The 72,089-nt window shown below is 38.6% G+C and overlaps 1 pseudogene; it reads right to left on the bottom strand.

The window, feature by feature from the left end:
• Positions 1-46,772: 46,772 nt before the first annotated feature.
• LOC146397203 (centrosomal protein of 164 kDa pseudogene) lies at positions 46,773-47,996 on the bottom strand (annotated as a pseudogene).
• Positions 47,997-72,089: the final 24,093 nt, after the last annotated feature.

Genomic DNA, 72,089 nt, shown 5'->3' with positions numbered 1-72,089 from the left:
CTTTTTTGAGCCTCACCTGCAGCATATAGAAGTTCCCAGGCTAGGGGGTCAAGTCCGAGCTTAGCTACTGGCCTACACCACAGCCACAGCAATGCTGGATGCAAGCCGCCTCTGTGACTTACATCATAGCTCATGGCAGCGCCGGATCCTTAACCCACTGAGTGAAGCCAGGGATGAAACCCGCATCCTCATGGATCCTACTTGGGTTCATTAACCTCTGAGCCACGACAGGAACTCCAGATACATTTTTTAAATGTTAAGTTACCTTTAAGGGTGCATTAAATTCCTACATTTCATCTATTCTTCCTCTTTGTTTCCGATCTCTTCTTCTGGCAGAGATGTTAAAATAGATCAAATGGAAAAATAAAATCAGAAAGGAGAAAAGCCTGGATAAATAATAAAATGAAGAAGTTAGTTGTGTACACTAACACATACTCACACACACACACATACACATATACACACACACACAAATGGATTTGCAGTATAATTTTTTCTTCTTCAAAAAAATCCTATTCTCCAAAATATCTCCCTATGCAATCTTAATCTTTTTCTTTCCTCAGTTTGTAAGGAATTTATTAGATCTTGGTGCCTATAAATCTTTAACAGTCACTCATAAACAGATAAGAGTTATTTAAGAAAGAGGATTTTAAAAAAGAAAGAAAAGAAAAGAAAGAGGTTAAAAATGGAGATTTCAGAATTCCAATTGCCAAGAAGTTCTGGTTTAGTAGGGCTGGGATTGGGCACAGACTTTTTTTTTTTTAATAAGCACATCTGGAGGCCTATGAGGCAGATGAACCAAGAGCCCTACCTTGGAGAAACACCCTGACCTAAAATCCAAAGAAAGCTATATACATTCTTCAGCAGGCCAACAACTGATGGAGACCAACTTTAGTGGACAACAGAGAACGAACTAGTTAAAAACTCAAGTATGTCACATGCGGATCTTTTAGATAAAATGCTTCATTAAAATCATGATGTGACCACAGACACTCTTAGGAGAAGGTATACAGAGTCTACAGGCCTAGGGCTTGAACATTAGAGAGAAATGAACATGTAAGTAAGATGAGTGGGTTTGAGAATATCCCTTTTTTAAAAATTAATCTTTCAAACTCTGGGATTTAAAAAAAATTCTCAACTGAAGTTCCCATCAATGGCTCAGCGGTAAAGAAACTGACTAGTATCCATGAGGACTCAGGTTCGATCCCTGGACACACTCAGTGGGTTAAGGATCTGGTGTAGCCATGAGCTGTGGTATAGGTCGCTGATGTGGCTTGATCTGGTCTTTCTGGGGCTGGGACTGGAGCAGGGAGCTACATCTCTGATATGAACTCTAGCCTGGGAACTTCGTATGCCATGGGTTTGGCACTAAAAAGACAAAAATAAATAAATAAATAAATAATTCTCAACTGTTTTTCACTAATTATTTTCCATCAAGTTTTCTGAGATAGAATAATTCCATCAAGTGCCCAATAAGGATATCTGGGAAGAACTATTTAATGACAAAGAGCAGTGTTCCTCAGACCATTTAAGGCCTTCCACTTAGAAACAGGAAACAGCTTTCTCTTGCAGCGTTGAGTGCGGTTCAAAGGGTTCATGCTTGGCCTTAATTCAAAACTCATACTAAATTTGGCAAAATGTGGTACCCGTGGAGGGAAAGGAAATTAATATTACACTAGATAGTGCTGAACATCTTTCTGAAATTGTTTGACTGATGCACACTCATATTCTTCTTTAAAGACGCTTTAATGAGGCATTTCCCCAGAAATTTTGATGATAATCTGTGGTGGACAGATTGGTAGTATTTACGTACTTCTGAGGGACCACAAAGTTACATTTGTGTGAATGGGTTACTTCCTATTAAATAAATGACTCTTCTTTCACATGTGTCATAAAACTTAGACTTTGCTTTTTTTCCCTCTGCTCTCCCGAAGAAGTTTCTGTCTCTCCCGTCATTTGTTGTTGTTGTGGTGAAGTTATTTTTCTTGACAAGTTCCACCTACTCACTGTGAACCTGAAGGTCTTTTCCACTGTCGCTCTGCTGTGAATGCGCAAAAAGGAAGCTTCTTATCACCAGATCAGCAACTCAAATTACAGCGTGATCAGAAGTGACATCACCATGTGGTTTCATTAATGATATTAGAGAACAGATCATTTTCAGTCCTTCTTTTGAGTGTCCCCAAACTATGCATCTTCTTCTCTTCCTTCCCCAGCTCTCATCTCTCTCTGAATGGCATCACGGTTTCCTTTTCAGGACACCTATTTTCTTCTCTACTCTCCGTCCGTTATGAGTGTATGTATCTTCTCATTCTGCCTGTGGAGAACAGAGCAAAAACAAAACAAAACAGAGTACATTACCACTATTGACCTGATAACTTTCTTTTCCCAGAATAAGATCTGAAGAGAATTCAAGAAAACCACAGATACTAGAACTGATGAAGTCTACTTCCTGTGAATTTGTGTGGCTTGTTCATCAAGTCCTACCCCCATTGCTGTATGTATTCTTTTTTTCTCATAGTCACAGTATTTCTGCACTTGCCTTTGGACCCAGCTCACCACAAAGCCCGTGATTATTACAGGTGAGAACCTTGGCCCAGTTCTAGGGCTAGAATTAAAAAAGCCCTGTGTCCGGGATTGCCTTTTCACTCCGCTTCTATTTGGGCTCACGGTGGTCATAAAATGGATTCATTTGATGAGGATAAAAATTCATTTTTGCTTGAACTAGGCAAACTCTTCTTAACTTTTCCAGTGATGGAACTGAATGCACATGCATGTTTTTGTGGAAGGAGGACAATGGAATGAAAACATGTTCAAAAAAAAAAAAAGAGTTCTTTCATATTACAGGAGAGGGATTTGGAATGCTGAGAAAGAAATCAGAATGCTGGGTTGTCTTCTGCCTTCTGTATTTGTTTAGTTATCCCATAGTAGATCAAATGGAACCAGAAATAATGTCATCAAATTCTTTAACCATGGGCGAGTCATCTAGCCTCTCTTAGCTTCAATTTCCTTAAACCTAAAACAGTTTCTCAACTTTGTAGTTACTGACTTTGGGGGACAGATCAACCCTGTGTAAGAGGACTTCCCTTTACTCAGTAGGATGTTTAGCAGCATCCCTGGACTCTATTGATAAATGCTAGTAGCAACCTTCCCCAACAGTAATGACAGTCTTGCCAGATGTTCCCTGGAGAAGGGGAATAAGGCAACATCACCTCCAATTGAGAACCACTGGTCTAAAATAAAGAAGTTAAAACTTATGGTAGCTTTTTGTTCTAAGGTTATACAAGTATAACATTTCATGATTCTAGACCCAGAGCCACTTCGTTGATGCTGAAGACTTTTTTTTCAACTCTTAATTTATGCCTATAAGGAAAGGGAGAAAAGATGGAATTAATTAAAGAGTTAATAGTGAAAGAGTTTTATATCATTAACTCAATTAAGATCTATTCTCAAAAATTTGTTGAGAGCCTATCTTATGGAATAAAAATGGGAGGCAGCATTGGTTGAATACTTACTAGCTAAATGCTTTCAGTGAGATACCTCACTTAACGTGTGGAAGTTGAAAAAAGCATAGTTATCAGTTCCAACTTACAGAGAAGGGAAACTAAGGTTTCCTTGACCAGGATCTCACCACTAGTCAATGCGGGAACAGAAACTCAAAGAGAAATCTATCTGCCCTAAAATCTCTGCTTTTGGCCATTACTTTATAGTGCTTCCTGGGATAGCATTCCAGGCATTGTTTACACATTTGAAATTAACAGATTTCTTCATTGTCCCACTATATCTGTGAAGTAGGTGCAATCATTACCATCGATTTTTTAATATGTAGGGCATTAGAGCAGAGTTTATGTCACTTGTCCTAGGTCACACATCTAGTGGGTGGCAAAGCTGAGATTCTCACTTGATCCATGATCTCAGCCTCTACTCTCTGCTGCTTGTTAACAGAAAACCTGCAGTTCCAGACCTTGGCACTCTATGAATCCAATCTTTGGGCACTGTTCAATATTTGCTGAGATTTTTAGATGGTGGGAGATGTTCTCAGTCTATTTTCTGTAAAGGAGTTGGTTCTGTCTAATAAGACTAATACTGAAATTATTATTGTTGTTATAACAAAAGAGATTCTTTATGCATCGCTGCATAGAAAAAGGTTGGACTTTTGTTTCTCCTGATCAAAGGATGAGCATTTGAAAACCCTCAATGAGACTTCCACCAAAGTCCGACCAAGAGCCACCCAGTTACTCTCTCATCATACTTTACTGAGGACTCATTTTGATCTAGACATTGCGCCAAATGCTGGGGATAAAACCCCAATAAGATATGATTCCTGCAAAACTTAAACACTAGTAGTCCATGATAAGAAGACCTGTTTAGAGGAACAGAGGAATTAACAAAGAAGAGGGAAAGTTTTTCTAACTTGGAAAAGTCTAGCCAGGTCACACTTCTCAAAGAAAGTCACCCTTTCATGATTTTAAAGAGTCATCAGACGGCCCAGTTGAAGAAACAAGAACACAGTACAGAAAGAGGCAGAATGTCAGAGAAAGAAACATCAGTTATGACTGGAGGCAGGTGACTGCAAGGGATGCATGGAGGATAGAAAAAAACTGTAATTGTAATGTATACATGTAAGGATAACCTGACCCCCTTGCTGTACAGTGGGGAAAAAAAAAATTAGGGTAAAAGAGGTCTTGAATTTCATTCTAAGACCTCTGGGCTTTTTTTGTAGGCAACATGGATTGATCAAAGTGTTTCAACCAAAGGACAGGCAGAATCAGACTTAATGTGTTGGAAAGACTATTCTTCATTTACGTAACCAATGAATGGAGTGGGCAGGTGTCCAAGCATTACCCTGCCATTGGGCAGCTGGTGTTTTCTTCCTCATATGTATAGTTGGTCCAACAAACTTGATGACATAACACAGAGTGAAGTATTAATTTGGTCCCAATTTTTCTGCCATTGCTTTACCATGGGGCGAATGAAACTGCCCCACAGAGTCTGCCTGGGTATAATTTCCTTGAGCAATAGGTCTAGGGAATGCAGTTACAGGTTCACCTTCTTTTCCAGCCAAAAAAACAAAACAAAACAAAAAAAGAAGTCTCCTGGGTTTAAATGGTCTAAAAATTCCTACTGTTGGTGAAAGTAGAAGCAGGCAGTGCCAACAGCATTCCAATTTTACACATAAAAGGCAGTTTTGTAACCAGGGTTCTCAAAGCATTAACAAACATGAATTTAGAAAATCTTTCTTTCAATATGGTAAAAACACAGAACTGTGGAGATAATGATCGAATTTGCTGTGATCTCAAGGATATGGACGAAACATGGACTTGAACTCCTCTCTTCTTGTTCTGCCCACAGAACCAGAGAAGAGTCCTCCCTGGGCAGAGGTGGACATCACATTTGAAAAGTTGAATGTTTTGAAAGAGAGGTCTTAAATGTTTAAGTCTTTGTGGTGTTATAGTCTGTTGTGAGGCTGTGCCAGAACAGTTTTCCTACCTGGATGGCTACACAGAAAAGGAAATCCACATGGCCCATACAAATAAAATGAAGCCAGTCTCAAAAATCCATAGCATGATGGCAATGCTGCAGGTTCTTCATCTGGATTACCTCCTCACTTGATCACTAGGCAAGAAGGAAAGGTAGAGGGATGCACACTTCGTTCTTACACTTACCATGATAATGTCTGCAGTCAATGAAAAGTTATATAGTAGCCAAGAATTTCCAGTGTATGCAGACTTAATACAACTTTTTTAATTTTAACTCAAGCAGATCTTTTCTCTATCAACTGCAAGATCTCTTCCAAATTCTTCCTCAAATACTAATTCATCATAGAACTAGTATACTGTTCCACCCATGACTATGGCTTATTTAGTTTATGAGGCGTTTTTTTCTGTATAACATCATCTGTATGAAAAGGAGCACTGTAACTATGTAGCTGGAAGTAGATCATGGCAGTTCACTCACAACTGGACTCTTGTCCAATTGATTGGACCCTAACTTGTCTTACCTTACTCTGGCGGTCAGAGAAATGTAACCAACCTGCACTACCTTCCCACATCTGCATCTCATCTCTTTCTTCTGAGTTCCCCCAGAATTCTCTGACTTAACATGCTCAGTGTCTACTGAATATACTAATATTGTAGATCATTTTCTAATCAATGAAATCTCATGCACCACATCAGGAAAGAGAAACTTAGAAAGAAGGCAGCAAAACTTTCTCCCAGCTGCCATTTCGTAGAGGTTAGTGGGTAGAATTTCTTGTTCTACCTGGGCCATCAATTCACTTAAGCTTCTCCCCACATTTGTCAGGGCCCTTAGCCAAGCAAATACTTTTCTTTCCCACCCCTCTTTTCTTTGTCTGGGAAACCAGGGGAAAAGTTTTTTTTCCTGCTAAGATAATACCTCTTCATGGCTGGAAATGAAATTCCATTCTGTGTTTTGAGAGGTTTATATCAATAAGACATTTGGATAAACTACTGTTATCATTTCTTGTGGAACCACCCAAGAGGTAGTGAGACCTTCTGATACTTAAACTGAGCTCTATCAGCAACTATATGAGTGACCTTTGAAGAAAGCATTTATGTCAGCCTTCCAGATCTGGCTTTTCTCACCTGACAAATAAAGGGGTAGGTTAAGCTAGAAAACGAGGTTTAGGACAAAGTGTCATGATTTCAGGCATCCATAATGATTTACTGGCTTTACTATTTTGAGGTCATTGGGTTTATTTGAGAATCTAACGAAATAATGGGAAAAATAACGCTTCAGAAATTTTGGGAACAATTTGGGGGAGTCACAGAAATTTTCTGCTCCCCTCACTCCAAGCCCTTTCCCTACTCCAGAAACTCCTTCCCTGTCACTCTGTAAGAAGGTAAGATTCTTCAAAAGGCCTAGGATGTGAAGTTCCTGTTGTGGCTTGGTGGGTTAAAAACCTGACATAGTGTCCATGAGGATATAGATTTGATCCCTGGCCTTGCTTAGTGGGTTAAAGGATCCAGCATTGTGGCAAGCTGCAGCATATTTGCAAATGCAGCTCAGATCTGGCATTGCTGTGGCTGTGGCAGAGGCTGGCAGCTGCAGCTCCCATTCAACTCCCAACCTGGGAGCTTCCGTATGCCACAAGCACAGCCTTAAAAAGAAAAAAAAAAAAAAAAAAAAAAAGGGCGGCCTAGGATAGACACATAGCAGGTACTCAAAAATGCTCCTTGAGTCAGTGAAAAAATTGTCTGTCCCATGACCTTCACAGTTTCTTCTCTGTCTTCTCAAATGCAGTATTATGGCACCATCATCTTCCCTCAAAATTAATCATTTATTAAATATCCATTTATGGAAGTTCCTTAGTGGCTCAGTGATTAAGGATCCAGGTTTGTCACTGCTGTGGCTCTGAAGCAGGAACTGCTGCATGTCACCGGCCCAGCAAAAAAAAAAAAAAAAAAAAAAAAATTCACTTGCATTTATTGTTAGATAATGTGCAAACTAATAGTATTATAAATTCTAACAATTGTTTCATATCATAGAAGCTAGGTCAAGACCGTACAGAAGTGAGAATGATCCAGAAACCCATCAGTCACTCCATTGATCACCGGGGTTTCCTCAACTGCTCAGCCTGGCATGTATTCACTCCAGAAGTTCTGTATTTATTCAGAGAGGATGGTTTTCCAGAGAGAGAAGAGCGTTTCTTACTTAAGGATATCTAAACATAACCCCTCAAGAACCCCAAAGGAAATCTCTACCCAAGTTTTTATATTTTTTATTATTTATTTTGGGGGGGATGTTCTTTTTAGGGCCACACCCATGGCATATGAAGATTCCCAGACTAGAGTTGAATCAGAGCTGTAGCTGCCAGCCTACACCACTGCCACAACAACACAGGATCCAAGCCACATTTGTGACCTACACCACAGCTTATGGCAACACCGGATCCTTAACCCACTGAGCAAGGCCAGGGATTGAACTTGTGTCCTCACAGATACTAGTTGGATTCGTTAACCATTGAGCCATGACGGGAACTCCCTGTACTCAGGTTTGATACAGCTTTCCAGAGGCTTTTTTATAATGATATCTAACTCATTCAAATAAAGAAGTCCTTTCCAGGAGATAATGCCACCTTCTTATTTATTTCCCATTTTATTCTTTTTTATTATTATTCTTACCTTGAACAGTATATACCCTAAATGCACTCCAGTATCATTTGAGGAAAAAAAAATTTAAATCTAAAACATTCAGCACAAGTGATAAAGAATCAGGGATTTTGCCCAGGGAGTAAAAATCAGCTACCACTGTAGAATTAATTTGCATTTTTGATCCTGTTTATTACCAGATAGTTCAGATGGTAGGTATTTTTGGTTTTTGTTTTAGCTGTGTCAGTAATACCAGTCAAATGCCATCTTGATATCTCATTACCAGATCCTGGTTTTTGACTCATCTCAGAAAAGTCTGGCATAATTTGTATGTTCTAGACTGCCCTTCAAACTCTGGCTGCCTGGTATGGTGTGGTGAGCTAATCCAAAACATCTGTCCTCACTTTGTGCTCAAAAATCCCTAAAAGACTGTGATCATACAGGATCATGGAAAATAGAAAATCTTCCTTTTCAAACTTAGGTCTTTAAATAAGCATTCAGAAACAAATTTGTCTTCTTTAAAGGATTCCAAACACATGCTGAAATAAATGTGTCATAACCCTTCTCTAGTACCTACAAAACTGGAAGCAGTCTACTCAATAAATGTATCTTCCAGACCTGCTAAATTCCTATTATTCAGAAATTGTTGGTAGTGATTGACTAGCGCATTGGTATTCCCCAGTGAGCAAGCCTCCTAATATTCACTCCCTGGTTATTCATGCTCTTTATATCATAAGCCTGTGGTTGAACATGAGAATTGCCTGAACCAATGGAACCTTAGCAAGTTTGATGCAAGCAGAGGTTTGATAAGTGTTTAAACATTGAGTCTTGCCTTCTTGGACTATCCCATCTTGGAAGTTCATGGCCTTAGAAGCAGTTCAGTCTCACTGGTAATTGACAAGAGGCCATGTAGAGAAATGCCCTGGAAGAGAACAGCCTGTCTTGGAAGTCCCGGATCCTAGCAAATTTATCAGCTGAATGCGACCTCAACTACACTATACGGAATAGAAAACTGTCCACTTGAGCCCAGCCAACCCACAGAATCATGACTAATAATAATAATCATTGTTTTTTCAACCTCAAGATAGGGCTATAAAGAACTGAAACATTAGGTGTATAATATTAATCCCTCCCTATTTTAGTTAATACAAAATACATATAGCTCATATATCTATACTTTAAAATATATATCTATACATGAGTGGTAGTTCTTGTTGCTTTTTATTAACAAAACTCAAGCTTTAATGTCCATAATAGAGAAGAAAAATTGTCAAGAGTAAATTGTGCTTGGATTAAAATCCTTTTTCCAAAAGTATTTTTCTTTGTATTTATGCTAAAAATAAATAAAAGCATTGAAAAGACTTGTAAAATTCTAAGATATTAAGAAATAAATGCTTATTAATTGGCTAAAGGCATTAAGTATACAAATATACTTTAAAACTGAAGTGTAAATTTAAGCATACTTTATTACTTTGAAAACTTGTATTTCCTGTTGAAGAATTGCAGACCCAATTTTTTTCTTTGTTTTCAACCAAACCATGAGTTTAGTTTGGCATTTTTTTCTACTTCTGTTCAGATTCAAGTATAAACTAACCAACTAGTAAACTTTATCTAGTATTGCCCAAGAAATAATAACTACCACTCAGTGATTATTTAGTGTCAGGAATTCTGTTCACACTTTTTCAAAGATTAGCTAATAGTCACAATTTACAAGGTGATTAGAATATTCTTACCCCATTCTGTAGCAAAAACTAAAGACAGAAGGAAATTTTCCAAAGTCACAAAATGTGTATGTGGCAGAGCCCCTTCCAAGTGGTTGATTTGGAAGCCTCTGTTCATATAATTCTCTAAGCCAGAGGCCAGAAAACTTGCCTTAGAAAAGGCTAGAGATTAGTAAATATTTTTAGCTTTGCAGACCCTGTAGTCTCTGTGGCCAAACTCAAGGCTGTCATTATAGCAGGAAAGCAAAGGCAAAAATAAATAAATAAATAAATAAATGGGGTGTGGCTGTGTTCCAATGAGATTTTACAAAAACAGGGGATGGCTACATTTAGCTTGCAGCTATGGTTTGACAACTGCACCCTTTGCCCTTTGCAATGATGATCAGACCTGAATTTAAATCAGAACCTGCATGTGTTGTTAAAAGAGAGTGTTGGAACCCTTTCACAGTTTTGGCTTCAGGAGGTTTAGGATGGGCTTAAGGATTTGCACTTCTTTTTAAATTTATCTTTATTTATTTATTTATTTATTTATTTATTTATGTCTACTTAGAGATGCACCGGCAGCATTAGAAGTTTCCAGGCTAGGGGTCAAACTGGAGCTATAGCTGCAGTCTATGCCACAGCCACAGCTACCACGGGATCCAAGCTGTGTCTGTGACCTACACCACAGCTCACGGCAACAGCCAGATCCCACTGAGCAAAGCCAGGGATTGAACCTGAGTCCTTATGGATACTAGCTAGATTCATTTCTGCCGAGCCATGATGGGAACTCCTTTTTCTAAAATTTAATTTTATTGGTGCATAGTTGACTTACAATGTTGTATTAATTTCAGGTGTACAGCAAAGTGAATCAGTCATTCTTTTTTCCCATATAGGTTATTATAAACTATTGAGTAGATTTTCCTGTGCTAAAAATAAGAAATATATATATATTCCAACACCCATTTCTGATAAAAACCCTTCAGAAAGTGGGCATAACGGGAACCTACTTCAACATGATAAAGGCCATATACGACAAACCCACAGTGAACATCATTCTCAATGGTGAAAAGCTGAATGAATTCCTGCTGAGATCAGGAACAAGACAAGGATGTCCACTCTCACCACTACTCTTTCAACATAGTTCTGGAAGTCCTAGCCACAGCAATCAGAGAAGTAAAAGAAATAAAAGGAATCCAAATTGGAAAGGAAGAAGCAAAACTATTGCTATTTGCAGATGACATGATACTATACCTAGAGAATCCTAAAGACTTTCTCTACCAGAAAACTCTTAGAGCTCATCCACGAATTTGGCAAAGTCTCAGGATACAAAATCAATACACAGAAATCGACAGTGTTTCTATATACTAACAATGAAAAAGCAGAAAAGAAAATTAGGGAAGCAATCCCATTTACCATCACATCCAAAAGAATAAAATACCTAGGAGTAAACCTACCTAAAGAAACAAAAGACCTATACTCTGAAAACTACAAGCCACTGATGAAAGAAATCAAAGATGACACAAAGAGATGGAAAGATATACCATGCTCATGGATTGGAAGAGTTAATATTATCAAAATGACTATACTACCTAAGGCAATCTACAGATTCAATGCAATCCCTATCAAATTACCAAGGACATTTCTCGCAAAACTTGAACAAAATATTTTAAAGTTTGTTTGGAAGCACAAAAGACCCAGAATAGACAAAGATCCTGAAAAAGAAAAATGGAGCTGGAGGAATCAGGCTCCCGGACTTCAGATTATACTACAAAGAAACAGTCGTCAAAACTGCATGGTACTGGCACAAAGACAGAAATATAGATCAGTGGAATAGGATAGGAAGCCCAGAATTAAAACCACACACCTACAGCCAATTAATTTATGACAAAGGAGGCAAGAATATACAATGGAGAAAGGACAGCTTGTTCAATAAATGGTGCTGGGAAAACTGGACAGCCACATGGAAAAGAATGAAATTAGAACACTCCCTAACACCATACACAAAAAGAAACTCCAAATGGATTAAAGACCTAGATATAAGACCAGACACTATCAAACTCCTAGAGGAAAACATAGGCCAAACACTCTCTGACATAAACCACAGCAATATCTTCTCAGATCCACCTATCAGAGAATTGACAACAAAAAGAAAAATAAACAAATGGGACCTACTCAAACTTAAAAGTTTCTGCACAGCAAAGGAAACCCTAAACAACACAAAAAGACAACCCACAGAATGGGAGAAAATCTTTGCAAATGAATCGACTGACAAGGGATTAATCTCCAAAATTTATAAACACCTTCTGCAGCTCCATACCAAAAAAACAAACAACCCCATCCAAAAATGGGCAGAAGATCTAAACAGACAGTTCTCCAAAGAAGACATACAGATGACCAAGAAACACATGAAAAGATGTTCAACGTCACTCATTATTAGAGAGATGCAAATCAAAACCACTATGAGGTATCACCTTACACCAGCCAGAATGGCCATCACCCAAAAGTCTACAAACAAGAAGTGCTGGAGAGGGGGTGGAGAAAAAGGAACCCTAGTACACTGTTGGTGGGATTGTAAATTGGTGCAACCAGTGTGGAAAGCAGTATGGAGATTCCTCAGAAAACTAAACATAGAACTCCCATTTGATCCAGCAATCCCACTCCTGGACATCTATCCAGAGAAAACCATGACTCACAAAGACACATGTACTCCAATGTTCATTGCAGCACTATTTACAACAGCCAAGACATGGAAGCAACCTAAATGTCCATCGACAGAGGAGTGGATCAAGAAGATTTGGTACATATACACAATGGAATATTACTCAGTCATTAAAAAGAACGAAATACCAGCATTTTTTGCAATATGGATGGACCTAGAAACTATCATGCTAAGTGAAGTCAGCCATACAATGAGACATCAACATCCAATGCTTTCACTGACATGTGGAAACTGAAAAAATGACAGACAGAACTTCTTTGCAGAACAGATGCTGACTCACAGACATTGAAAAACTTACTGTCTCTGGAGGAGACAGTTTGGGGGGTGGGGGCATGTGCCTGGGCTGTGGGATGGAAATCCTGTGAAATCAGATTGTTATGATCATTATACAACTACAGATGTGATAAATTCATTTGAGTAATAAAAAAATAGAAAAAAAAAGAAATACACACACACACACATATATACTGTGTATGTATATATATACACACACTATACATATTCAGTAGCTGATGGGAGTTAGATCATCATTCTCAAGACCTAAACCTTTCTTGATCCATTTTTAGTGAATGGAAGCATCCTGGGATGGTAATTTTAATCAAATTTTGTCTTTATTTCCTCTTCCTCTGTTTTAGTCTGTGTCCAAGAGGAGTTTTTGCAGATCGAGCACTGGAGGGGGAATGATCAGGAGAGTCACAGTGCGTGCTGAACACAGATGGAGAGGCCTGTCTCCACTGTCTGTGCCATTCCTTCCTGTTATTCCTTCTCCATCTTTTTGTTTTGTTGTATTTTTTGTTTTGCTTTGTTTTTTTATGGCCACACCCACAGCATATGGAAGGTCCTAGGCCAGAGATTGAATCTAAGCTGCAGCTACAGCAATGCCTGATCATTTAACTCACTGCACTGGGCTGGGAATTGAACCCAATCTAAGCCACTGCAGTCAGATTCTTAACCCACTGTGCCACAGTGGGAACTCCTCCCTTCTTTATCTTTCGGAGATAAAACACTTGTCACAAGTTTTAATTTTGTCTTAGGCAAGACACATATATGCATACATAAGAATATATTTGTGTATGATATTTAATGTGAACTTTGAGGGTTATGGAGTTAGGATAGCATAACTTTACAAAATAACCTCCTAAGCTTTCTTCAGTGGCAATAAAATGGGGTAAGTCTCAGTGTTGGAATGGACCAAGAGACAGAAGAGATGCTGATTATAAACTTGAGTGTACACATGGGGGAAAATGATCACTTATTACACACTCCCTCAGAGCCAGGTACTGGCCTGCTGGGGAATCAGTATTCATTATTTCTTTACTCTTCACAATAACACACAGTAATACACAAAATGGTGTATAATATTGAATTATATTGAGGAGACTGTATGAGAGAGAGAAAACAATCCATTTTAAGCTGTTTTATAGATGGAGTAATCACCGAAGCAAGATTTGAATCCGGCCATGGCTGATTCCAAGGATTTAGTGCCTAAGGGAGTGGAGACAGAAGCCAGAGGAAAGAAGCATGTGGTCCCTTTGAATAGGACAACAGGCTTAGGAACACACACCAAAATATAATCCCAGTATCCAGAAGCACAGAGAATTGTGCAGGAATGCAGGCACAGAGAAGAAAGGGCTTTTGTGAGTGTGGGCAAGAAGGAAGAACTGAGGTAGAGCCACATCAGTAAGAGGTGAGAGAGGGTAATAGCAGGACAAAGCTAGAGCAAGACTGCCTTGGATATAAGCCCTGTTCTTGGAAGCAAGAGAATATCCCTGTGATAAAATTCAGGCCACAACCTTGGGACAATCCCCCCTCCCAAAACACACACACATATATATCACAAAATTAAAAAGAAAGAAAATCCCTACATTTGAAAAATGTCAAGTGTTTTACTCAAAATTGAATAGAAAAGATGATTAGAATAATTTGCTATTTATCAATAATAATAGATGGAAAAAGTACCATGATTCCTTCATCACTGTTCCTACCTGACTCCAATTATTTAGCTAAGTAGGGCAGAGGGGAAGGAGTGCCCGAGGTAGCTGGGAAGATATTAAAGAAAAAAATTTTGTGAAAATAATTTTACCAGCCCTTCTGTTTTCCAACAAGGGGCATATCTGTCCCTGGAGCCTGGCAACTGTGCCTCGCACAGAGCAAGCTATTAGGTTTACAGCTCCCAGAAAATAGCTTCACACAGTGCTGATTGCGCGGGGCCCTCTGAGGTCTTGCTGCAGGTTTGGTTTGGTTTCATGGTGATTTTATATTTCCTGTTCAAGTTTTTATTAGTTTTATATAGATCCATAAGCATGAGGGGTCAAGGGGGAGGGAGAAATACAAGACGGCAGAATGGAATTTTTTAAGCTAGTAATAAGAATTTAAGCAAATAAGATGTTGCTTAAATCGTGGGAGGTTGGTACTGGAGGTTGGACATCCAGGCTCAGATCAAGTCAGAGATCTGGTGGCAAAATTCCACATAGTGAACCCACTGCATCTCCCAATTTGTCCTTCCCTTTCCTTCTCCTGCCCATGAGGACTGTCTTGCCAAAAATCTTTTACCATTGTAGATGTCAGGAAGAGAGAGAAAAGCTACCTATGGACCAAGGTCATTCTAAATAGATTTCAGATAGTTTTTAAGAACAGGGACTCAGGGAGTTCCCATGCGGCTCAGTGGGTTAAGGAACTGGTGTCATCACTGCAGTGACTTGGGTTACTGCGGTGACACAGCTTCAGTTTCTAGCCCAGGACCTTCTGCATGCCACAGGGGAAAAAATAATGGGCTCAGGTGCCAGACTGTGTGGGTGTGAGTTCAGGTCTCAGATCTCTCCACATTCTAATTATGGGATCTGGGACACTACAGTCCTCAATCCTCATCTGTGACAAGGAAGCAACAGTAGAACTTGCCCCATGTGGCTCTGTGTGTGTAAAAAGTCTCACTTAATGCTAAACAAGAAACAAAGGAAAAATTATAATAAATGAGATTTTTAGCATGCACATATATAATATATATGCATAGAGAGAGAGAGGGAGAGAAGTACCAGACATACAAGAAATGAGATAAATATAATAAAATACTTAGGACAGTACCTGCCATATAGAGTCTCAATAAATATTATCACTCCATATTTTGCTTACTATTATTATTATTGTTAGTGTTGTTTTAATGAAATACTGATTTCCACAAATGATTTGTAGCATGTCAGTTTCCTTAGGCGCTGTCATATATACTCCTACCTATTTCTTTGGGACATGGTTAAACCTGTAGGGAAGCCACAGAGAATGGAGGCCAGAAGGTATACATTTATTGAAGGTAAACAACTCAATATATTTGAAAGTGAGGAAGTGTTGTCTAAAGCCATGCTTCTCAGGCATTAACAATTATGTTGGGATCTTCTGACAATGCAGCTCTGACTTCATAAGTCTTAGGGGCCAGTCTTTGCTGCTTTGCTGGTCTATAGACCATACTTTGAGTCACAAAGGGATCTAGGGATGAATATTCAACTGGGAGCCAGACAACTCAGGCACATGCTGACTCTACTGATGACGTCAAGTGGTGTTTTGTGAAGTTCACTCATTTCCTTCACTCAGTCAGCTCGCCAAATGAGCACTGACCAAATGAGCGAAAGCCACAGGAAACAAATTGGGGGACATAAAGGGGGACAACTCTCCTGCTCTCAAAGTATTTACTACCTATTGGTGCAGAATGACAGGTGTGCACATAAAGGAACACGGTCCAAGAACACAAGGAGGAACAACAGGCGTCCCGAGGAAGGCAGGTCATCCCCTCCATCTGAAAGAATCAGAACAAAGGACACACTTCATATCCATGTGCCTCAATTTGTCCCTCTGCAGAATGGAACTCATTTTCTTGCCATCTGGCTCTTAGGAATGTATTAAGGGCATAATGAGTGCATTAAGAAAGTGCTTTTGTGGGAGTTCCCATTGTGGCTCAGTGGGTGAAGAACCGAATGCAGTCTCTGTGAGGATGCAGGTTCTATTTCTGGCCTCACTCAGTAGGTTAAGGATCTGGCGTTGCTGCAAGCTGTGGTGTAGTTTGCAGATAGGGCTCAGATCCGACGTTGCTGTGGCTGTGGCGTAGGCCTCAGCTGCAACTCCAATTTGACCCCTAGCTCAGGAACTTCCATATGCCACAGATGTGGCACTCCCCAAAAAAGTACTTTTGCAAGCAATTTCTTGTGTAACTGTTATTAAATCAGCAATAAAATCAATATTCTTGTTATGAATACAAATAAGTGATTCTACTTCCTATTCTGCATAATTCTGAGCACTGGATTGTCACTTGGTCGCAGAAACCAAATGGATCTGTTGGCTGACTTGACCAGAGCAGGGCAAATGCTGTTATTTTGACATGGGGGTGAGGACTATGTGCAGCCCCTAGTAAGCAACACATTTGTCAGTCTCCATCTTGGAGTCTGCTTTAAAGGAAAGGCAAGCTGGGATCTCACTTACCCGGCCACCCTTTAACTGTGGCCCTGGTCAACAAAATTGGCTGCTGTAAGTTCCCTGAACAGGCCACATACTCCTACCTCTGTGTTCTTTTGTGTACATTCTTTGTCCATCACATGAGTTAATTCCTAACACATAGCAAATATGCAACACATTGTCATGCTTGTTGAATGAATACATGTCCTTGTGTCCAAAAAAATGCCCCTCGACCCTTGGAAACCTTCCTTTCCTAATTCATCCTCATCTTTTCAGTTAACTCAGACTAAACATCATCTCCTCTGCAAAGCATTTTATTCTTCTTCTTGCCCCTTTCCCTCTCTTGGAATAGTTATTGACCACTTTACTCTATCAGACATGTTTGTTGTATTGTATTATAGTTGCTTACTTGTCTAGCTACCATGACTCCACATGAACCTAGATTTTTGAACACCTTGAAGTGATGGCAGCATTTTTTTAACCTCTGTTCAGTGAGCAAATGGAAAATGCTGAGTAAATAATTAAAAATAAAATTTAGATCAGTGATTTCCTAACATGTATCTGCTTTAGAATCACCTGGAGAAATGCTAAAAATAGATTCTCATGCTTGACCTCAGACTCAATAAATAGCTTTGAAGTTAGGGCCCAGTTCTGCAGTCCAGCATTTGGGAGCTGCAGACTGGGATATCAGCTTAACCACTGCCTATATCTACTGACAAGAGAGTCATTTAGTTATATCCTCACGTTTTTAACACTAGTTTTATTATTTATTTTTACTCAAGGCTAAGTTCTTGGTCAGGAATACATCAACCAAAAATGTCTTTCCTCCTATGGGAAAAACTTGCCATGCTTTACAAAGATCCAATTTAGTGATTGTGCACAAGAGTTCCAGGAACAGGTTTCCTGGGTTGACTGCAGGTCCTGCCATTCCATGCGTACAACCTCAGAAGAATCACACTGTCTTTGTGCCTCAGTGTCCTCACCTGAAAAATGGGGACAGTAATAATCTCTACCTTATGAAGTGGTCATGGGAATCAAAAGAGTGCATATGTGAGGAATGTTTAGAGCTGAACTCGATGTATGGGAAAATCTTAATATATGTCGGTTATTTCTTTTATCATTTCCTTTACTATTTTTAATTAGAGCTTTAGGAAATTACCTCTGAGAAATATATGTAGTTATAAGAAAAGTATTACCTAACTGTCAACCTTTAAACTTTAGGCAGGGAAATGAATAACAAAATTCACAATACGAGATTTTAATCCCAGGAACTACATTATCTTCCCATTCTTAGTTGCTTTCCCATGATCTCCTGGTTGATGCCTGAAGATTTTTCTCCCATGTTGTTGTCCTGGCAGGGCTTTCCAAGTGTAAACAAGGGTGCTCTACAGCACGACATTCTACAAGAGACTTGAGTGAAGGATGTTTTTTATTTCTCAGAGTTTTGAAATTGCTCAATCCTTCAGGTATAGTATTTCAACCGAGAGTGGCCTGTTTTCTGAAAGCCAGCCTTCCTTACAGACAGTAGTATATCAATTTGTCACCAGCTTGGAGATCCTGGCAGAAAATTGTAAAAATTACGTACCTGTAATTTGGTTTTCTCATTACGGGGACCTTGACTGTCTGGGTGCTATTGAGTAAGGTCATTGACACTTAACAGAGAGCAGCTGGACCGGAGAATTTGGTGCCAAAGCTCAGCAGCCCCTCCCCTCCCCTCCGCCTCCACATCCCCCTCTGGCAGGAAATTACACCCAAACCACAGAAAACATTGCAAATGCTTGCATCCAAAGAGTTATAATTAAGTTGATCAGCTTAAATAAAAAGGCTGTGACCTGTTTTTCACTTTGTGTAAATAAGTCAGGTGAAATAATCCATTTTACTTGTCCCCGAAGTGTCCATCCACCTGAAGGCAAGAGAAAGCTTAGACTTCACAGGATTAATTTAGGGTAACCTTGAAGAAAGGTTTGCACATAAAAACTCTCAGTAGTATTACTACGAAAATCTGTGAACTTTTTCTCATTGAAAAAAAAGAATTACTTCTCAGAGTCCCCAATCCTGGAGAAAGACAATGTAGAGGTTTGACCTATAAAAGATCAGGGCTTTGTGAAAGGTTTGAAAATCTGTCTTGTAGAAGATACACTGATTTTGGATCATTCCATAAAGCAGAACTAAGGAAAATGGGTGGAAATACATAAAGAGAGAAACTTAGGGTCAACATGAGTTTATGATGTAAAAAGTCATTGCATTAAGAGCTAGCACCCTACTCTCAGAAAGAGAACGATATTTGCTTATGGATATACCCTGAGAAGAGTTTGAGCGAGAAATGTGCATTACAGAGAATTAGGTGTGGGCAGAATATTTGTGTATGTGTAGTAAACTCTCCTTTGTTGCCTCAATTTTTCAATAAAATAAGTAAGCCAGTGCAAAGCTAATTTCTAGAGAATCTTTCATGGAAACTAGTGCAGGAGCTGAGTGCTGACTCCAGGACAATGTAGGATGGAAGGGAAGAATCACATGTGACAGCTGGAATGTCCATTAACAGGTGCCTAGGAATAAGTTGTCAAGAATGTGCAAAATCAGGGAGTGGGTTCTGGACTTTCAGAAAAGTTCATGATAAGTTGACTTCAATTTCTGAGGGACAGAGAAGCTCTGGTTGTCACCTTAGCTGTATGAAAAAGTGTATTCCTATCTATTCTGCCAGTCCACAGAGTGATCTGTCAGAGGAACTAAGCCCTACTCTGTTTTCCTCACTGGGCTGTACTCCTGTCCTCTTGGTCAAGGAGTTGATATCTGGTTGAGGGAGATGAATGATGAGATCATGATAAGTCCAGGGGCAGTAACATGAAGACGCTGTCCTGCTATCTGAGCTAAGTGAACTGGAGAAGGAACCCCAAACTCAGCCTTAGAGGAAGACTGTATCAGAGAAGGTTTCTCAGAAGAGGTGATGATGGGGTGGGGCAGGGAGTGAATCTGAACAAACAGAGTGTTCAAAATACAAGATTGATCTTTTGAGGGAACAGCATACAATTGAGTGTGGCTAGCCCACTGCGGCCAAATTAGGAGATTTGTGCCGTGTGAAACAAGCTAGGAAGTTTCCCGGGGCCACATCATAAAGGGTTTCCTATGTTGATCAGTATAAAGAGTTTGGATTTTCTTAATTTTTTTATTAAAGTATAGTAGATTTACCATGTTGTGCCAATTTCTGCTGTACTGCAAAGTGACTCAATCATACATATATAGACATTCCTTTTCTAATATTATCTTCCATCATGATCTATCCTGAGAGACTGGATATAGTCTCCTGTGTTGTACAGTAGGACCTCATTGCTTATCCATTCTAAGTGTAATAGTTTGTATCTACTAACCCCAAACTTCCCCTCCATCCAACTCCCTCGCCCCTCCCCTTGGCAACTACAAGTCTGCTCTCTATGGCCCTGGGTCTATTTCTGTTTTGTATATAGGTTCATTTATGCCCTATTTTAGATTCCACATATAGGTGATATCATATGGTATTTGTCTTTCTTAAAGAGTTTGGATTTTATATTGAAGACAAAGGGAAGCCATTGAAAGCATTTAAGCAGAGAAGAGACAAAATGAAATATGTCATGGCTCTCTAGACAACTATTTATTCTGCATAGTTTAGACATTTACCTGTCCATGTATTATCTTCCTAGTCCAGGAACTCCTGTTTTCTTTAAAATTCACCTTCCCTATGAAATCTTAGCAGATAACACCAATACCGGCAACATTTTATTTTTTTCTCCTGTGTCACTTACATCCTTGTACATTTTCTTCCAATGTAAGCATTCTTCAAGTGTCATTTTGTATCCAAGTCTTTATAAATTATTCAGGATAGATGACTATAAGAGACAGACAGATACGTTAAATGAGTAAAGCAAGCCAGGTATAAGAGACTTCTGTTTGCATGGTAAACATGTAGTAATACTCTCCATTTCCACAAAGAAGAAGTAGAAAGAAAGAAAAATACAAAGGCAGTGCTGATACAGATGTGTAATTAATCATAGCATCGGGGACCAACAGGGAGTGGACAGGTCTCTGACCAATAAGAGAACCTACTCACTTTCCTAAGAATGGCAGCCACTACTTCTCCTAAGTGCTGGTTAATAGACACAGGAGTCCAGTATGTAAGATCTCTTTGTTAAAAGAAAAAAAAAAATCCCTGAAAATTCAGATTTTATTTTTAAACAAAACTTTCTGAGTTTTATTTTCTTTCTTGGGTTGAAGATTCATCTTCCCATGCATACATTTTGAAACACTAACAAGGTCTCAAACTGTTCTGAACAGACATTAGATAAGCACTGAGGGTTGAACATTTCTATTTAAAAAAATGGAAATTGCAGCAAGAAGTGGAGAAGTCATATGGCAGGGTGGTAGTTTATCCCCTAAAGTTAAATTTGTACTTCATTCAATTTTTTCTTTTTTTTAGGGCAGCACCAACAGCATATGGAAGTTCCTAGGCTAGGGGTCGAATTGGAGCTACAGCTGCCAGTCTAAGCCACAGCCACAGCAACCTGGGACCCAAGCTGTGTCTGCAACCTAAACCATAGCTCACAGCAACACCAGATCCCTGACCCACTGGAGAGAATGAACCCTCATCTTCATGGATACTAGTTGGATTCTTTTCTGCTGTGCCACAACAGGAACTCCCCATTGAAATTTTTTGATGGCAAAGATCTGATCTGATGCTTGCATGTCCTGAGCAGTCCTGAGCCTCCCCGCAAAGGTTGAAGGTCTCACCTCCCCATAAAAGGGCTCTGAGCAAAGGGAAGGTGTTCCTCTGTGAGTCTCCTCTCCAGCCTCTGAAGGGACAGCTGAGTGTCGTGTTCCCTTTGGAGGCACCCTTCATAAGTGGCACAGCTCAGAAGGAGACTAGGGCCATGCCACTGCCCTCTGCAGATGGCTGGTAGATTTGGGGCTAGTCGTTTGACTGTGTTTTCCCTTTGATTCTTGTGTTCACGTGAATCTCCTTTCTCCACATTGCTGCCAGAAAGAGGTGAAGTCTCTAGACCTGGAGGGAGCCACAGATCTATAGAAATCCTGATTTGTATATGAAATACCCTGATATTTAAAAGTTGACTCAAATCTTTCTAAACATTGCAGGCCAGTACCAATAATCAGTGGCCCAGATATATCCAACAGATCTCCAGATTACAGCTTCTGTCATATCTATTTATATTGCCCTGAAGTCTAGAAGCTTGCTTATATATCTTATCTTATATTGCTTATATATCTTATATATATCTTTTATATATATATATATATATATATATATATCTTATATATCTTGGAAACAGGGTGCTCTTACTCCTGTGATTTCTAGTGTCTTTGTCTTTGTAATTCATTTGTTTCTTCCTTTTTGTTTTTAGTTTTACTGCTATTTATCTATCATGTTTATTTCCAATCTTCTCAAATAGATGAGACCTCATGAATAGCAGGGACCATCACTTAAGCATCTTTCTGTCCCCAGCCTTTAGTCTGGTCATTTCCCCCTTAATAACTATAAAAATTAAAAACTATTAATTGCCTGCTACAGACACTATGGGTAATGATTCATTCATTATCTCATTTGTTTCTTAATATTGAAAAATAACTACTGATATTTTGATTCCTATTTACAGGTGAAATCCCAAACCAGGAAAACAACTTGTCCTGGCTCAGGTATTTAGTAGAGTATGGAGTTGGTACTCAGATCTGGAAAGCTAGCTGCAGGCACACTGTTAAACTTCAAAAAATGCCTCATGATTGTAAAGCTGATATTGATGAAGTCCAAGAACTTGAAACTATTTCTTTTGCCTCCCTCAAGTTCTATGATTCTACAAGGCTATTCATTGGATAGATAAGCCATTCCAAATAAATTTCTATGAAATAAAGTCCAGTACAAAAAAGAAAACTCAGTTTCTTTCAGCCTTATGAAGATAATTGCCATGTAGTGATTTAAACCGTCTTTAAAAAATGGTTTCTGGGCAATGGATTCACAAAGATGTGTCCTGATTTCCTTCATATTTGAATTGAAACGAATGCCTTACATTATACCTTTACATATTTTTGAAACACTAACTAAGAAAAAAATGGAAGTCTCTGTTGTGGTGAAGTGGAAATGAATCTGACTTGTATCAATGATGATGCAGGTTTGATCCCTGGCCTTGCTCAGTGGGTTAAGGATCTGGCATTGTCATGAGCTGTGGTGGTCTCAGACACAGCTTGGATACCACATTGCTGTGGCTGTGGTGTAGGCTGCCTGCTGCAGCTCCAATTTGATCCCTAGCCTGGGATCTTCCATATGCCATGGGTGTGGCCTTAAAAAGCAGGAAAAAAAAAAAAGAAAGAAATAGAAAAGAAAGCAAACATTCAAATAGAAATTCAATCTACTGGAGGCTTCCAAATGTGCTAACTAGTGGTCTCACTGATTGACCATATAATAAATACATGTTATAGATTTGAATATAAAGTACATTTATATTAATACCACTATTCTCTGCTTTATGTGTTAGAAGTCTATGTCAGATTTTGTTTGGCATAATGCATTCTGTTCTGTGAGAAAGTTGGAAGGTGTCTTTCCTAATACATAACTGTTACTAAGTCAGTCCTTGCTTTCCAGCCTAATTACATGCCTGAACAGTCAGTAGAGGCCTATTGTATTATATTTATGGAATCTAAGATGCAAACATAGTAAGATGTACTGTTATTATTTTACATATCACAAAGAACAATATTTCCAGTGAAAACACAGCATGTAGTAATTTTAGAGGCGTTAACCTGTTAAAAAATAAGCTCTTAAATCAATAGTATATAGTAATTAAGAACTTGGAATCTGAAATCAGATTACCTGGGTTTGAGTTTACATGCATCCTTCATACTGTGAACTCCAGCAAATCACCAAGCTTTTATCTTCATCTGCAAAATGGAACAATTATTACACTCCCACTCAGAGGGCTAATGTAAGAAATAAGAGAATAATTGTAAGGCCAGAGGCTTGGTAATTTCTTGATAAATGTTTGTTATTGTCATTATTATGACCCCTTAAAAAACTCTTGATCCTATGACTTGATTGTATAGGGTTGCTCCTATTAGGGTCAGAGAGGTCAGCCTTGTGTGATACCCAAATAAATGCTGCTTTTTTTTTAAATCTCCTTTCAGAAGCTCTTTACTCTTAGTCAGAAGAGTCAACACATATCTGATTGAATGGGCTTTTATCCCTAAAGGAGGAGGTTTGCCTGATGATATAAAGCTCTGTTCAGATGCCAATTTAATCTCTTCTGATGGAGAGGTTTTAGAAGCTTTTAGTCCTCCTTGGTGACCTCCACATCACGCAAATAGATTTCTTCTGCTCTTTTGTCCTACAGCCCCAGAGTACTTTAGAAGGATAGAGTAGGTTTTCCTTCTAAAGTTTTGGTCTTGAGTGCAGTGGTAGGAAAGTTTATTTAGATAAATGATGAAAGAATTTAAATCTGGGAGCTAACTTTAGCTGCAGATAAAGTTCAGTGTGAAAATATAAGGCTCTTGGATCCTGTAAATTGTGTATACAAATAATTTCATATGAAACTTTTATGCGGATAAGTAGGAAAGTGGTGACTCTATTCTTAATATCTTCTTGATTTCAAACATGCCTGTCCAACTGCCTAATAGTTATCATCAACTCATCACATCTCAAGACAAGAAATTCATGCACTTCTCTAAAAACAAGTGTGTTAAGTTAGTGTTGGCCAGGCTACACTACTGTAACAAATAAAACAAAAACCCCATGTCACCATCCGGAGGCCATCAGGTGGCTCTCCTCAGCATCCTGTGACAAAAGTATCTGGGCTCCTTCTTTTGTAGGGCCACACCATCATGTACACTTTCAGGGTTGGTTCACATGGGAAGAGAAGACTTGGAGGTCACCTGAAAGGCCTTTTAGTGGTTTATCTCACTTCTACCCATATTCCACTGGCCAGAGCTCAATCACAAGCTGTGTGCCACCAACCTATTGACTCTACTGCAATAGCATCAGATGCTTTTCCTTCTTCCATCCCCACTGACATTGTCCTTTTTCAGATACTCTTCATCTTTCATCTGTACTACCAAGGTAGCTCCTTTAAGGGGTCTTTCCATCTCCTGTCTCTCTTTCCTCCCATCCCTGAACAAAATGTCCCTATGTTGCTACTTGGATTCACTTTCCCAGCCTTGATCATATTCCCCTATTGAAAACCATTTCTTTGGATAACCTGGAGAATAAGGGCTATGCTCCTTGCATGATGTTCAGGTACTGTCAGCTGCCAGAGTACCTGTCCAGGTTTACCTCTCAATAGATTTCCTCATGGATAACTCTATCCAACTTAACCAGATTTCTTGTTTTCCTGGAAATGTCCTCATTCAATGCATGGTGTCACACTCGTCAGTATTTTTCTCTTTTGAAAGTCTGCTCATTACTTAAGACACAACTTGTGTGTCCCTACCTCTGTCAAACGCTTCTTGATTCACTTAGTCGAAATGAAATGATCAAAGGGCTCCTAAAGCACATTTTAAGAACCCTTATTTCACACTTATTCCATTCTTCTGGGTGTTTAAAGTTAATGAGTTATGTATTTATCTCCCTGGCTTGACTACTTGTTCCTTACAGACCTGCATTATGCACTAATCTTCATATATTCACAACACTAATCTCAATGCACTAAATATAGTGGATACTCAATACATGTTAATATATTAACAAAACTCATTGGAACTGCTAGAACTAAGATACCACAAAACTCCAAATGTAAGATTGCTCAATACATTTTTTTTTTTTGCTATAACATGACACAAAAGGCTTGAAAGCAAATTTGTTGTGTTGATGTTGAAATCATCTTTATATCAGATAACTTATAAGAGTTGGCTCAGGATGGGAAATGAGAAAGGGTCTTGACATTTCCATACAATCTAGTTTGTTTCTTTAAAGTCCGAAATCCCTGCTGGCTAAGGAAACCTAGAGTTTTAGATAAAGAAACATTCCAAAAGGGCAACACACATTCACAGACTTAATCCTGAACCACCCTCTCTTCATCTACCTCTACTCTGCTTAATTCATTTTTTATGTTCTATTGTTTACCAAACACCTTCAGTTTTCAGACCTATTTGTTACGTCTGGCTCCATTTTTCATATTCCATTCTCTCAAACTTGTGGCCTTTTCCTAAGTCCTTAGAAAGATACTTTCTTGAAAGAGTCTTCTCACTACATGGCTTACATCCTCACTAACTTATTTTTATCTGCATGAAAACCCCTTTTTTGGAGGAAAGTGATGCAAAATGAAGGAATAATAGTGTTTCAGATAGGATTCTTTGGGTTGCAACCAACAACAAGCACTAATTCAAACTGATATAAACCATATGAGGTTTACTGACTCTCATAATGAAAGTCCAAAAATAAAATAAGCTCCATATCTGCTTTTTAGCAATTTTCTGGGCTCAGTCCTTCTTTGTATCTGCTTCATCCTTAGTCCAGTAGGAAAATGAATGCAGTAATTTCAGGCATAACACCAGATATAGAAAAATTGAAAAAAAATAAGGGAGCTGTTCTTGTGTTTTCTTTCTGGAGGGAACAAACCCTTTGCAGACTTATGGGGCAGGGTGGTGGAGTAAGAAGATGCTGAACTCACCTTCTGTCACAGATACACCAAAATTAAAACTACATATAGAGAAACTACCTCTGAGAATGACCTGAAAACTAGCAGAAAATATTTTTAACAACTAAGGAGAAGTAGAAAAAGCCACAATGAGGTGGGAAGGAGGGGTGAAGATGCAGTCTGGTGGGACCCACACCCTTGTGTCAGCAACCCACAGGCAGGAAAAATATCATAGCTGTGGAGGTCCTCCCTGAATGGCAAGGGAAGCACCACTTTGGGCTCCCCAGCACAGGGGACCTGCACTAAGAAAATAAACCCTATCACATCTGGCTTTGAAAAGCAGTAGGACTTGGCATTCCCTTGTGTCACAGTGGGTTAAGTATTCAGCATTGTCACTGTAGTGGCTCAGGTTGCTGCTGTGGCACAGGTTTTATCCTTAGCACCAGAATTTCCATATGCTGTGGGTACAGCCAAAATAAATTAATAATAATAATAATAATGAAAAGCAGTTGGACTTATGTCCAGGAAAGCTGGAAATATTTAGGAAACTGAGATTCCACTCTTAAAGTGCATAACCAAAATCTCACTCAATCTGAGTCTCAGCATAAAGACAATGGTTTGGAAAGTGCCTGGATCATACTTCAAGGAGATTTATTCATGAATTTTAAGGCATGTTCCAGAGAGGTAAGAATCTATTGGAAATTTCTTCAGGTACAAAGGTGCAGGTAGGTGCCAGGTTTTTCCTCCCTTCTACCTAGCTGACTGGACTGTTGAGAGCCATTTTGCCTCTGCCCATCTACCTTACCAGCACTTCTCATCCTAGATCTAGTCCACCTGCAGATATTCCCCAGCCATTGCTCCTCCAAAGAAGTCCCCCACTCTGCCAGATTTGACAGGTGCCCTGAGCCAGCACCAGAGCCCGTTCAAGCACCTCCCACCCTATCAAACATGGCAGGTGCCCTTGTCCAGGATGGGCATCCCATAAAAGGGGGTCCCACCTGGGGAAAGAGCCTCATGCACAACAGCCCCTGCAGCAGTGGCAGCCGAGCCTTGCAGTCAGTCACACTGGGAGCCAGACCCACATACTAGCATTCCTGAGGCAATCATATCCAAGACACAACAGAAAGAAACATATAAACCACATAGGGACACTCCTAGAGCACCTGGTTCTAGTGAACAAAGAGGACAAGCTACTGGGCCCTATATAAAGCCACTCCTTCAATACCAGGATATATAACTAACCTACCTAACATATAAAAACAAAAACAGAGAGTTAGACAAAATTTGGAGACAAAGGAATATGTGCCAAATGAAAGATCAAGACAACTCAAAAAAAGAGATAAGCAATCTTCTAGAAAAAGAGTTCAGAGTAATGGTCATAAAGAGGAACATCAAATTCAGGAGAAGAATGAGGAACACAGAGAGAATGTCAACAAAAAGGTATAAAATATAAAAATAATGTATTAGAGCTGAAGAATACAATAACATAAATGAAAAATACACTAGCAAGAATCAACAGCAGATTTGATGAAGCACAAGAACAGATCAGCAATCTGGAAGACAAGCTAATGGAAGTCACCCACTCAGAACAACAAAAAGAAAAAAGAAAAAAAATGAGGCTAATTTAAAGGAATTTTGAGACAATATAAAGCATAGTAACATTTGCATTTTAGGGGTACCAGAAGGGGAAGAAACAGAGGAATGGAATACTTCTTTAAAGAAATAATGGCTGAAAAATTTCCTAGCCTTGTGAAGAAAACAGACTTCCAAGTCCAGGAAGCAGAGACGCTAAAACAAACTGAACCCAAATAGACCCTCACAAGGCACATCAAAGTTAAAATATCAAAACTTGAAGATAAAGAGAGAATCCTAAAATCAGCAAAAATAAACAAACAAGTTGCCTATTGGGGAGTCCCCATAAGACTAGGCTGACTAGAAGGAAGTGGCACAACATAGTCAAAAAACTGAAAGGAGGGAGTTCCCATCATGGCTCAGTGGTTAACAAATATGACTAGGAACCATGAGGTTCGATCCCTGGCCTTGCTCAGTGGGTTAAGGATCCAGCATTGCTGTGAGCTGTGGTAAGTTGCATGGCTTGGATCTGGCATTGCAGTGGCTCTGGTGTAGGCTGGCAGCTACAGCTCCGATTAGACCCCTAGCATGAGAACCTTCATATGCCATGGGTGTGGCCCTAGAAAAAGACAAAAAGACAAAAAAAAAAAAAAAAACAAACAAAAAAAACCCGCCAAAATCTGAAAGGAAAAAAAAACTGGCAATTAGGTATACTCTATCCAGCAAGTTTATCACAAAGAATTGAAGGAGGGATAAAAATTTTCCCAAATAAGCCAAAGCTTAAGGAATTTACCACCACTAAAGAGACATTACAAGAAATGTTAAAGGATCTTTCTAAAATAGAAAAGAAAGACTTATCTTGTAGCTCAGTAGGTTAAGGATCCAGCATTGTCACTGTTGTGGTGCAGTTTCAGTCCCTGGCCTGGGACCTTCCACATTCTGCAGGCATGGCCAAAAAAAATTTTTTTAATTAAAAAGTAGAAAAAAATATAATAACTAAAAATACAAACATTTTAAAACAAAAAAGTTAACCAATAAATGCAAATATATAGTAAAGGTAGTGGATCAACCATCTATACAGCTAGTATGAAAGTTAAAAGACAAAAGTTGTAAAAATTATCTATATCTACAATAATTGGTTAAGGGATATACAAAAAGATGTAAAAAATAAATCAAAAACATTGAACATGGGTGGAAGAGAGTAAAAATACAGTGGTTTTAGAACACACTCCGACTTAACCAACTATCAACTTAAAATAGATTGCTATATACATATATACCATGAGGTTTTATAAGAACCTCATGGTAACCACAAACCAAAAACTGATAATAGATACAAAAAAAAAAAAATGAAGAGAAAGGAATATAAACCTAATACTAAAGAAAGTTATAAAACCACAAGGGAAGAAAGCAAGAGAAGAAAAAAAGAATGGAGAAAAACAAGAAAAAAATCAATAGATGTAATACACACATTAATAAAATGAAGGGTAAAAATCATATGATCATCTTAATAGATGCAGAAAAAGCTTTTGACAAAATTTGACATTCATTTATGATAAAAACTCTCAACAAAGTGGGTAGCATACCCTCATATTCAACAAATAAAGGTCATATATGACAAACCCATAGCCAAAAATGATAGTCAATGGTTAAAAGCTGAAAACATTTCCTCTAAGAAAGAGAAGGATTTCCATTTTATAACTTTTATTCAACGTAGAATTAAAAGTCCTGGCCACAGCAATCAGGCAAGAAAAAGAAACAAAAGGTGTCCAAATTGGAGAGGAAGAAGTAAAAAGGTCACTGTTTGCAAATGTCATAATATTATATGTAGAAAACCTTATATACAGAAAATCCATAAGATGCCATACACACACACAAAAAAAAAACTATTAGAATTAAAAAATCAATTTAGTAAAGTTGCAGGATATAAAATTAAAATACAGAAATCTACTCCATTTCTATACACTAATAATAGTCTACCAGAATGAGACATTAAGAAAACAATTCCATTTAAAATTGCATCAAAAAAGAATAAAATACCTAGGAATAAATTTAACCAAGGAGGAAAAAGACCTGTACTCTGAAAACTATAAGACACTGATGGAAAAAAAAAAAACTGAAGAAGACAAAAACAAGTGGAAATATACACTGTACTCATGAAACATAAGAGAATTAATATAGTTAAAATGTCCCTATGACCTGAAGCAATCTACAAACTTAATGTAATCCCTATCAAAATATCAATGGTATTTTCCATAGAACTAGAACAAATAATCCTAAAATTTGTTTGGAACAACAAAAGTTTTCAGATAGTCAAAGCAATCTTTATATATTAAAAAAAGGAATAAAGCTGGAAGTATTATGTTCTTTGATTTCAAACTGTACTACAAAGCTATACTAATCAAATCATATGGTAGTGGCACAAAAACAGACACAGAACAGAATAGAGTGCCCCCAAATAAACCCATGCTTATATGTTCAATTAATCTACTACAAAGAAGGCAAGAATATACAGAGCAGAAAAGACAGCCTCATCAATGTATGGCGTTGGGAAAACTGGATAGCTACATGCAAAGAATGAAACTGGACTACTTTTCTCAAACAATATACAAAAAATAAACTCAAAATAGATATTTAAATTTAAGACCTGAAACAATAAAATTTCTAGAAGAAAATATATACAGTAAACTCTTTAATACTGATCTTAGTAATATTTTTTTGGACTTGTCTTCTCAGGAAAGGAAAACAAAAGCAAAAATGAATGAATGAGATTACATCAATGCTTTTGCACAACAAAGGAAATCATCAACAGAACAGAAAGGCCATCTACTGAATGGCAGAAAATACTTGCTAATTATATTCCTGATAAGTAGTTGACATCCAAAATCTATAAAGAGCTCATACAACTCAATATCAAAAAACTCAGTATGATTTAAAAATGGCCAGAAGAAGTGAATAGACATTTTTCGAAAAAGACATGCAAATGGCCAACAGACACATGAAAAGATGTTTAAATTCACCAATCATCAGAGAAATGCAAATCAAAACTATGAGTTATCACCTCACACCCATCAGAATGGCTATCATCAAAAAAAAAATATTTATGAGGATATGGAGGAAAAGGAACCCTAGTCCACTGTTGATAGGAATATAAATTTGTGCAGCCATTATCCCTGGAATAAAAGGCAGGGATGAGGGATGGAAGGAAAAAGGAAGGAAAACATTATCCTTCTTGTTTTGCATACTCACCCTTTACAAATGATTTTCACATTTTGAAGATTGCCATTGGGTCTCTAGATTCCAGAAAATCTCAGTTGGGAAAATCAACTTCCAGGACCTTCAGCAGAGGGAATGAGATCACTGGAGTTTTATCCTGAATCTGAAGGCTCCTGTTTATAAAAGACCTATGTCACCTCAGCTCACAAATCAATGAACAGAAGTGATCATATGGCCCGATTTAACCATGGCAAGTAGATGGCAGGAATCAAACCTACCATGTGCCTGAAAGTCAGAAAGCTAGATATATTTGATGACCACCATAGCCCACCAAATATGCAGCCCATCCAAACAACCCCAAAATCTCACAGGCTTATCACAACAGAGGTTTATTTCTCACTCCTACTGCATGGTCATCATGGGTTGGAGGGTTTTCCTCCTTGGAGTCACTCAGTGACCCAGACTAACTGAGGCATTATTTCAATGTTTGTGTCCATGACCATCATAGAGATAGAAAGAGAATGTGATGAACTATACACTAGCTTTCAAAGCTTCTGGAAATGACACATGTCTCTTCTATTCACATTTCATTTACAAAGAAAGTCAAATGGCCATGTTAGTGCCAAAAGGTGGAGGGAATAAGCAGAAAATTGAACTATCTGGTATACTGCACTTATGAATAATCTCCTATCTACTCTACTTCTATTTCAGCAATGTGACATCTTGGAATTTTTCCATAACTTCTCTGGTCATCATAAGGTCATAGTCTCTGCCTTGTGGTAGCACATAGCTTAGTCTGGTCTAATGCCAGAAATCCAAGCTCCATTACCACATCTTCAATTGATTTCCTCTCTAGGTTTAGAAGACTTCAGGGGTATGTGTGTGTGAAGGATGGGGGCATGATCAGCTTTTTCTCTTTCAGGACATACTTCCACTCCCATCCATTACTGACTCATTCTTTGAACAAATAATTACCAAGCACATATTCTATCAAACAATGTTCTAGAGTTAGGATAATGAACAAAAAGGAAAGCTTTCTATCTTCATGGCACTTATATTCAAGTAGATAAAATAACTTAAATGGGAGTTTCCGTCGTGATGCAGTGGTTAACGAATCCGACTAGGAACCATGAGGTTCTGGGTTCGATCCCTGCCCTTGCTCAGTGGGTTAACGATCTGGCATTGCCATGAGCTGTGGTGTAGGTTGCAGACGCGGCTCGGATCCTGCGTTGCTGTGGCTCTGGCTAGGCCGGTGGCTACAGCTCTGATTCGACCCCTAGCCTGGGAACCTCCATATGCCGTGACAGCGGCCCGAGAAATGGCAAAAAGACAAACAAAATAAAATAAAATAAAATAACTTAAATGTATGACACAATAGTAATAAGTTCTAGACTAAGAAATATAGTAGAAAATGTCATAGGAAGTACTATTTAGTTGGGGGTTGTCTAGAGAAAGTGACGTGTTAAAATAAGCAGGACCCTTCTCTTTTGATGGTAGAGACCTGAATCTAGGCTGAAAATGTTGTGTAAAAAAGAAGTTATAATAAAAGGGATACTCTGCAAATTTCTTGTTTTAATCTAGATAAGGCATATCCAAAATAAATATGTAAAGAAGAAAAATAAAACTTCATGGAAAAAATTAGAAATAAAGCTAAAGTAATTGAGAACTTGAGGAACAATTTCTGGGTCAAAGGTGAATAAATGTAAACCCTCTAGAGCATGACATGACCTGGCTTATTGGAAAAACAGTGAGGACAGTTTGGTGAGAGTAGAAAAACACAAGGCCAGAGCATGGAGAATGGTCAAGACCACAGGAATCTTGTGGTCATGGTGAGCCATTGGAGGGTTCTGAGCAGAGAAATGACATGATGTGGAATGGACTTCATTAAGATCATTTAGCTGCGGTAATTAGACTGGATGGGAAAAGAGCAAAGGCAAGAGCAGGCAAATCCATTAGGAAATTAGTGCAGAATCCAGAGGAGAGTCAATAGTTTGTTGGGCATCTGTGGTAGCATGGAAGTGTGAATCCTCATGTTTCAAGGTTCTCATGTCCAGATGATGGAGGAGATATGATAAAGGGGTTGAGGACAGAAAACTTTTTACCCAACTGCAATAGCTAGAATCTTGTAGATACCTGGATGGTACTTTGGTGAGTTTTTAGTGACACCACTTCCCCCAGTGCCGGCGATCTCCATTTCCCTTGAGAACATCAAGATCCCATCAGCTGGTCATATATGAGCCTTTCCACCAGCCTCTGGTTGCCAGCAGTTCATATCTCAGGTTGGACCACTTAACTCCTCTACATTGTGTCCTTGGACAGAGTACTCAGGCCAGTTCTCCCTTGTAAGGCCTAACTTTCCAGACAGGAGACTCACTAATCAATCATCTTGCCAAATTCAGGAAGTTCTGGCCATTTCCAGTGCTTCTTATTCTACTCTGCCATATAAGGTCAACAAGCCACTCACAGCCTGTCACCTTTAGACAGGACTAAAAATCCTGGTCCCTGTGTCCCTCAGCCAAGACAAGAGACGTACAGAGCTGCAAGATATTTTCTGGAAGATCTACTCACTTTGAGTTGAAGAGGAATCTCGTCCCTCTCCTCCTCCTTTGGTGGGGGGGGGGGGAGGAGAAACATAGATCATTCATAATTCCATAAAAAGAGATTCTCCCTCCTAGCCTTTCCAATTCCTGGTTTATTCTTTGCCTTTCACACAGATTGTGAGTGATGGGTTAGTTCTGGAAGAACAAGTTTCTCAATGTTAAGTAGTCCTGCAGAAATATCCCATCTCCTAACTTCATTAGATTACTTATTTTCAGAAACTCCAGGCCTCAAGAAAAGTTGAATGTAACATCTTCTGACCATTGCAAGCACAGGACTGGGACAGAGCAAAGCATGCATGCACCTAGAGCACATAAGTTTGAGGTGGTTTCCCTCTCAGGGACATGCACATACAGGGTTGGCACTTCATGACCCAGTCATGACCCTTCTAAAATGCTGTGCCCTGAGCACCTCATTTGCCTCGCTCTAGTCCCAATCTTGCCAAGCAAAAAGAAACTAACTAGAGTTAACTACATAGAAAAGGTATTTGCTAAGAAGACATTTGTTTGGGTATCTCACAGAATCACAAAGAATGCTTGAAAAATAGGTTTGGAGGCTATCCAGTGAGGGGAAAGTCCTCAAATCATGCCATAGTTTCAGCATCAGCATCCCAGATTGCATAGTTGGACAGAAAGAACCAGGTTTGGACTGTCAATCACTCTGTCTAGAATTGGAGTGCAGACAACCATGGTCCCTGCCATTTCTGGGAATGAATTTAACCACTCTCACCAATAACAATTCTAAACAGCCCCTGAGTTATCACTTCACTAGCTTCTAAGATTGGAGTTTGGGGCAAGTGATCTGAATGGCTCAGTCTAGGTCATGTGTCCAAGATACAAATAACTCTGCCATTTTCAACTTCTGTACTGGAGACAGGCTTAGATTCACTAGGTAGGAGAATCTAAATGAAGGGAATTTAGAGTTTGGGCAGCAAAAGACACATAACAAGTGGCCATAAATCAGTACATCAATCTTGTAAAATAACTGGAAATTGCAGAAAGTTCTATGAAAGAAACAAAAATGAAGGTTAATAAATAACCCAAGAGAGGGGCTCTACTTGAAATACAGTGGTCAGTGAAGGACTTAAACTGAGACATAAAGGAAAAAGGATCTAGCCATGCAAAAACTGGTTATAGGCAGAATGAAGAACAAATGTAAAGATGCCTAGGGTAGGAAGGAGCTTGATGTGGTTCTGTAGCTAGTTATAGCTGGAGCATAAATGAGGGGTGGGGAGGGGGTGGAGATGAGGCTAAAAGAGTCAGATCACACAGAGCTTTGTAGGCTGGGCTTTGTATTTGGAAAAGTCATTGTAAGCTTTTAAGCAGGGAAATAAAATGATCTAATTTCCATCATTTAAGAATATCATGCAGTTCCTATTGTGGCTCAGCAGTAATGAACCTGATGAGTCTCCATGAGGATACGGGTTCGATCCCTGGCCTCGCTCAGTGGGTTAAGGATCTGGCATTGTTCTGAGATGCAATGTAGGTCGTGGATGAGGCTCGGATCCAATGTTGCTGTGGCTGTGGCATAGGCCAGCAAATACAGCTCCAATTCAACCCCTATCCTGGGAATTTCCATATGCCATGGGTGCATCCCTAAAAAGTCAAAAAAAAAAAAAAAAAAGAAAAGAAAAAGAAAAAGAACATGACTTTTGTTGCTATCTGGAGAAGTTGGTATAGGAGAAGTCAGATCAGATAAACCAGCAGGGAGGCTGTCGAGGTATTCCAGGGTAAAGAAAATGGCCCCAAGTAAGGTAGTGATGGCAGAGCTAGAGATCAAAGCCTGGACCTCATGCATAATTTGAAGATAGAACCTTGACTTTAATATGGGAAGTTAGGAAAAAAGAAGAAACCTGGATCCTTGCTTGGTTTCTGGATGGAGTAATCAAATGTATCATTGCAACTTTTCTGACTACGGAGATGTGGAAACCAGATACAGCAGTAAGAGTTCTACGTGGGACACGTTCAATTTGCAATGTTAGGATGTCATCAAATAGGCAGGCCTTAGGCTTAAGCAGTTAATTTACCTTGGCAACAAGCTAATTTGCAAACATTTCAAGTAAAGCCGATATTAAACATTCCAGGACACTTGGAGTCCAGAAACTCATGCTGGCTTTTGTCTGTTTTTTTGTGTGTGTTTTTCCCCTTTGTTACTTAAAAATAACCAAATGTTTCAAACATACAGAAAAGTGCAGGAATAAAAACTTAGGAGACACCTGTATATCCACCATCCAGATTTAACAAATGTTAACATTTTACTATATTTGCTTCAGATCTTTTTTTAAATAAACAACACCGTACACACAGCTCTTATCCCTCATCCCATTCCTCTTAACTGTATGATACCATTTTTAAATAATTCTAAAGCATTCAAAACAATTCTATGTATTTTTTGGGCAGCTGCATGTGTAGTAAAACTATAAAAACAAGCATGTGAGGACACACCAACAGAAGAATATATTTTTTGTTTTTCTAATTTGCATTAAATGGAGTTCAATCTCCACACATCAGGGATTCCAAGAAATCACATCTTCATTATTTTGGAGAATAGATTTTCCTTTCAATTGAAATCTTACAAGAAAATTGCTATGGCAACTTAGGGACACTGGAGGAAACATCTAGCTTTCAGGTTATTGGTGTCACATGTAAGATGCTCTCTGTCTGAATTTACATAGACCTCTGGAAAGCAGGAAGGCTGAATCTTTGTAGAATCCACTCCTTTATGCCAAATGTGCCCCTAGAACCTGCAAGCCAACTCCCAGTGCCACCAACACTTTGTGTTCCAGCCCAGTATCCACATAGCTCTCATCCGAGGTTCCAGAATATTGGCACAGTTGCCTAGGTTCAAAGCAAAAGACGCTCCCTACCTCTCAACCTCCCAGTTTCAGGAAACTCAGTTCTTCCTTTAGTTTGACTTCCCCTGGTCTTCCTCATGTTCTAAACTTCTAGCTTTGGAGCAACAGAGGTATCAGCCCCTAGCTTAACATACAAAAGCCCTCTTAAGGTTCCTCCATATTAAAGGCAGCTAGTATTCAGGACAATAAGTTCTATAAAACCTCAAAGAATCTCTCCCTCTTCCTCAGCGAACTTATAGCCAAGTAAGTCTAACATGGTTCATTGCTCAGGCAGGTTATCTTGTTCCCCTTGATAAAGTGTCCACCTTGTGCCTGCTGACCACACTCTCCTTAGACACTGGCCTGGGTTGTGCCTGATGGTCACTCACTTCCAATGGGTTTTCTTTGCCGATGCCACATTTTTACTTTCAAAGGCATGCGCACAATGCTGCACTCCTAGCATCTCACGCCTCATTTCTCACCACTGACTCCTCTTACCAGCCTCCCTTGAATGCTTGCACCCTTAAACCTCCAATCACTTTCTAGAATCCTTGGAAGATCTCCCTTTTTGTTCTTCATTCTCCTGCCATTCTTTTCACTGTTGAACCCCCCGCCCCCACAAATTACCTGAAGAATAAAAGGGGGTTTCAGCCAATACACCAGGATTAGGAAAATGAAATAAAAATACATGTTGAAGTACTAAACCTCTTGCCCCCTCATCCCTCCCCAAAAGAAACATGAAACAAATACTCTAACTTATCCATGCCAGTGACAGAATCAAAAAATCCATCTTCAAGTTTCTGCCAAAACTTCCTACACCTATTTACAACTTCAAGCCCTTCCTAATTAAACCTGTTTTTCTCAGTAGTAGCTAAGCAAAGGAACATGGCTTCTTACTTAATTTCACTATGAAAATAATATTCATTTTACCAAAGAAATGCTTCCACTTAATTCATTGAAAAGCTATACTGTAGGACTTCGTGGAATAGATCACAGACCTAACCACCACTTATAGCATTATTTCTCTGACACAGTGAGTTCTCAGCTTCCACTTAGAAAAAAACTTGAGCAATGTAACCCACAGGTGACTCTGAACATGCCAAGTCAGGTGATAAAAGCAAAATTTCATAAACCCAGTATAAAAAACATTTAAGGTTTCTGGAACTACTTCATTTATTTCAGCATAACTGTTTTATTTCAAATATTGGAGAATTACACAGTGACTTTCTTCCCCATAACTCTTTTACTTACAGGGCAAATATTTATTGAGCACATATTTAAGTTTCCCAGAACTAAATAAACAAGCTGGACAAAACCCTAGTGTTTTATAAACCATTTTCCCTTCTTCTTTCTTGTTTTTATGTCCAAGGTTGCTAAACAATAAAAGTAGAATATTTAGCTATTCTTAGATTGAGTTCATAAAAAGAAGTTCACCATACAAATATTCCCACATTTTTAAAGCTTTTAAAAAATAATATAAATTCATTTTCACATCTCTCATGCCTAGAACATGCATGCCACACAGTAGGAATGCAATAAATATTTGAGAATGTAAAATTATCCCTCTAGAATCCTTTTAGATATAGCCCTGCCTAAGGGGGAAAAAGATAATTCAAAATCTCTTCCAATCCTTAGATTATATTCTCTCAGCAGTGTCGTGGTATTCCACTTTCCGTTTTTCCCACACTCTCCCAAGCCCAAATCCCTAAAAGGCTGAATTCAAGAAGGCAGGACTGGACAAATCAAATGCCTCATTAAGAATGCCTGAAGAAATATGCCTAAAGATGAAATTATAGCTCTTAGACCAGTACTCAAAACCCTGGAATAAAAGAAAAGAGAGAAGGAGGGAGTGGGGGCCAAATTATGCAATTTGACCATGGTTACTTATCCAGCAAATGTTTCTGAAAGCTACTAACTACTAATTGTGGTAAAGGTTTTTAAGCCGAGAATCAGTGAGTGGCTCTCTCTTTCCCTGACTCTCTGTAATTCATGTGCAGTTTGGGGATGGCACTCTGTCTTAAATACAATAATATTTTAGAAGAATTTGAACACTCTAAGTTAACAGGTATGCCAATTTGGAGCCATAAAAGAGATGCAACTCCAGAGATTTCAAGTAATTTAATAAGGCGTAACCATTTCTCTAAAGTTCTATTTTTTTCATCAGCCTAAAAAGCTCTGCCATGTGGCCTAATTCAGGGCTGCAGGTAGGAGAAATTACTGACTTCATTATGCCTTCCTGGTTCTCTTCAGTAAAAGTGTTTGGCACCAGGCATTCTCCTTCTAGGAGGCTCTGTGGAAAGATTTTGCCCTGACAGAACTCCTTTGGCTTCTTGTGAAAAGCAGCTGAGGGGAGGAGGTTATGTTCTTTTGTGGGCCAGGCTCAGAGGTTTGTGCCCCCCTCTTTGCCTTAGAAAAGGCCCACAGTGGGGCCCAGTCACACCTGAGTCATAATGGCCCTTGGGCCACTGAACATCATTCAGGGTTTGCTGAAGAGAGATTAATGTTTGTTATTATTGCCCTAATGGCATTACCATTATTGTTGTTATTATCCATTGATCATTAGAAATAAGCACCCTTGGTTTTTTGAAACATTCCACTGTTTTCCCTCCAGTGTGCAGAATAGCCAGTCGCTTTTCTACAAGGGAACAAAGAGTAAAAGTGAAATCATCCCTTTTCCATGAATTTTTTTGGTGCCACTGGACTTGTGTTTTTATTTGCTAAGGTAGATAAAAAAGGAGGAAAGAATGGCATATTGGCTAGAGTGAAACTGGTTTCTCTGTGAGCTTACGCCCCCTAATCTTAGTGGCTCAATGCAATGCAAATTTGTTTCTCAGGCATCTAAAGCCTAAACTAGGCATTACCTATAGGCAGATAGCATCCTTCTAAGCACTAACCAAGGGACTCAAGTATCCCTCATTTGAAGGCCCCCAAGTTCATGGTGCTGGTTGACTGTATTCCAGCTAGGTGAATGGGAGAAAGACCACCCACAGGAGGCCTCAAAGCAGCATACATTACTTGTACTCAAAAGCCATTGGTCATCCTTAATGGCAAGGGAGTCTGGGAAATTCAGCCTAGTGAGTCGTGAAGATAGGATTAGAACCAGAGCAACCCTACTTCAGAGATATGGTCATCAAGTATCAGGATGGTGGGTCAACACATATAGTGGCTCACATGTGGAGTCTAAGAACAATGAACTCACAGAAACTTCAGTAGAAAATTTCAGTAGATAATTCTACTCATAGAGAATAGAGTGGTGGTTTCCAGGGGCGGGGGGGTGGGGGAAATGGGGAGATATTGCCAAAGGGAGCAAATTTTCAGGTAGAAGATGAATAAGTTCTGGGAACCTAATGTACAGCTTGGGGACTATAGTTACAATCGTATTGGGTATTTGAAAGTTGCTGTGACATTTGAGCTTTAACATTCTCACCATAATAACAGCAATAAAAATTACATAGTGATTATGTAAAGAATGTGTTAATGTTATTGTGATACATACATGGATCAAATCATCACACTGTACATTTTAAATTTACGTAGTGTTATATGTCAGTCATATCTCAATAAACTTGAGGGGGAAAAGCACATTGAAAGTTCTAGGTGACCTACTCTGAGAAGGTGACATTTGTGTGGATAGATAACAGTGGGAGCAAACATAAAAACTCTTTGCAATTGGACATTCCTATAGTTTTTTAGCTCCTTCCTGTTTCAGTGAAGTCAGTAAGAGCTCTTGAAGCAACTTTCACATTTCTATAAGTAAATGGTACAGTGCTAGACACAGGGCAGTCAATGCCAATGTCTTTTTTAGCTGGGCTATTGGATTTATTTTTTCTTAATTTATATACATATATATATATTCAAAAATATGTTATAAAGACATGTATGCTCTTTTTTGGATTATTTTCCCTTGTAGCTTATTAAAAAACATTGAATATATTTCCCTGTCTATACAACAGGTCCTTGTTGGTTGTCTATTTTCTGATAGTATTGTGTATATGTTAATTTCAGTCTCCTAATTTATCCCTCCTTCCCTTTCCCTGTTGGTAATCATAAATTTGTTTTCTATGCCTGTGAGTCTATTTCTATTTTGTAAACAAGTTCATTTGTACCTTTTTAAAATCTTCAGTATCCAATCTGAGGTAGGCATCTGGCTATCTGGGTTCTGCTTGCTCTAGGGGAACATAGGGAGATAAGCTCTTCCAAATACATATTTTTATCCAATTACCTTCTGTTTTCAGCCCCACAATATCTGTCGCTATAGGGACACACCTCTGAGCTTGTAGTGCACATCATCTCTCCCCTTTTCCGTATTTCTCTTTGGAAAAGCTCCAACCTGTGTTTTATCCTCACCCTACTTCATCAATTCCCACACTTCCATATGCTTTCTATCTCCAGAATTTTTATTAAACTCTCTTAAATGAAAATTTCTCCACCCCCCTCTTTCTTGCGAATTTAGAAAATATTTTTAATTTCTTGAAAGGCTTTTTTAAAAATAGATTAATTGGCTTAATATTTGAAAAGTCAAATAAAGTAGATCTGAGTTAGAACTCAGGTCTATCTAATATTATGAAAAAATTAAATGTGCAAAAAATAGAAACACTCCCATGTAGCCATTACCCAGATTTAATAATTATCAAGATTTGAGATATTTTCTCCTTAATGAAGTATTTTAAGGCAATTCCAGACATTGTGTCATTTTGTCCCTAATAGTGCAATTTTTATCACTAAAAATTAAAACATATTCCTATGTCATAAATATCATAAAACTAAACATATTTCTCTGGAATCATCTAATGTTTAAGTTCAATTTTCATGATTATTTCAAAATGTATCCATAATTTTTCAAAACATGAAGAAAATTTTCTATTTTTTAACAAAGCAAGTATAGCAATGATACCAAAGGCAATGAGGATGCCCAATAAAAGAAAATTTATAGGTCAGTATCGCTTACGAATATCAACTGGCAAAGAATGTAATGCAAACATGAACCATAAGAAAATTGAAGTGGGGAGTTCCCTTCATGGCTCAGTGGTTAACAAACCCAACTAGGATCCACGAGAACGTGGGTTCAATCCCTGGCATTGCTTAATGGGTTAAGGATCTGGTGTTGCCATGAGCTGTGGTGTAGGTCTCAGACATAGCTCAAATTCAGCATTGCTGTGGCTGTGGCATAGGCTGGCGGCTGCAGCTCCAATTCAACCCCTAGCCTGGGAACCTCCATATGCTACAGTGTGGCCCTAAAAAGAAAAGAAAAGAAAAGAAACTGAACTGGCTATGTTAACAATCAGACAAAGCAAACTTTAATACAAAGAAGTCATTATAAAGAAAGATATTTTATAATAATAAAAAATCAATTCACTGAAAAGATACAACAATTTAAAAAGTAGATACTCGAATATAAAGCCCCCAAATATATGAAGCAAAAAAAAGAATTGAAAGAAAAAATAGACAATTTAGCAAAAATAGCTTGAGATGCCAATACCTTCTTTCAATAATGGATAGATCAACTAGACAGAAAAACAAGAAAGCAGAAGCCTTGAACTACTATAAATCAGATATCTAAAAAACATCCATAAATCACTTCACCCACTAACAGCAAAAATTACTTTCTTCTCAGGTGCACCTGAAACATTTTCCAAGACAGACCGTATTCTAGGCCATAAAACAAGCCTCAATAAATTTAAAATTATTTAAAATACGTAAGTATGTTCCTCAAGCACAATGAAAAGAATAACAGAAATTAATCAATGACAGATAAATTGGGAAATTCACAAATATGTGGAAATGGAAACACAAACTCATAAAAAATGGATCAGGAAAGACATCACAAAGAAAATTTTAAAATATTTTGAATGGATGAAAGTTAAAATATAATATAACAAAACATATGGAATGCATGAGGGAAACTGATAGTGGAAAATATAATATTAAAAAAGAAGAGAGATTCAAATAAATAACATAATCTTCCACTTCAAGACACTAGAAAAAAGAAAAAATTAAACCTAAAGCAAGTAGAAGAAAGGAAATGAAGATTAGAAAGGAAATTAATGAAATAAAAACCAAAAAACAGTTGAAAAAATCAGTGATATCCAAAATTACTTCTTTGAAAAAATCAACAAAATTAACAGAACTTTAGCTAAAGTGACCAAGAGAAAAAGAAATATGATTAAAATGAAAAAAAAATAAAACAGGAAAGAGGGGATCACTACCTATCTTACACAAATAAAAGTGGTTATTAATGTATGCTGTAAACAATTAGATACTAACTAATTGGATAATCTAGAAGAAATGGATAAATTCTTCAAAAAATAGAAACTACTGAAATTTATTCAAGAAGAAATTTTAAAATATGAAGCAATCGACAACAAGTAAAGAGATGGAATTAGTCCTCTAGAATTTTCCTTCAGGGTAAAGTACAGACCCAGATTCTTACACTGGCAAAATGCATGAAACGTTTGAAGAAAAATTTGACCATAATATTTCACGAATGTTATTCTTCCTGAATTTGATGACAGTACTAATATTATGTAATAGAAGAGTCTTGTTCTTGATACATACACAATGAAGTATTTAAGGGTAAAGAAGTATAATGTAATACCATGAAATAGTTCAGAAAAAAACTTATATGTATGTGTATGTGTGGTTGTATATGTGTGGATATGTATAACTCTGTGTGTGTGCACATATGTAGAGAGAGAGAATGATACAATAAATATGCCAAATCTTAACCAGAGACTGAATTAAGGGTATAAAAAGGTTTGAGGTATCTTACATTTTTCCTACAGTATAATAAGGTAAGTTTGAAATTATTTGCTAATAAATGATATTTTAAATAATAATACATTATTACTAAGTCAGAATCATCCCAGGAGTAAAGGATTATTGAATATTCAGAAATCTATAAGATAATGAATCACATTAGTAAAATTAAGGGTAAAACTATTTGATCATCATCATAGATGTGAAAAGGCAATGGAAAAAATTCAACAATCTCAATAAAACCCTCACTGAAATAAGAATCATCAGTAAAGGAGTGACACAGTAATGGAGAAATATAGGGCTACTAGCTCTGCCAGATATTGAAACCTAAAAAGAACTATTTTTAAAACTTTCAACCATTAAAATAGTATAGTAAATGTTGTTGCATAAATAGATTCAGAGACCAATAAACTAAAAGGCAAAAATGATTATGGAAATGAAGTGTTTTATAAAAATGGCAACATACATTGGTGCAGGAAAGATGGAATTTTTAATAAATAGTATTGGGTTAACTGAAGAGACATTTTGAAAATAAGCAAATGTGAAATTAGATGTGTACGAACATCATGGATACATTTAGACCAGAGTGCTAAATATAAACATTGAAGCTGTATCAATACTGAAACAGAAATTTATAATTTGGGCGTGGGGAAATTCTTCCTAACTATGATTCAAAATCTAAGAGCAAATATAGTTAAATGTTATCACATAAAAAATGAAAGGCAAACTGGCAAACGCCAAAAACAAAAACCTCTAGAAAATTTATGCCATAATGGAATGGCATCTCTAATACACAAAGGACTCCTAATATCCGAGGGGCAGAAGGAACAATCTAGAAAATAAAAGAGGAAAAGACATGAACTCACAGACAAGACGTTAGAATACTTCAACATATGAAACAATACTCAACTTTTCACCTCATCAGGGAAGTGAAAACAATGCTACATGAAGTTCTTCTTACCTACCCCCAGACTGACAAAAATTACAGTTCAATAAATATTCTGCTGACAAAATTGTGTGGAAATAGGCAGCTTCTTATTTTACTGATGGGAATATAAAATAGAAAAAGGCCAATGGAGATAAACTTGCTACTAACTAGAAAAATTACATATGCATTGTCTTTCTAACCCTGTACTCCACTTCCAAAATTCTATCCCTAAATAAAACTGGCCAAAAAAAAAAAAAAAAAAAAAAAAAACAACATTTCTGCACAAAGTCATACCTTGAAGAAATTTTTAAAATATTAAACGGTTATAAACAACCCAAATGTCCATTTTTAGGAGACATCTACACAGTGGAGTACTAGACACTCATAAAAAGAAAGAAAAATCATTACATCCTGAAATGAAGTGATCTTTAGGACATATTTTTAGGTTTTAAAAAAAGGTTCAGAATATTAAATATGCCACCTTTTGTGTAAGAAAAAAGATATATGATTACATGAAAATATAATAAATTGAAGGAGAATTGATATCTTTATCATGCTAAAGGAAGGTAAAGGATGACTTCTAGTTAAACCTGGAGGAATGTGAACATAAACATTTGTATTGAGGTTCTTTAGAGAAACAGAACCGAAAGACTATAGATATAAATATATAGATACAGATTTTTTGGTGGTAAATGGACCTGCAGAGATTTAATTGATGTAGGAAACACAGGATTGTCATCATAGTTGGTTGTAACACATGGGCTATTCCCCAAACACACAGAATGAACCAAATAACACAAAGAACATATTTTATGTGGTAGATTGAGGTTTAAAAAATATCTGGGAAGTAAACAAGCCAACTGAATTGGATCTTAGTTTCTTATTCCAAGGGATGCTGGAGTTGGATTGTATGCATTAAAGAAGCAAGGGCAACCTCATAGCTTCCAAGACAAGAAAAGTGGAGGCATTTTATATAAACAATGGGACAGATGTTGAGCATCCCCAGAGGCCCATTGATGGGAGGTGGGGCTGCAGGGTCCTGTGCTAGAATGGCTCCAAATGCCAGGAGATCCCTCCCCACCAAGCTAGGCACAGGCCCAGGCTCTCCCCTGTTTTAGAACAAGCCTCCAAGCTCTGAGAAGAGGCATCAGGGAATGGGCAGGGGTGGCACAGATAGAAAAGATGGATGGAAACAACCCATGAATACACCTAAGGTGGTCCAGGAAGAGAAAACCAAGATGGAGACCGGAAGCTGTCCCAGTCTTTTCCTATGACTTGTTGGCCTCATGACAGCTGGGTGCTTGAGCCCTGAGAAGGCTCTGGGGAGGAGCCCCAGGAAAGGGGAAGGTGGTACCCCCGAGGACAGCCCTTGAGGGCCAGCAGAGGGAAGGCAGGTTGCAAGACTCCTGGGGCCAGTCTCCTCCAGGGCTCTGGGCCCAATCCTGAGATAGTCAAAAGGAGAGACAGAGCACTCAAGAAAGGGGACATTAGAAAAAAGAAAAAAGTTTTGATGCTACAGGACTGAGGTATTGGAGAGATAGGGCCTGGCCCCAGGGTTCAGACGCAGTGGGGGGCTTTGTTCTGGCAAATTATGGACCACATAGATGACTATGGGAGCCCTAAGCAGGCCCTGCAGGTCCAAGAGGCCAACAGCTCTCCACAGGGAGTCCCCTGGCTTCTGAAGGCAGCTCCTTCAGGCCCTCTCCTCTGCCTGAAGGTCCTTTTGTCCTGGCTGCCCCAAGTTAGTGTTGTCAGGAGCTCACAGAAATCCACACAAGGCAGCCTGAGCTTTGTTAGGCAGTCTCAGGTGGTGGCTGTTTCCAGTTACACCATCCTCCCCCCTCCCTCTGTGGTTCCTCTAAGTTCTGCGTGAGGCAAACAGCAAAGAGAGGACAGGAGGATGCTTTTCCAGAGGGAGAAACGCAGGAAGTTCCTCAGGCACTTGGTCTGAGCGCAGGAGAGGCCCAGGGCATCAGTAGTGCTACACCTTCAGACTGTTCTCATCCAGCCCCAGCTGTAGGAGGCTGGAACTTGCTGTTGGCTTGGGCACAGAGAAGAGATGTGACTTGGGGTTTTTCTTATAATGTTCTAACCACTTTTGGTAAGCCTCCATCAGGTCCTGGAAAGTTGGTACTGCCCACCTCGCGGACTTGGGGATGCGAATGCTGCAGAAGGTAGGGATTTGAACAGGAGGTGAGGGTGCTCACTGGCAGTCTTGTACCTCAGCCTGTTCTCCTGTTCCTCCAACACTGAGGAATGGGATGCTTCGAAAATACTTGTGCTTCTTCTGCACCAGTAAATTATCCAGTCTGAGCCACAAAGAGAAGAGCCTGGGGCCCAGCCCCAGTGAAATCTGAGAGCTATACTTCCTTCTCGTGTTCATTAATCTCCAACTCTTGACTAGCATCTGATCTGCTTTCTTTAGGGACAGAAGCCTTCTTTAGCTCCTTTGCTGCCTCTTCCTTCCTGGAATCCCCCTCTCCCGCATCCACCAGGTCCTCTGGTGCCTCTTTTTTTTTACCGGCTTTGCTGGCTTTGGCAGGCTGATTGTCCCTGGGATCTGCCATACTCCTGGACATCCCAGGATCATTCTTCTCATTCTCTTCTTTTTCTGGGAGCCAATGCTCCCTCTTCGCTGTTGCCCTTGGTGATGGGCACTGCTCAGGCTTCTGTCTGCACCTTGACTGACCACTTGCCAGGAGTAGGGAGGCAGCACCATCTGAATCAAAAGAAATGTCCTTCTTCTCCTTTTGCTGGCTTGTTCTTGGAGATTCCTCATACTCAAATACACCCCCAGGGCCCCGATGACATCCAGGTACAGGTTCTTAAGCTCACTTAATCTGCAGACACTCTGATTGTCACTCTCTGCCTCATCCTCCTCATAAGTCTCCTCCCTTAAAGCCAAGAGGCTGAGAGCATTCTTGTCCCCATGGAAGGAGCCCAAGAGACCCTTTGTATAAGTAGAAGTCTTGAGATCCTCTGATGGCGGTGAGAGGTCTCTGAGCTGACCTGACTCCACTGAGCTCTCCAGGCTCCTACTTCAAGATCCATGAAGAGCAAAGGGTGAAGCATCCACCAGACCTCTTAACAGGGCCAGACCCCTGAGGGGAATGTGGCTGGGGACTAAAAAGGAGCCCAGGGCCAGAAGAGTTTGGGAGGTCTCTTTGTCCTTCCTGTCCTTCTTTTTCTTGCTCTTTTTCTTTTCTTTCTTCTTAATGGCCCCAGGAGTTGACAGCTTCCCCAACGCTTGGACTGCCAAGTTCCGATAGTGCTCATCACAGGGATGGTCCCACATGGACTGCCCATTAGCAAAGGTGAAATAGTCAAACCTGGAATGATTTCCACTCCACGGGCAGTGGGAATGTAATGCTCTTTTGCTCCAGCCACATCAGCTCTGGTTCCTTTTGGGGATGAATACCAATCTCTCTGGCAAATTCAAGGATTTCTTGCTCATGGGGGATATATGTCTCATAATCTTCCTCCAGAACCAGCTGGTCCCCTATACGGATGGGTCTTAAGGCCATAATTGATCTGAGCTCCAACGCCTGTCCCCTGCCCTGGGAGGCCCTGGGTGCTGGCTCCTAGCTAGCTCTGCATGGCTTCCCCCACACAACTCAGCTCCCTGCTTCCAGGGGACACTGGGGTGTTGCCCTGCGGTGGTCAACAACCACTTCCATAAAGGCTAGGTATAGATATACTGAGAGAGAGAGAAATATTTATTTTAAAGAATTGACTCGTATGATTGCAGAAGTTGTCATGTCCAAAATCTGAAGGGTAAGTTGGCAGACTGAAGATCCAGGGAAAAATCAATGTTGCAGTTAAAGTCCAAAGGCGGTTTGTTGGCAGAATTCCTGGTCTGTTTTCTTAAGACCTTCAACTGATTGGATGAGGCCCATATACATTATGGAAGGTAATCTTCTTTACTCAAAGTCTGCTGATTTAAATGTTAATCCCACCTAAAAATACCTTCACGGAAACATCCAGACATGTTTGACAAAATATCTTGGTACCATGGCCTAGCCAAGATGATACACAAAACATCTAAGTGTTTATCTCTGATCCTTCCAGATACCAAGTCAAATGACAGTAAAAGAGGAAATTATAATGCCATGCGATCAGTGCTAAAGAGTGAGATGCTGAGAGGATGTTTTACAAGGTAGTGGCTTCTTTGGGAATTAAGGAAAGCAGCCGAAAACAAAGTTTGTATCAAGAGATAAGGATGTATAGGACTTCATTAAGCAAATAGAAGGAGAAGGAGAAGGAGCGAATTAGGCAAAGGGCAGCTTCTACTTTCTCCCCAGCCCATGGGACCAAGACAAGATACTGAATTAGGGAAATGGCATCAATATATCATAGTTTTGTTTTGTTTGTTTTTAAGAACAATGAGGAAGAGTTCCCCTTACTCAGTTTCCATGGTAACCTAAAAGTCTTCTGCTGAGCCTACATACAAGAATTAGCGCTCTTGTCTTTAGCAGTCCAGCAGAAAACAAACATGGACATTCAGTGTCTTTCCCAGTGACTGCCTTTCTCACCAGTCCATGCATGTCCTTGATGTGGCTCCCCCTCTACTTATCTGAGACAATTCTTTCTTCTTCTCCATCATTCTTCCTATCTGCTACTGTCACTGACATCCTACCTTCCGCTAGCACAGCCTTCACTGTTATTTCACTTCCCCCCTTTGATTAGGCTCATTGACTTGACCTATGAGAGCTCCATATAAAAACAGACCCCTGGTAATATCCCAAATTCATGCTCACCCTGCTTTTCCTTTAAACAGAGCTGGGTGTTTCTAGAAATGGAGACAGGAGTGTGGTGTACTCTTTGCAAATGACAAACATTAACGTCTTACAGAATCTCAAATGACTCTTCAGAAAATTCTACAGTATAACCTGAAAGATAAGAGGTGTAACATTCTAGTTCTTACTAAATATAAGAGTGTTTGAGGTATTACCACAGCATTGTCCTAATCATCTCTGTATTAGTGACTGTTCTGAACTGGGTCCTCTAGTACATATTTTACTTGATAAAACAGACATAAAATTCTCATTGATTTAGGGATATGTGACTTCTGTCTTCAGCAGAAAACTCACCTGAGCACTGGGAGTAAATGTTAATGTGAACCATGAAAGCCAATGATTTAAACATCAAATGTTATGAATAAAAATGTAATTGTTATGGTACAGGTTTGGTGAATCTATCAGAAATCTAAATAGATTTTTCTATTTAGAAAAATCTAAAATATTAAAGTACAAATATTAATATTTGCATAAGAACATTCTTAGAAGCCATTACATCACTTTTTTTCTCCCACCTTAATGACTGTATTCCTTGTATCATGTAGTTACTATTTTGTTTGTTAGATTTTAGTCTAGCATAAAAATCCATTACCAGTAATACACCTTGTATGTTTTTTTATCATCTTTGTGTTCTAGTAGTGGAGTAGTAAAAACTATTCCTCAACATAGTAACAATGCTTAACTATTAACTTGTTAGTGTTGTTTGTATTTTTAAGACACTCAAGTAAAATTGACTCTTGACAGTGTTGCACACTTTTTTATTTAAAATTTACCATAAGTAATCAATATGGAAATGTTCTGGACATAAACAGCCTCTTTTTTTGTTGTTCTTTGTCATTATTCGAACCAACATCTATAACAGGGAAATATATGGAATACGTAATCCTGAAGTTTGTTAACCCCTCTCCTATATAACATATACAGCATGCCTGCCTATCTAGAACTATCCTTAGCCTGGCTAAATCTTCCCTGAAAAGGAGTCACTGAAGGCTTTAGAGGTTGACCGATCCAGTCTTCTCAGTTACCAAAGTCCACTGCATTTCCATTGCTTGAAACATTGAAGGATCAAGTTGCTCAGGCACTCTGCCTGCACTGGAATTCATACCCTCCTTCAGGGAGCCTTGAGATGATCTGAACCTATGACCTTTGCCCCTCAGGTCCACAGATCCCAGCTTGTGTCCCAGGAAGCTGACCCATACAGGTTGAATCAACTGGTTCCCTTGACCTCTGGCTTTCAGTTGAGTTTGACCAATAGGAGCACGACTGGGAGACTGGAGTCCCCTGGCTCTATCTTTGTTGGGTCACCACAATTTTGTTGCATCCTCTTTGACAATACACATTTCTTCTCATGTAGACTTTTTGTACCACCACACAAGCTCTCTCTGGGCTCCACCAAAATTTCCTCCACTTGTCCCTTAAGATCTAAGGGTGGGTATGGCTCCCCAGTATAGCTAGTTTTTGGTTGGTCAGCCCCTCACTGGGTTTCTTTAAACCTGTCCATGCTGCAGTAAAATGTTCCTTTATTAAATGTTTCTCAAGTATCCTGCTTGAGTGTGCTATTTCTGCCTTGTCCAGGTCTTGATGGAAACACCTGTTCCTATCACTCAGAGATTGAGAACTTAGCCTTGGGTCCGATCCTGGGGAGGCCAGCAGGTCCGACGCAGGTGCTAACTGTCATAATCCATTACACCATGTCTGCCTCCTGCCAGGTTTCTGGGATTTATAGTACAAATTATTGACTTTTCATGTTACCATTTTAGCAGTATATATTTCTAGAAGTGCTAAAGCCATGGCTGGCTGCAGACTATGTGAACAGATCACAATAGCCTCCTGAGTTTCATTTATGAATCTCTATTTCATGCTTGCAACTTTCCTTTATATTGTTTGATCCCGTTCACCAATCCCCATTTTCTCTGCTTTTATATTTCACCACCTTGTCAGCCCCTCACCAAAAGACACGACACACATCAAGGTAACACTGATATCCAAAAAATTAAGAAATTTTAGGCAGCAAATTAATATTCACTGCCCATACTCAGCTCGATTTCATATAATAGTTTAGCACCACATATGGTAGTTATGAATAAGGATTGATAGGAGTTTCCTAATCTTTTCCACATGAGCCAGAAAAGAAAAATTTTTTTAAACTTGAGAAAGTCAATTAAGTTGAATGACTCAATTAATATTAATAGTTCCAAACCTGCATCCAAATCTCTAACAATAGACATTTGGATTTGGAGATTTGCTTTGTTTCAAAATTATAGAGAAGTAATTATTAGTATTGTTATATTACTGGCATTGTTGGCCTTTGGACACCCAAAGAGTTCTTGGTGCTAAATGAAAATGTCTAGAAAGGCAAGATAAACGATTACAAAGAACTTTAATTCTAAAAAAGTCGCAATCCAAATAAGAAGAAAAAGAAAAAGTCACCCTCACTGTCATTTTCTCATTTCCTCTTATACTTTCTTACTACAAAGAGCAGAAGTGGTTGGCAGAGAGCAAATAACTGGTATGTGCACACAAATCCAGAGTGTCTAGGGCTCCTCAGCATTGACCGAGGTGTGCTTCTATCTGAAACACTACACTCAACATGATGAACACAGATACAACCCTGCTCAAAAATGCAATTGACCCACGTAACTTGAAATACCAACAACGAAGTTCATTTGAGAAATTTTGCTATAGCAATAATCACCAGAGATCAGAAAGATTCCTCTAGATCTTTGGCTAAATGAAGTCCAAAAGCAGCAAGAAAAACAACACAGTACTATCGTGGGTTTTCTTTCTTTTTTAATTTCAATCTTCAAAATTTCTTTTTGTAAATTCCCAAGGATTCAGAACTTTTTTTAACTGTAAATTTTAAAAAGAAGGAACTCTTTTTTTGTTGTTGTTTTTAGAATTTTTATTGAGGTATAGATGGTTTACTAGGCTCTGATAATTTCTGCTGTACAACAAAGTGATTCAGTTATACATGAATACTCATTTCTCTTTAAGATTCTTTTCCCACATAGACTACTCAGAATATTGGGTAGAGTTTCCTGTGCTATACAGCAGGTCCCTGTTGGCCAATAATTCCATACACCTCAGTATGCATATGCCAATCCCCGACCCAACCTGTCCCCTTTGGTACCCACAAGTTTTTCAAAGTCTGTGAGTCTGTTTCTGTTCTTCAAATAAGCTTGCTTGTATCCTTTTTTAGATTCTACAAAATAAAAAATAGGGGCCTCTTTAAAATATAACCTATGCATTTATGTGCTATAGGGTTAAATCCCTGAGGATTCTATATTGACTCGAGGGTGTTAATTCTAGTTTTACTAAGAAATGCAGGCACAAGAAAAAGAAGAAAACATGATGGTATGGAACAACTTATAGTGTTTGAGAACCACACATTTATCTATTAGCTGTAATGCCAAATTATGTACCAGTTAAAGAAGAAAGACTAATAATGTTTAGTGAACAATAAGAAAGACCTATCGCATAGTGAAAGGAAACAGCTCCCACTTTCTCTTCTTTTAAAAAATAAGCCACAGAGAAGGAATATTGTATAACAAGGATAATTAATGTAACAGCACAGGAATTGGATTTTGGTCCTAGATTTACCATGAACTAGTTGAAGGACCCTGCCTGAGCCCTCATTTTCATCAACTTTAGAATTTGGGGGAAGAGCAGTGAGGGGGTGGACCAGATGATCTTTAAGATTGCTTACTGTGCCAGAATCAAGTGTATTCTAAATCTATCGTAAGTTCCATTTCACACATACACACAAAAGAGATAAAAATGCCAGTTGTTATCTTTTTCCTAGGCTTTGGTTTTGTTTTAGACCTTATTTTGGAAAGGGAAAAAAAAATCACAGATGAATCACTGCAAATTGTGATACCAGTCATGGATCTTATCAAAATTGGCAATTCATCTGTTTTCAGCAGTTTTGCTAGCATGAAAAAAACGCAATTTCTCTTCTTCCTCCAAAGGCCAAAGGAACATGATTGCATCTTTTCTCCAATCCATAAAAAAAAAGACCATGACCATTCTTTGTTGTTTTGTACATGTTCATGCTTAATCCATAGGAATAAAATTATTTGAATCCGTTTTGAAGTCAGTCTTTCCAAAAGATTAATGTTCATGTATGGATTTTCTAGTCTTGGAATAGCAATATTTATTACAATAATTATTGCTTATTCTAATTTGTCATTACTATTATTTATTTAATGTCCAATTTTATTTTGCTTCATAAAAATACCAATCATACGCAGTAGTAAGATCATCAAATTTTGAGCTGACAGATATATTTGTGTCCACTTTTGCTATTTATAGCCGTGTGCACTTAGGCTTGTCATTTATATCATTTAGCCTTAATTTTCTCATGGTAAAATGAGGAAACTAATAAAAATCTGTCAAATATATTTCCCAAGGTTATTTTAAAAATTAAGTAAAAGAATTATATAAAACAATTTAAAAATTGCTGAACATGATGTAACTAATATTTATACTAATTTTTATTTCCCTAATTGTTTTGTTCTAACTGATTCTATACTCCAAGGAGCATTGAAATTCTATACATATTTCAAGATGGGATTAACTATTAATTTTATAATTTTGCGTATTTTTGAATTTTTGATTGTTAAGCTCCGCCTATATAGTCAAATTCTTAAAAATGCAAAACATGTCTGGCTAATCCGGAAACAGTATTCATATAAAATATGAAGAAATTGTCCCATTGGCTCAGGTAACATAACTGATAGCTACGGGGTACAACATACTTTAATGCCCATGACTAATATTTGTTTTAATGCCCCAAATGAAAATTTCTTCACAGAACTGAAATCTCTAACTACCGTAACTCTAATGGCAATAATTTAAGAAAGAGCAAATTTTCAAATGTAACCTATAACCTGATTCTGTCCAAAACTTAAATCATTTCCATTCAGCAAAGTGACAATTTTTCAAGTTTCCCTGGGCTTCCGCAGTGAAGGGAGTTTTTGGTTATCAAGTTCACTGCCAGGAAATAAACTGAGAGTAGTGATTGTCATAGATCTATGGAGAGATTGAGAGTTTGCAAAGATGGTAGAAGACACTATAAAGTGCCAGTTCCATATGCAGAAATATTATGAGAATGTTTCTTTTAGCTTTCTCAAAGAAAATCATTATGGTAACCTGGAAATTTAATAAAGTTCCTTGAATATAAACAGTCTGGGGAATTATTGGTTTTGAATTACTGGCAGTAGTGAAGAGGGTTAAATACAGTTTCAGAATGAAAATTAGTTTTATTTTGTCAGGAAGTGAGTGAGCAAAGAGGTGCAAAGGCAAGAAAGAGAAAGAGAGAAGATCACTGGGGCCGATACCAAAAAGTACAACCTAAATTCAGAGATGACAGAGCAGGTGAAGATATGTGGTGTGGACACCACAATGTCACCTACAGCTGAGAATCAGAGGGGGAGGGGAAGCTGCAATGCAAATGTGAAGCAAATCAATGGCCATCCATCTTACTACTTGGGTTCTGAACAAGATCTGATATTTTCTCTCTCCCATTTCCTTTAATGCCATCATCAGAAAGAGTGGAAAGAGATAAAATCTCCAAAATGTGTGGTTCCTTCTTTCCTGCAGAAAATTTTGTTGCAGTATAGTTTTAATGAAAATTAATTGTGAAAGTGTGGCTCCAAGTTAAAAGAAAACCTACAAGATTTCCTGATGGAAGGACTATCATCCTGATGAGAGAAGTAGAGGAAGATCTCTAGATTCTGGGCTGGGCATCTGGGAAAATAGAATTGCCATCAGCTGAGAGGAGGAAGGCTATGCATCGAGCAAGTTTTGGGGCAGAGATCAAGAATTCAATTCAGGCATAACACTCCTCAGCCATCTATTAAACATAAAGGAAAGATGTCTAGTGGGTGGTTGGCTCTATGAATCTAGAACCCAAAAAGGAGGTTTGGGTTGGGTGACTCAGTTCAGGAGTCATCAGCACTTAGAGATCTCTAAAGCCATGAAAACTGGATGCAATCAACAGACAAGTGAATGAAGATTAGAAAACTAAAGACCAGGAAAACAGACCTGTGAGATAAGGGAAAACTGAGAGAGCACAACTAGAGGCCAAGTCAATAAAGAGTACCTAAAAGAATGGAATAAGCAATAATTACGAGTGTTGGCAATAGGTCCTGTAAGCAGAGGACTGAAAACTGATTTGACAACATCAAGATTATTGCCGACTGGACAACAGCAGTTTTAATGGTGTGGTGACTACGGTAGGGCAAGTCTAATTGTGCCATGTTCAAGAAATAATAGGAGAAATTTTTGAGAAAGAAGGTATTTTTTTCCAAGGAATTTTGTGGCAAAGGAGAGAAAAGAAATAGCATGGTTAGCTGCTGTGAGAAATGGAATTAATTGTAGGCTTTTTGGGTTAGTTACTGCTGATCCACAATGGAACCGCCCTATTTGTTTATTTAAAATTAAGTATAGTTACTTTATAATGTTGTGTCAATTTCTGCTGTACGCAAAGTGACTCAGTTACACACACACACACACACACACTCCTTTCTTATATTATCTTCCATCATGGTCTATCTCAAGAAATTGGATATAAAGCCCTGTGCTATACAGTAGGATCTCATTGCTTTTCCATTCTAAATGTAATTGTTGCATGGAGTTCCCATTGTGGTGCAGCAGAAACAAATCTGACTAGTATCCATGAGGATGTGGGTTCAATCCCTGGCCTCACTCAGTGGGTCGGGGATCTGACATTGCTGTGAGTTGTGGTATAGGTGGCAGATGCAGCTCAGATCCAGCATTGCTGTGGCTGTGGTGTAGCATGGGAATTTCCATATGCCATGGATTCGGCCCTAAAATAGGAAAAAAAAAAAAAGTTGCATCTACTAACTGCAAATTCCCAGTCCATCCCACTCTCTCTCCCATCACCCTTGGCAACTCCAGGTCTGTTCTCTATGTCTGTGAGTCTGTTATGTTTTGTAAATCTGTTCATTTGTGTCATGTTTTAGACTCCACATATAAGTGATATCATATGGTATTGGTCTTTCTCTTTCTGGCTTACTTCACCATTTGAGATTCTCTAGTTGCATCCTTGTTGCTGCAAATGGCATTATTTAATTCTTTTTAAGGCTGAGTAATATTCCATTGTGTGTATATACATATATTATATATAATATATGTATATACCACATCTTCTTAATCCACTCATCTGTCTATGGACATTTAGGTTGTTTCCATGTCTTGGCTATTGCGAATACCGTTGCAATGAACATAGGGGTGCATGTATCTTTTTCAATGAAAATTTTGTCTGGATATATGACCAGAAGTGGAATTGCTGGATCCTATGATAGTTCTATATTTAGTTTCCTGAGGTACCTCCATACTAATTTCCATAGTGATTGTACCTATTTACATTCCTACCAACAGTGTAGGAGGGCTTTCTTTTCTCCATACCCTCTCCAACATTTGTTATTTGCAGACCTATTAATGATGCCTCATTCTATTCTTGATGCAACAACAACACATTTTCCCAGAGAAACAGTCATGGTGATGCTTATATCTTTAGCTTAATACTTCCCACACACCTCAAATCTATGTAATGCACATTACAAATGAAATACTACAGAAAATGAGAAGAGAAAGACTGAAAAAAATACTAGGACTAGAGGAATAGGAATGTGATTGAGAAGAGTCCTAAATGTGTGACAGTAGGTGATTCACTTGAATGGGAAGGAATCGATTAACTCCTTTGCAGCTAGTGAAGCTTATAATATAGATTTGAAAATATAAAAAGCATCTATAGTTTTCATCAACCTAGTGTCCAATCTCCATTTTCTGAGAATTGTCCCTTTGATTTTTTTCCTTGGAAACTATACATATATATATAAAACATTATCACCCATAGATTTGGTGGAATGTAAATCCGGTTGCTGTACCCTCATCCTTGCAAGATGTAGGCAAAAAGCCCAAGGACAGCTCATCGACTCTTCCTCTTGAAGGAAGCAACACCAGGAGGAGAAAAGGCTGCTTGCCATGGGACGTCCCTTAAGAGACCATCTGCTGGGTCCCGCTTCCAAGATTTAGGCTCAGCTTTCCAGTATGCTCTACTATAGATTATACCAGTGCTTCACGCAGTCATTGGTTCCATCTGGTGAGTATCCACGCTGTACCTAATGATAAGTATTTTGATTATAACTTTCTGGTCCCTGTCTGTTCTAAGGCTTTGTTCTTCAGCTTTTTCCTTACATCTATGAGTTATCACATGGCTTAAAAATAACTTCCTGTCCCCTCCTTTTATTCCTTTGGATGAACTTAAGCAGAGCTATTGCTACCAAAGAATGCTAGAAAGAGTGGCTAACCGGCAAACCTGATTGCTACTGTTGACTTTAAAAATGATTTCTCTTCACATGCCTAATAGTAGTGTGGGGCTACCCTTTGTATGCAACTGTAGGTCACTGCACAACTTTTACTCACTGATTTACTATAAACTCTTGCTATTAGATAACAGTTGGAATTACCTGTGACCAGGGACTGCTCTCCTTGCTCCCAAGTCCTCAATGACATCGAAAGATGAATGTTTAATACTCTGTTCCTTTATTTGCTCTTGGAACCAACAATAATTAAACAATAAAGAGCACTGAAACAAGAAGTATGAACTTAGAAGGATTCTTAAAACCTCTTGTATATTCTAGACTGCCATTTGGGGGAAAAAGAGATCCTTTGTCTATTAAAAAATACTTTTTAATATATAAGATGGAAATTAGTTATCTAGATGCCACTCTCAAGAGCCTTTTGCTCTTGGCTATGAAACCTTCATTTGAAAGCCTTTTCCTTTGAATTCTCTGCCACAGTTTTATGTGATGCTCAATGTAAACAGATGCCTCATATAAATTTCATTTTTATAGGTAGCTAATATACTAATATCCTACAGGGGTAATTTAAGCTCCCAGGTGTCCAGGTTTTAACTAGGCTACAAAGAAAATTTAGCCAAGGACAACAGGACGAACCACCTAAGCTAGAAATGTCACAGCTCTTTCATGAGGCACAAGGATTTCAACAAACTTCAAAATAATGTCACACAAAGAACAATCTGGCTAGGGAAGAGACTCCATTAACTGAGGTGAATCAAATTTATAGATTATGTTGGGGCAATTTAGAGGTAGGAAATCCTTGTATCAATTATTTATATACAGAATTACACATTGAAACTTGGAAGAGTAAAATGGAACAGTAAAATGTCTCATAATGATATGGTATCAAAACACTAACTCTTCCTACCAGTGTTAGTATATTCTGAGACTATAGAAGAGGACCCATGCTATTAGAAAGGATATAATGCAAAAATAGACCAACAATACTTACCACATATGCACACATGCATTATATTTTTGCATGTTCCTGTTGAGATGAAATTTTAAACTTTGCAAGAGAAGCCACCAACCAAACTTTATACCCAAAAATTAGCTAGAAGCAGATCTTTGACTCTTCTATAAACACAAAAGTGGTCTTTGTTAGTAATTTAAACATGAAGCTAGCAGTTTCCCCCTTTCCCAGTGTAGCAGATCCTTTTACAGCTGCCTTCTCAACATACATAGAATTCTGAGCTCAGAACTGGAAAGAAGGTTGATATACTAGCTTAAAGAGCAAGAGATTTCTGGGGGAAAAAAATAGCCGCATCTCTTTGAAGGCTGGATATTGTAGTAAGAACCCCTGCAAATGATTAGCTTAGCAACTGAGGTCTCAGAAAACAAAAATGATTGAAATGAGAAGTTAGACCAAGGGCTGACATAACGCCTGGAATTAGGTGGCTCATGAGAAAATGCAGTAACTTTCCACATCCAGAGATTCCTTAGGCATAAAACTGATGCTATGAGGCAATGGTCAAGTAGATGAGTGTGAACCAAAAGAGTTAACCCAATATGCAAGCATGGGACAGCACTGCACTGCAGTGGGAAGCAAGTGAGAGAGTTTTCAACTAGCAGACTGTGTGGCTGCAACATAAGAAACACATTCGTTAAAAGACAGACAAGGTAGAGGTCCAAAAGTCCTTTCCAGTGCTCTCCAGTGTGCAATTTGGAAGCAAAATGTACTCTTTCAAGAATGTAAGTCACAGAAAGCTTTGACAGTTTGGGGATGCAGTTGGCCTTAGAACAAATAGTGGAATTTTTTCCTAACCTGGTGTGATAGTTAAGGTTAAAATAAACATCAACTGCTTTAAGCTATGGTGTTCAGCTGTTTGGTCAAATACTGGTCTAAGATGTTGCTATGAAAGTATTTTGTAGATGCAATTAACATTTACAATCAGACTTTAAATAAAGGAAATTACCCTTGATAATATGGGTGGGCCCATATCTCATCTAATTAGTTGAAGGCTTTAAGAGCAAAAACAGGTTTTCTGGAGAAGGAATTCTGGCACAAGATTTTAGTATAGAAATCCTACCTGAGTTTCAAGAATGCTGGCCTGCCCTATGTAGTGATTTCAGACTTCCCAATCCCACAGTCATGGGAGCCAATTCCTTAAAACCAATCTCTCTCTGTGTATATATGTATATATATATACATATACATATTTTTTCATGTGACTAGCCTTTTGTCTTCTCCTTTGCATACTAGAGTTCTCAGTTTCTACATATATTTTATATTTCTCTGTTTATACATATATTGTATAAAATTAGTCCTGTATATTTGGCAACCCCTGTTACACCTGGGCAAGTGAGCTCTTGAATGATATTTTTTGGAAAAATGCAAAATGTATGACTACGTCTGTACACTCAGGAGCTGAAACAATCCATTTTGATTACAGATATACATAGTGGATAAATAGAGACATATTGTTCTATCACTAGATCCCATCAGCTCTTAGGAACTCACAAGGAGTTAAAATAATTTGCAGAGAGTTGTATGTTTGTCCGATATGAGCATCACTCCTCTTTCATAAGTGACATTCCTCATCTCTCTCTTTTTAAGTACATTTTCTGGAAATTATCTTTGTAGCACTATTTTCTACTTGAAATGAAACTGCAAGAAAGGGGAATCCCAAGCAGGCTGTTCTTATACCATATATTCAAATAGCCCCGGGGCTTTGGCAGAATTCCTAAATTCCCTTCATGCCTCAGAGACAGGTAGGCAGGTACTCAACAAGGTCCAGAGCAGAAAGAGTCTAGTGTAAAACAGAATTCTAGAATCCAAGGAGAAAAGGCTATTCATCTGAAGAGAAGGAAGAACAGAAGTTCAAAACAAAGAGACCAAGACCTTAAGTCAAGTTTACTCATTGAATCAAAACTTACTAAGCACTTGCTACACACTAGAGTCTCGGCTTGGTGTCACTAGGGGGAGGGGGAGGGATGGTACATAACCCACACCCTCAAGGCCATAAAGTAAAAACTGTAAAGCAAAGTGTGAAGTATGTATTCTCATCTCACTTTATATATAAGAAAACTGATTCACAGCTACATGCTACTGTACGTAAAGCAGATAACCAACAAGGACCTATTGCATAGCACAGGGAGCTATAATCCATATTTTGTAATAACCTATAATGGGAAAGGTTCTGAAGAAGGAATCACTTGCTGTACACCTGAAACTACCACAAGATTGTAAATCAGCTGGACTTCAATTAAAGCATTGCATTGTAAAAGATTTTAAAAATAAAACTAACAACAAAAGACAAAAAAAAGAAATAGCAAAAAAAAAAAAAAAAAAAAAAAAGGAGTTCCCGTCGTGACGCAGTGGTTAACGAATCCGACTAGGAACCATGAGGTTGCGGGTTCGGTCCCTGCCCTTGCTCAGTGGGTTAACGATCCGGCGTTGCCCTGAGCTGTGGTGTAGGTTGCAGACGCGGCTCGGATCCCGCGTTGCTGTGGCTCTGGTGTAGGCCAGTGGCTACAGCTCCGATTCAACCCCTAGCCTGGGAACCTCCATATGCCGCGGGAGCGGCGCAAGAAATAGCAACAACAACAACAACAAAAGACAAAAAAAAAAAAGAAATAGCAAAAAAATAAAAAAATAAAACTGAGTGTGAGAAAAGCAAGGAATGTGGTGCTTCTAGAATTGTATCTTTAAAGTAAGACAAGTGTAAAAGTAACCGGGCAAGATGGAAGCTGTGAGGGCTCCCTGACCCATGTGGAAGGAGACAGGGGTGAGAGAGCCCATGGAGGAGCAGGAATCAGGGGTTCTGGAATCCCAAGATTCAGGGATGCCTGCAAACAGAAGATGGACCTCCTCACTCCGGAGCTACACGATGATCTTTAGAGGCTCTAATGCCCAAAGAGATCACGGTGGTGGTGGTGCCCACCTCCCTCTATCAGCAGCACATATAATTCAAAACAAAACAAGACTTAACTTTTTTCCTCTTCTTTTTTTTCCTTTTCACGGCCACACCTGTGGCATGTGGAAGTTCCCAGGCTAGGGGTAGCATCAAAGATGCAGCTGAGGCCTGTGCCCATAGCAACACCAGATCTGAGAGCCACATTGCTTGCAGCCACGCTGGATCCTTAACCCACTGATCAAGCCCAGGGATCAAACTTACATCCTCACAGAGACTATGTTGGGTCCTCAACTGGCTGAGCCACCATGGGAACTCCTAATTTTTTAATTAAAGAAATCTAGCTAAGTTCTGATCGTTTCCTCCATAATAATCACTTTATTCCTTTTCTTAAATTAACACATCCTTTCAAAAACAGTTTGGGGAGAGGTGCTTTGGTTTTGCTAGTTCACTAATTTCACTCTTAGTCTACCTGCACCAGGATGCATAAACTTTGATTGGCATACAGCCACTTTTACATCATCTATGACTGCTTTCTCACCACAGTGGCAGAGTTGAGGAGTTGCAATGGAGACCAATGGCCCGCAAAGCCTAAAATATTCACCATCTGGACATTTATAGAAAAAGTTTGCCAACTCTTGATCAATAGAGTAATTCAAGCGCAGGTAGAAATGCAAAAATGATGTGCAAGCAGTGCATGTGTACCTGAGAAAAAGACTGAGAGTCTTCTAGGAAGCCTCATGGGATGGCCATTAGTCAGCTGAGTAGTTAATTAGTTAAGTTACTTAGTTATTTTACCTTATGGACACAACTTCCTATTCAGTCTACCTCCTGAGAGCAGATCACCCAAGGCTGGACTAAAGATGATGAAACTGATGTGTATGCAAAATATGTCCCATTTACCAGACCATTGATCACATAACCATCCTGTCCCCACTTTGCGCCTATAGAGGCAATCATGGCCAAAGTGACCATCAGAAGGTTGCTTGATGACCACAGAATCAGAGGAAGGGCAGAAGTGAATTGTAATGGCAGTAGATGGAGAGAGCCTAAACCAGCCGTCTTATACAGGGATAGCCCTATCAATGGAGCCAGAATACCAGACCTCCTAGGCTCCTCCACAGTGCATGTATAAATGGACATAGCTAGGGTCTGCCTCTGTAATCTTCCATTTACTGTATTGCCAGCCTCTCTCCTTAGCACACATCCTTTTTTTGGAAATCTCATTTAGTCAATGAGGTTGCAATTAAGTTTTGCAAGCCCTGTCCACTGGTCTATTCCATTTCTTTAGGTCAAGATTTGTTCTCAGCAATTGCTTTTCTTTCTTAATATTCAAAAGCATCTCTCTGTAGTCTTCAAGGTCAACTCAGAGGAGTTGATGGCATTTTTTGGCTTTTCATTCACACGGGTTGATAGTTGATTCAGCTCTTCTCATTGTCATGCGCCTCACCATGTAAGTAATTACTTCCTCAGGAACTCATTTGGTGCCACAAGCATGTGTTCACCTATTCAGGAATGTAGACAAAGAGCTCATTTAGAGGCCCTAAAACCTTATCAAATCCTGATTTATATAGGTAACCACATCGATAAACACATCAAAATCCTGCTGGGTAGTGACAGTCACTAAATAATACTGAATGTATCTTTCCCAGCTGACTCTGACTTGGAACGTACAGCTCTCTTTCTTATACCTTTTGGATTGTAGCACTTTTGCACTGGTAGCAAAGTGCTCAGACCTGCTGACCACATCTATTCTACTTTGTAAGGCATACTGTAGCAAGATTATCAGGCGTTTTCAGTCATTTCCTTGTCCATGTGGTCAATAACTTAGGGTAACACAGAATTGATCATTTATCAATTACCTGCTCCTTTTTATTATCTTGGCATGTGGCAATTTAGGCTAATGCTTGCTCCTTGAAGAAAAGTTTGCAAGGCAAAGGATTGATCCTTTTAAATCATTGGAAAGATAGAAGAAAGAAAAAGAGAAATAACATTTTCAAGTCTATTCATTGTATTAAGTGCTTTCCACATAAAATATTTTTTATTTTTTATTTTTTTATTTTTATCTTTTTAGGGCCACATCTGCAGCACAAGGAAATTCTCAGGCTAGGGGTTGAATTGGAGCTCTAGCTGCTGGCCTACAACATAGCCAAGCAATGCCAGATCCTTAACCCACTGAGCAAGGCCAGGGATCAAACCCACATCCTCATGCATACTAGTCGAGGATGTTACTGCTGAGTCATGATGGGACCTCCAAAATGTTTATTTTAAAGCTCAAAGCAGCTACCAACCCCAAACTCCTGGGGTTGGTAGATGAAAACTGTGACATTTAGAATGGATAAGCAATGAGGTCCTACTGTATAGCACAGGGAAATATATCCAGTCTCTTGGGATAGAACATGATGGAAGATAGTATGAGAAAAAGAATGTATGTATATGTATGACTGGGTCACCATGCTGTGCAACAGAAATTGACACAATAGTATAAATCAACTATACTCTAGTAAAAATAAAATAAACCTCAAAGATGGTTTCAAAGATGGAAGTTGAGGCTCAGATTAGGTGAATTGTTCAAGTTCTCATAGCCAGTAAGTGACCAATCCAGGAACACAAAGTAAAATCCACCTTCCTCCATGATCTGCTATCATCCCATTACACTGCTTTACCTTTTTCTCAACATCAGTTAGCTAGTAGGATCATCTGCTCTTGAAGCCACTGATGCGTTATCATGCAAGGCATCTGGTTCAGAACTTATTTGGGGTTTTAGATTGCATAAATTCACCATCACATGCGCAGCTGTATAAAATACCTTCTGAAGTAAGGCAAAGATCAACAACAATTCCATTTTCTTCCCACAATCATAACTCTCTCGTACATATCAAGGACCATCAGCTACTGTCAATATTCATTCCAATAATACAGCAGATATTTATAGAGCACCTACTATGGGCCAGCCATTTTTGCTGAGCTTTGTAAAAGATTTTTGCCACATATTGACCCAAAGGCTGGACACACTAGTTACATAACAGTCAAGGAGACCATATAGGAAAAAACAAAATAGGAATGTCGAAGATTCTAAAAAAGAAACATTTTTAAGAGATATTTTTTCAATGTGGAGAAGTAGCAGAAAAACACCAAAGTATGATTAAAACTCTATTAACAGCACAAATAATTTGCCCTCTATTCAGAGCATTTGACATCAAACCTGTATAAAATACCTACTGAAGTAAGGCAAAGATCAACAACAATTCCATTTTCTGCCCAATCAAGAAATTCTGTTTGGTGGTGAATGTTCACACTTACCAAATCACAAACACTCAACAATTTTCCGTCAAAAGATTCAAGCAGACCTTGACAGTGACGTCAGTGCTTGCTGACGTCTCTGCTGCCCTTCTTGGATGCTTTCTTTCTGTCTACTGACACACTTCATGCGTGCAGCAGCTAGTACCACCTACAGCATACCAGAATATGGAACAATTCAGACACAAAGCAGAGGTGTTGACTGGGTAGAAATTGGAAAGTTATTTGTCCTCTGAACCTCAGTATCTTCTATGAAATAGGAATGGTACCTCTGTCTCAGAAGGGCATTAGAACATGAATGGAATAAGGTTGGTATTATGTTCATTCATTTAACAACAAAAAATAGTGACCAGACACTATAAACCAAGCACTGTGCCATGTACTGGGGCTACAAGAATAAACAAAACAGACACTGCCCATGTTCTCAGAGGTGTTTATGCATAGGGGGTCAAACAGACATTAAGTGAACAGTCACAGAATGAGTTAAAACTTGACATTTGTCAAATGTTATAGAGAATGCTATAAAGTACAGAGTGCTATAGGACATATATAAAAAAATCTCCCTCTATCAGGCTGAATAATGCCCCCACTCAAAAGATGCTCGTGTCCCCTGAGCCTCGGACTTTGTTACCTCACATGGCCAAAGGGACTTTGCAGACATGGTTAAGGGTAACAACCTTGAGATGGGAAGTTTATGCTGGGATTATTTAGCTGGGATGAAATATAAACACAAGGGTCTTTAAAAGTGGAAGAGGAAGGCAGATTATATTTAATGCAGAAGAGGAGGCTGGAGTCATGTGATGAGAGGATTCCACCTGCCATCACTGGCTCTAAAGATGGGGGAGAAGGCCACAATCAAAGAAATGCAGATGGCTCCTAGAAGCTGAAATATGCAAGAAAGTGTTCCCCTAGAGACCACAGAAAGGAAAAACTGCTAACATCTTGGTTTTAGCTAAATGAGAACTCTCTCAGACTTTAGACCTACAGGATAGTAAGTTGACCAGCTTCTGTCTGCTCTTTTAAGACGCTAAATTTGTGGTAGTTTGATCAATAGCCATAGAGAACTAATAAGTCCTAAACTTCGTGTCAGGGAGAACGGTCAGAGCCAGCTTCTTCAAGGAATTTAACTGATAATTGACAGGTAAGTTGGAGTGCTTTGCCTACTCACTCTTGCCCCTCCTACCTCATGTTATATTCCTCAGCCTGGTACTGACCCCATGGCTGCCTCTGGTGGCTGCTGAGTTTCCCTGGAACAACTGGTCCAGAAGGTCACATTCCTGGAAGGCTCCTTGAGACCAGATGGCTCTGACTAGGATCTCTTCCCACCCTGCCTCCCCAGTGCAAGAATTTATTGAGGACCTACAATGTGGCAAGTTCTGTTCTTGGGGCTGAGTATACAGCAGCAAACAAAAGAGAGAGTTGCACCCCAAAGTTCATAGCAGCAATGTTTACAATAGCCAATACATAGAAGCAACCCAAGTGTTCATTGACAGAGGAATGGATAATGAAGATATGGTATAAATACATAATGGAATACTACTCAGCTGTAAAAAAGAATGAAATAGTGCCATTTGCAGCAACATGGACAGAACTACAGATCATCATACAGAGTCAAGTAAGTTAGACAAAGAGAGACAAATATCATATGATATCACTTATATGTGGAATCCAATAAAAATGATACAAAAGAACTCATTTACAAAACAGAAGCCTATTCAAAGATTTAGAAATCAAACTTATGATTACCTGGAGTTCTCATTATGGCTCAGTGGGTTAAGAACATGACTAGTAGCCATGAGGATGCGGGTTCAATCTCTGGCCTTGCTCAGTGGGTTAAGGATCAGGTGTTGCCTTGAGCTGTGGTGTAGGTTGCAGATGCAGTTCAGATCCCACATTGCTGTGGCTGTGGCATAGGCCAGAAGCTGCAGCTCTGATTTGATCCTTAGCCCAGGAACTTCCATATGCTGCTCTAAAAATAACAATAAATCAAACATGATTATTAAAGGGAAATTGGGTGGGTAAATTGGTCATTTTTGATTAATAGATACACCCTATTTTATATATAACAGATGAACAACAAAGACCTACTGTATAGCTCAGAGAATTATATTCAATACCTTGTAATGATTTATAATGGAAAAGAAACTGAGAAAAGAATCTCTCTCTATACACACACACACACACACACACACACACACACACACACACACACATACATGCACATATATATAACTGAATCACTTTTCTGTATACCTGAAATGTTGTAAACCTACCGGGCTTCAATTAAAATTTTTAAAAATTAAAATTAAAAATAAAAAAGAGAGTTGGGGTTCTTGGTCCTGGAGTATACCTGGGGCTCATCTTTATGCAAAAGATTAACTCTATTTGACTCTATTTGATTAATCTCTTTTTTTAAAGCAGAATCACACATGCAATAAGTTGATATAACCTTAAAATGTGATGTAGTCTTGAAAAATGCCAAGAAACAAAGAGCTACGTCCAATTGAGACCCCCATGAGAAAATTTCAAGGTCTAGGCTAGATGCCTTGGAAGAATCAATTGATTTGTTTGGGTCATGTTCTTGGAAGAGAAAGTCACAACTCTGGCTCTAGGGATTACCAGTACTAGACACACAAGGGCCCTGTGTGGAGTGGGTTCCTCCTCAAATCCTAGTGGTAAGTCATAGATTTTATTTTCAATCTCAAAAGTGAAACACTCATAGGCAGTTGAAGAGATAACAAACACAAGTGGCACCATATTCAACAGTTGGGCATAAACATGATTCAAGTATTACACAACAATGTATTGAAATTTCTAACACCTTGTAATTTTGGGGAGGGAGGTTGTTTTGATTTGTATCTATTTTATTCTCAAATCACAAATAAATAAATCATAAAAGCAACAATAGTCTGGCATAAGTACGTGTTCTACTCAATGGGCCTTCCAAACTCCCACCCACATTTTAGGAAAGCAGCCCACCCCTCTCCAGGAAGCTGAGGGAAACTGGAGATCCCCATGGAGCATGCCCTCATCAGACCTTTCAAAGCATGTGGCAATCAGGCATATGAAGAATTCTGAAGTAGTGTCAACTGCCTTTTGGTTTGAAAAGGTGACCTGCCAGTCCCTGGATATTTGGGTGGGAGATGTGAATCAAGCATTCCTTTGTCAGTGTTAGTTAAATATAGTTAAATGATCCTATCTGCTGGGGCTGTTTAGACCTGTCAGAAATAATCTGCCCTTCTTGAGGATTGCCAAACAGGTTTCCATCCCAAGTGACTCAGTCATGTATTCCTGTTTAAATACAAAACTTACTTCCTTCTGTAAGTCCCGGCTCACCCTTAAAAACTCCACACTGTATAAAGTGGTGAGAGTTGTTATGGATTCTTCTCATTTCTCTGAAGACTACAGAAAATGTGGCCAAATTTTCCTCCAGAGAGTTGGGAAAAGCAGAAAGCAAATTGAGGGCAAACCACAGAGACAGCAGAGAGGGATTCCCAAGCTTGACTTGGAAACATAAATTTGAATGACATTTTATCTTTGCTCACCCAGAACTGACGCCGGGAAAGCAGGTATATCCAAGCAATGTGCAAACAATAGGTCAAAAAGCAGAATTTTAAAATGTCTGGTTTGTATCACATAATGAAAATTTACAATATAGAAGACAAAAACGAAATTCTCTTTTACATGGGCGAGTATTTTTAAAATTGGAACAAAGAGCTGAGAGCTGTTCTCTTCCTTGTCACAGGAGCACTGTTTTTTGTTTTTTTGTTTTTGTTTTTGTTTTTTTTTTTTTTTTTTGAGGCCACCAAATTGGTTTGCCTGTTTCTTCCTCTTTAGTGCCAGCATCTTTGCAAAATGGGACTGCAGTGAGGGACATCATCCTGGTTCCAGCAGCAGGAATTGCCAACTTTCTGCTCAGAATTGCCTCCCTGGAATTCCCTTGGTGGCCCAACGGGTTAAGGATCCAGTGTGGTCACTGCTGTGGCTTGGGTCACTGCTGTGGCATGGGTTCAATCTCTAGCTCAGGAACTTCTATGGCCACAGCCAAAAAAAAAAAAAAAAAAGATTTAGAATTGCCTTCCTAATGTAAGAGCCTTAGAAAAGTTTTGTCTTTCACCCCACACAATTTCTCTTGTAGGAATCCTCTCCTAATAGGCTGTTTGGCAATACAGAGAAAGATTTATGTGCAAAAATATTCATCCCAGCTTTGTTTGTAATTGAAAGGAAAAAAAATGAAATGTAAAATAAAAGAACATGCCTCCATATTCAACAAAAACTGGTTGTGTTAAATTAAGTACAGTGCATCCACAGAAAAAGAACATTCTGTAGCCACCAACAATTGTTTGTAAGAAGTTTTAAAAGGAGTTCTCACTGTGGCACAGTGGGTTAAGAAGGACTGCAGTGGCTTGGGTCACTGCTGAGGCATGGGTTCAATCCCCAGCCCAAAGTAGTGGTTTAAAGGTTTGGGCATTGCTGCAGCTGTGGCCAAGGTCTCAGTTGCAGCTGCTGCTTGAATTCAATCCCTGGCCTGGGAACTTCCCTGTGTATAGGTGAGGCCATGAAAAAAAAAAAAAAAAAAAAAAAGGAGAAGTTTTAAGAACAAAATAAATCAGTTTTATTCAGTCTCACTTTTCTGTATTTCTTTCTAATTTTTTCACAAAAATCATGATTTGTCTTGGTTATCAGGGGACAGAAAAACCTCTGAAGCTGACCATGAGAGTATTTGATACATAATACAATGGAAAGCACTGAACAAGACTCCTTGCAGATATATTTTTAAACAGTCACACACAAGACTCAGTATTTCTTATTACCCAAACAATTCTTTTTTTTTTTTTTTTTTTTTTTTTGTCTTTTTAAAGCCACACCTGAAGCATATGGAGGTTCCCAGGCTAGTGGTCGAATCATAGCTATAGCCACCAGCCTATGCCACAGCCACAGCCACAGCAACGTGGTATACGTGCTGCATCTGTGACCTACACCACAGCTCACTGCTACACCGGATCCTTAACCCACTGAGTGAGGCCAGGAATGGAACCCTCAACCTCATGGTTCCTAGATGGATTCGTTTCCACTGAGCCACGATGGGAACTCCTACCAAAAAATTCTTAATCATTCAAATATCTTTTATATCTGGCCACATTTAAGAATTCCAAACTGGTATTACCTCTTTTATTCTTCTACCTGTTCTCTGTTGGAAAAAGCCGATTACCAATTTGTGTTATCACCTTAGAAAAAAAAATCTTCTAGAATTACTTTATTCAACAAGTTGTTTACTTCCTTACTTTGACTTTGTAACTGGAAGAGGTCCTCTCATTAGTTGGTGCTCATAGAAGAGGAAAATTTGCATTTATAAACTCACAGAAATGCCATTAAGCTAAGAATCTTATTTCAGTTTCTACACACTTTTCTTTTTACCGCAGTTGCTGCCATGCATTTCCTGATAGATTATAAACTTATTTTTGAATGGTTCATATTGTTCAGAAAAAGATTTTGAGTTGTTACATTTCGATAAAGCCTACTGAACATTAAATGAAGACCCATTTAATGTTCAGTGAGTTCCCATCTTCTTTTGCCTCAAAAGCATGGCTTACATTAAATCTTATGCTGCACCCCAATATTTTAAAATAAGTCGAAGAGGAGCTGATGAAGGTTGATGTGGGGAAAGACCAAAGCTGAGAGGGACCATGTAATTTATCACACAAACTAGGTAGTGAAAGGAGACACTCTTAATAATTGCACTAGACCAACATATTTTACAAATCATTCCTTTCTGCCTTAGGAATATTATAAGTTCAAGTTGCTCAGAACCAGGAAAGAATATGTGTGGGAATTGGCTACATAAAATGGAAATTTCAGGAGTTCTCATCTTGGCTCAGTGGTTAACGAATCTGACTAGGAACCATGAGGTTGCAGGTTCGATCCCTGGCCTTGCTCAGTGGGTTAAGGATCTGGCCTCTGGTGTAGGCCAGCAGCTGTAGCTCCGATTAGACCCCTAGCCTGGGAACCTCCATATGCCACAAGTGCAGCCCTAGAAAAATACTAGATAAATAAATAAAATGGAAATTCCAATATGAGGTGGGAGGTACCATATTTGAAGTCCAGAGCCAAACAATAAATTGGACAAAAAAATATATGCTTGAAAAACATAGACAATGGGCTAATTTGGTCAGTTTAGAAAGCGTTTGCACAAAAAATGAAGAAGGAATGAACCTCCCAAAATGAGCAAAGAACTGCATAGGCAGGTTATAGGAGAAAAATACACAAATGGCAATAATCAATAAAAATAACTAAAAAATGCTTATCTCACCTATAAAGAATGTTAATCAAAACAAAAAAAATTTTCATCTAACAGACAGGCAAATGTTAAAGTGTTGGAATGGCTGATATTAATTAGCCTACAGGAAAGTGATGTCATTTTTAGTGCAGATGATAAATGTATTAACAAGTTAAAGCTTTTTAGATGGGCATTAGGCAATAGCTATTAAAATGAAAACACATATTGTCTTTGACCTGACAATTACACAGCAAGAAATCAACCTGATGTTTGCAAAAGCAAACCTTATACTAGCAAACAGGAACCTGGAAACAACCTAACATGACATAAGCCTGTCTGTCAATTAGGGAAGAATTAAATAATTTATGGAATGGGATATTCATATGGTGGAATGATGTGCAACCCATAAAATAAAAACTGTGGTATTTTACAGGTTCTGATACAGAAAACCTCAAAGGAATATCATTAAGGCCAAAAAGCAAAAGCAGGGCCAGAAACACCATGTACATTACGGTTTTTATTCTGTACGTTTTTAAGAGGCTACTTGTAGGTTCTATTTATGCATGGGTTTTTAAGATCACATCAGAAACCAGGACCAGTAATTGTTTTCACTATAAGTATAAGGTATAAGAGTGGGGTGTTTTTATTCTCTGTTTTGTACCTTTTTGCCTTGTTTGAATTTTCTAAATATGTTCATGTGCTCCTATTATAAATGTTTAAAGTGTTAACAGGGGTTATCTGTGTGGATGGATTATCATGATAAATATTATTAAAGATGGAGGAAGCTATATTTAAGGAAAACAGAATGGGAAGCCTAAGTCAAGAGACATTCCAAGCCTACAAAATCACACCAGCACCATTGACAATCAAAGAGTTCACAACAAAAATCTCTCCTTTTGCAAGATATTTAGCATTTGAGCCATCCATTCAAATGTTTGTTACAGTACTGAAATTACAGAGGCTGCCATCACTTTCCCTCTAGCAAGAGAATGAGAGACACTGT

This window comes from Sus scrofa, chromosome 13 (assembly GCF_054392235.1).
Source record: "Sus scrofa isolate SSC_HxYL_T2T_F1_AM1 chromosome 13, Sscrofa_HxYL_maternal_Yorkshire_Landrace_v2.0, whole genome shotgun sequence".
Classification (NCBI taxonomy): domain Eukaryota; kingdom Metazoa; phylum Chordata; class Mammalia; order Artiodactyla; family Suidae; genus Sus; species Sus scrofa.
Note: the sequence above shows the minus strand (reverse complement) of the source record. Positions and strands in the feature narration are given on the sequence as shown.